Consider the following 72,089-nt stretch of genomic DNA (forward strand, 5'->3'; position numbering starts at 1 on the left):
GAGCTGAAAAAGAAGAATTACTTTTTCCTTTGGTTCTGGTTAGGCAACACAAGGGCATGTATATGCTCTGCAGGGCTTGACTACTGCTGAGCTATCCCCATCCTGGAAAGGTAATCAAAAGTAAGCAGGATCTCAGAAAACCCCACAGCATCTTAACTGTCATTATAGCTTTGAGAGTTTATTCTTTGTCCCCAAACTTTAGTGCCAATGTTTGTGTGAAGCTTGCTTGGGAAAGTGTAAAAACCCAGGCTGGAGAGATGGCTCAGTGGTTAAAAGCACTGATTGCTCTCCAGAGGCCTTGAGTTTAATTCCCAGCACCCACATGTCAGCTCACAACTGTCTGTAATTCCTGTTCCAGAGGACCTGACACCCATGGCAAAACACCAATGCACATAAAAAGCAAAAAAAAAAAAAAAAAAAAAAAAAAAAAAAAGTATAAAACCCTAAGCAAAACTCCACTGCTTCAGAATGGCCACTCTGAAGTATGGAGTGACTACCTTAATCTAGTTGTGATGTTTTTTATTAGTGAGTTCATTACAATACAGTAATTTTATTTAAAAGTATCTTTGCTTTTCTTAAATTTAAATAAATGGGTAAGGTCTGTTTCTGTTTATCAAGCAATCTGGGTGCTGTAATTATATCAGTCTTTAATGCTGCTTGTTTTGACGATGCTGACTATTAAGAAACATTTATCTCATGCAAAATAACTTCTGCTGATGAAGTTAGGAAACTCAAACAGTTAGGGAAGATACCTAATTGAAGTTATTTAAATAATAATTATGAAAGCTGAAATTCTACTGCCAGGATTAGATTTTTCATATCCAGTCTCTGTAGTTCCTGTATGTATTGCTATTACTTGATCAAAAAAGAGGCTGTGCTGGTGTCTGTTAAGTTCCTAAAGGAAAGCAGGCAATCAGCATATGCTTTTAAACTGCTAGGGTAATTAGCATCACAAAGCACTTCAAAGATGAATTGAAAATATTCAAAGATACTCTTTGGATCCAGAGAGCCATTACAAATGCATTGTTTTGAGTTGAGAGACTTGAGTGGAGCTGAAGTGAAATGTGTAGGTCCACTCTTAGAACTAATGCTCTCTCCATGTGTCTCTTTACATGGCTATTAATAAATAAAAGGATACTTATTATATCCTTTATCAATCAATAAACCAGTATGTGTCTCCCCATGCTCTATGAGCTATGCTAGAGTATTAATAAAAATCAAGGAGGTTGTCACGGTAACTCCAATTTGCAGTCACCTCGTCAGAAGTAGAGGTAGTAATCCACTACTTAAAATCAGAATCTGAAAAGAGCAACACTCAGGGTATTGAGACCTTAACCTGTGGGATCTGGTTCTAACTATCAGTTGATAATGACAGAAGTAAATTGAGTTAAGATATCCAGTTGGTAGCCACCAGAAAATTGCTTGGTGTCTGAAAAAATATTCCAAAAGTTTGGCGATGTGTAGTGTCCTGTATTGTGTTCATGCTGACTGTGTAAGAAATGAAAATGTCTTTGTTTTTATGACAAACACAAGGTTCAGTCACAAGAAAGGAAATTTGTGGTAAGAGTACAGCAGAGTGTTAAGATCAAGTTCCAAATAAAGAAAAGTGAGGGCAGACACTGGAGCTATAAGATAGGGTTCTCTAACAACACACCCACGCTTCCTATTGTCACTTTACGTAACATTTATATTTTATATCTTCACCCTGATATCTCTGGTTAGGTAGCCAATACAATATCAAGATTTTATTTTACTGTAATAGAATATTACCTCTTCAGTCTCTCCTCAATTTTCTTTCTGGGCATAAATGATAAAAATGTTAATTTTGCAGACATTTAGCCCATGGCCATCATGGATTGAAAACTGTCGAAGGCTGGAAATTAACCCTGTTGTACAAAAATGATTGTTCTGAAGATGCTGATGATACTGTGTGGGGAAGAACAAAGTGATGAGCATAAACTGTGTTTTATGACAAAGCATGGAGTACTTTGCTCTTAATCAAATTTCCTGGTTGTTTTATGCTGACATTAATTTATGCTGATGCTCCCAAAGAGCTTTTCAATTGCCTCTAATTTTCCTAATTTTTATTGCTGTTTTTGTCGTTTCTCTCGTCCCAGATATCTAATCAAACCAGCACACTGAAAGATATAAGTTATTCTTTTTTATCTTTGTGGTAGTTCCAAAAGTTTCAAAACATAATGTCTCTTTATTCTTGCTTAAGAAATCTAGAATATTCTATTACAACTATTTCCTTTTATTAAAAGATGGTATTTCTATCATGTATGAGACTCAGTTCTACTCAGGCTGGCTGGGACATTACCTGGTGTAGCAGAACCAGGTCCTGTGTGTCATAGGAGATGATTCACAAGAAGACTTTAGAGTGACAATAGACATCCCGTGATACAGCCAAAAGCAGAAACATTTGGCTTTACTTGCAAAAATTATATATATATATATATATATATATATATATATATATATATATATATACATTTCCCATTTTTCTAATGAGCTTCCTGTTTTTACAGTATAAACTTCGGCGCACTTCCAAATTTAGAAGAAACTCTGTTTAATCTCTAAGATGAAAGTGAGATTAGGGGGTAACCATTGAGTTTCCAATGAGCCATCCATTTTTTAGAACCCAGATTTAATACCCATTGATCACAAAGCAGGCAATGCCCTTAGAAATAGGAATGCTAGTGTGGTCTACAAGTAAACATAGGTAGCAAATGTCCTAGGTGTCTACACATCTTTTCAGGAAATTGCATTTCAGAATATGTTGAATGTTAAAATCCTCTGCCTTTCATCACAATGATCTAGAACTGGAAAACGGCAGAGAGGTACAAATTATTTTTGTGACGAATCTGCCATGAATTGCAAACGTAAACTATTTCCAATGCCATCTTGGGAGTATAATCTTCTGCTTAAAAATTTCACAACTGGGCCTGGGTTGTTTTAAAAGACTCATTTCATATTTCCAAGGTATCATAGACCAGTCTTGTTATCAGGTGAAATCATTTGTAAAGCAAGTGAATATTAATGTTGGGAACTTTATTGGCAAAAATAGCTTGAATGTAGAATGTTGGTCTAATATGTATCATCCACTAGTACACTATATCTTTGGAGGGACCTGGGAGGCGGCTCAGTGGGTAAGATTACTTGTTCTCCAAGCACGAGGACCTGCGTTTGAATCACTCACTTATGGCTGGGCATCTTGTAACTTCAATATTGAGGATAGTGACAGATAGACCCTGGGGCCAGAGGGCCAGAATGGAGATCTTCTGGATCAGCAAGAGAGAGAACCTGTCCCCCCCAAGACAAAAAGTTATAGAATGGTATAGGGAGATATTATACTCACTTTCCTTCTCTGACCTATGTAAGAGTATAACTGTACATACCTGGACACACACATCACACTACATAACATACGTACATAAACAAGCATATCATTTGAGCCCACATGTTGAAATGTAATTAATAAATTTTGGTTAATATATTATGAGATGTGCTTTTAAAAATGAATGCGATATTTGAAAAAATGCATATGAGTGATAAGAGCTCTAAAGACCTCAAGAACCTGAATTATATTTGGTGAGATACCAACTTGAGCTGAAATGTATTAGAAAAAAAGAGCTCAAATCTTACAGCAGCAGGCACATAAATGTTTAAAGAAAATTAAAACAAATACATAATCATTATCATATACATCGTATAGGACTTATAAAAAAAACTTTCAATTTTAAAGATGAAGGGTGACCCTTAGATTTCCATAAGCCCATTGCCACATGCTGATTCCAGACATTAACACTGATCATAGTTTTGGTAATGTATGTCTTTTGAGAAGTACAATGTGATCATTGCCTTGAGAAAAATACTGTTGCATGCATATGGACTCCTACACTCCATACACCACTATAATTCAGCAGATGTGAGTAATGAATGAACAGTGATTTCATTCATTTCTGCTTGACTAATTTACTTTCTCACTTATTACCACCTGGAGTCTTAATGTATGCTGTAAAGAGTTAAAAATCTGATTTATGCATTTTTAGATAAGAAGGAAGCAATAATTCTCTTGCAACTATTTTTAGGGAACAATATTTTAAAAATCATCTGTAGAGATGTAGATTCTTTAACCATAAAGAACTAAATTTGCATCCATATTTGCATATACAAAGATAATTTTTCATGTAACTTCATGGAGACCACAGTTCCCCTAAAGTTTAAGGTATTCCTTGGTTATAATTTTGGACTACATGTACAAACATGGCATGTTACTTACATTTGTACTATTTTCCTCACCTGTATATACTAGAAAAACTGCAGTATTCATATTTGAGGTTATATACGGATGAATAGTTGATATATGCCAAAACATAAGTTCCATGTAGGGCTTAAAGCAGTACTCTATAAAACTTCTATTTATTAGTTTATTTTTATCACAGTTGCTCTAAATGCTATCGTTACAGAAAAAGGTAAGAGCAGCTTTTCCTGAATCCCTATTGTGAAGATGTGAAGTTGGGGCTTGGTCTTGTGACTTGAAGTTAGGGGTGGCAGAGAGGACAATAAGCAGAGTGGTTTTAAGACACTACGATATAATTTTGGAAGCAGGAACTTTCTGCGGGCTCCTCACTAAAGTACATTTAAAAGCAGAAGTCCCTGCTAATCAAAGCAAGGGACATCTGGCGGAATGGGTATAGACCCTCTAGAAGGTGATGAGCATTTTATACTGTACTGAGTGTGTTTGAGATGCCATCAAAGAGGACTCCTTTTCCTTGCACACATGGTTTCTTATTCAGCCCCCTTTATATTTAGTTTTCACATGCCAAACAAATGCTACAGTTAAAGGAAGACTGTTCAAGCTCAATACTGGCTGAAGGGAGTTGAGAATAAGTGATAGAGTGGAACTAATACTTTTAAAGCAGTATCTATGAACCTGTGAGGAACTACTCTAAAATCACAACATCACATGGAAGAAGAAATTAATGACTAAAGAAAAAAAAAGGCTAAATGCAGTGAAAGTACTTGATCTCACAAATGGAAATATCAGGTCACCAGAAAAGTGTAAAAGATTCTCACCAACAGCCTGTTATGAAAGTGTATTGTCTTTTTATGCACCAAACTGTGGGGAAGTAATGCACTGAAAATTGTCAACATATATTTCCCTTTGAGATATACGAATCCTGACAAGCCAGTGGCATTTGTCTCTGTAGTGACAGAGGTGACTGGAAGTGGAGGAGAGTTACGAGGTCTTCTCCAGGAAGAATGAGGTTATATTCAGCTTTCACTGTGCAAAAGTATTCTGCCAGAAGTTTCCTTCCTCTGCCTACATAGCAACAAGGAACCCAGAAGGGCATAGCTCTTAGGACTGTCTCACAGTTATAGAAGATGCATCTTGTGTCTGTGACAACCAGGCTATGTGTAAGGATGGTCTGACAGAGAAGAATAAAAGGTAAAAAATTTCTCCCCCACACTCCTGGAATTACAATGTGGTGGAAAACAAGAGAATAAGGAAGATAGTACTTTACTTTCTTAATGCTCTTTTAAATATTTTTAATTAATTTAATTAAATAATTAAATTAATTTAATTTAATTATTATTCTTTGCTGTGGATATTGCTCTGTATTCTGTGAATGTGTTACTCTGATTGGTTAATAAATAAAGTGCTGATTGGCCAGTATCCAGGCAGAAAGTATAGGTGGGACAAAGAGAGAGGAGAATTCTGGGAACAGGAAGATTGAGTCAGGAGATGCTGCAAGCCACCACCAGGAGAAGCAAGATGTGAAGATACCTGTAAGCCACGAGTCAGGTGGCAAGGTACAGATTTATAGAAATGGGTTATTTAAGATGTAAGATCTAGCTAGCAAGAAGTCTAAGCCATTAGGCCATACAGTTTTAATTAATATAAGCCTCTGTGTGTTTATTTGGGTCTGAGTGGCTGCAGGCCCAGGCAGGACTGGAGAAAACTCCAGCTACAATTCTTAATTTTATGTGTGAGTGTGCCTGTGTGAGTGAAGGTCTCCTGTGTGTGGGTGTCTTTAGAAGTCACTGAATCTTCTAAAGCTGTAGTTACAGGTGGTTGTGAGCCACTCAACTTTGGTTGTGAGAACCAACCTTAGGTCTTCTGGAAGGGTGGCAAAGTTCTTAAGCTCCAAGCTATCACTTCAGCTCCTTGATTAAGATGTTTTGATAGAGGTGGACAACAGGCTACACAGGCAAGAGATGTGGGGAGGGGAGAGGTGGGGCTTTGTTTGAACTTCTTATTAGGGTACCTATGGCGGACTCATGTGCCTGGCTTCTCCCAGTGCGTATCAATGTACTGAGAGGCTGACTGTTCCATCATGGAGCACAGGCTTTGCCTTTGACTGCTCTACTGGTCAGATAATGTTTAAGTTTGATTGACATTTTCGTTCTAAATTTGTAGCTAGTGAGTAGACTCAGGAATGGAGCACAGCTATTGTGAGACTAAAGGAAGATATGACATTAGTGCTCCACATGTCTGATTATTGATGTGTGGTAAAGCCACTCAACCTCCTTCTCTACACTGATTTACAATTAAAGTTGAAGATTTTCATACAATTGGGATGCTTCTACCCAGTGTTCCACTTATGTGGAACGTTCTAAAAGATGGATACTTCCTATAAAAAAATGTATTTCAGTATAAGTTTATCCAACATGCAAACAGTGGTAACAATTACATTGAGATGCACTGAGTTCAATCCTAGATATCTCAGGTATTTTAGTTAGAAAGAACTAAACAGAGAGAAATAATACATCTTTATCCTTTCCAGATTGTACAAATTCCTACCTCAATAGAAAAGGTATTAAAATGAAAATTTCTGATATGGTTTTCAATGTATTTAACCTTACAAGTAAAGTCTAGAACATTTTCTAAAGAAATGGACGTCATTGCATTGGCCTTGAATGAGTAAATAATTGTCTAGTCATACTCATGCAAGCAACACTCCTTAAATACAGTGGGGTACACACACAAACACACACACACACACACACACACACACACACACACACACACACACACATGAAACCTGGAGGAATATTTGTTGGGTATCAAGAAGAAAAGTGGACACTGGAGGGATAAAGTCCATTATACATGTGTTGTGAAAGAATAAAAAATTAAAAAAGAAAACAGGAATGTCAGAATGCATTTAGGTATGACTTTTTTCATAAATAATACCTGAGAAATTTTATTTCAGTTTATTATTCCTGTTGTTACACAGAAAGATCTCATTATGTAGTTTTTTGGGTAAGTTGTGTTGAAATTTTAATTAGGGCTTATTCATATAAAATCATGCTCTCCTTCAGCCTTTCATTTTTAAACTAAAAATTGTGTATGTTTGGGGGCATGGCGGTAGCTCTTGGTGCTCTTCTGCAAAAGCAGTGGCTATGGGAAAGTGTCCAGTTCTTCCTTTCTCCCCCTCCTCCTTCACCCCCCCCTTCTTTTCCTTCCTGGCCTCTCTTCTCTTCTCCTCCTTTCTTTCTCTCACATAATTTTGTGATGTTACCCAGACTGGCCTCAGTCTCAAATCCTCCTGCCTTAGCTTTACTAGTGTTGAGTCTAATAACAAATGGCTAATACCTGGCTCTCCCTTCACCATTATTACTAGGTGAAAGTGAATATCTTAGAACTAATAAAGTATCTCAAAGTAACCATGCATGCTTCCAGTTGTGACTAGACTTTACTAAATGTGCCATGGCATGGGTGGGAATATTTACACCTGCAGCTATTCCGTCTACTAAAGCATGTATGTCAGCTGGTACCCACACTGAGAGAGATGCGAGAATTCTGGTCCTACCACCAACCCACTGTCAGCTATGTGAAAGGATGTAAATACAGTCCTTAACCATTACAAACCTCTGCTTTTTCATCTGGAGATAATGATGACACTTCCATTACAGAGGGTTGTGGTGAAAAAAAAAAAATCAGAAGGCTACTAAATTGTTTAGCCCACAGTAAGCTCCCTCCCTGTGGTACTTAATAAGAAGATCAGACATCTTAGAATTAGTAGAAACGATGTTGTCATTTATCTCATTGGGAAATTGAAGCTTAGAAAACTTAAATGATTAGCCCAAAGTCACATTAGTGACAAAGACTACTCCATAATCTACTTTTCTTAATAAAATGTGATGCCATTTTTACCTCAACTATTACCCTCTTATTAATTGAATACTATCAAGATCATGTTTCTGACCTAGAAAATGATTACATTTCTCATTATGGTAAGAACATATCTTGGTAATCTTATTTTACATAGGAGATTTATATTAGTATCCTCTTTTGTCTAGACTGAAATTTGTTCAAAAGCAAATGCATTAGCAAAGCATAATTGACTTAAGGGCCAGATAACTAAGTTGAAAACAACTTGATTTCCCTGGCGTACACTCGGAGCTCCACTCTAGCAATCAAGGGTAGTATATTTAAATGTGATTTAATAGTACTTACTTGACATATTATTTAATTTATTGCATCATGCACCCACACAATTCCTTCACTGTGGTGCAGATGCACATCTCCTGACAGAGTGCTACTATGTCCGCTCTTCCTAGAGCTTTGGGACGTGCTTCCCCAATTATTTATATCCATTTCTTTTGATACCATGACGACTTTGAAATAAAATGGCATTTCTTACTTTCCTGTGTGCAAAGACACATGTATTCCTTTATGTTCAATGTAATCAAGATAAAGTAGAGCTTAGTATAAAATTCCTTCCATGTTCAGAAGAAATTATTGTGTAGAGTAAAAGTCTAAAGTGAAGTCCTAACACTATGTGGGTGATGGTCTGATTGCTTTCTTAAAAGTATTCCTGATAGTACTGATTTAAAACAAAACAAAAACCCAGCTCTGTGAAAAGATCTGCAAGTCTGAAAAATATCAGCAGTTATAAAACACAGAGTGCTTATTACAGGAATTTCTTGGCCTTACATTTCTGAGGGGAGGTAAAGTATTTAAAATGAAATATAAACAAGGTAGGGTGTTCCTAAAAGTCTAGGGTCCTCTTATACTGAGTAGCCCTTGCAGCTTTGAGTAAATAGCTTAACCTCTCTGAACTTCTTGTTCATTTTCTTTCTAACTATAAACAGTAATAGCTATCTAAGCATGATGAGATCTGTATGTTTTTGTCACCCTTTAAAGAAAGCTGTGCCAAGTTCAGCTTTCTTGCCCTTTGACCTTGCTCCACCATCAACACTGGTTTTTGCCTAGCGTTTCTTTGTCACATCTTCTTTAGTTAACTCATCATACCATGGCCTTTATCCCATTTTTCATTCACGAACTGGACTCCCACTTTTCTTTACATAGTTGATTTAGATTTCCCCCTCTTACGGGACCACATATAAGAACTGAGCATGTTAGAAAACTATCACATAAGTTCAGACAGAAAATATGTGAAGTGAAAGGTATAATAGTTTCCAGTACTTCATGGAGGGAGCGTAGAAGAATCCCACCCCAACACCCAGCAAAATGCTGATCAAATTAAAAAACAACTGTTCTTAAATCCATGAGTCTGGTGATATTGTGTTTTCCCAAATATTGTGCAGCCTAATAAACTTATCTGGGGTCAGAGAACAGAACAGCCACTAGATATAGAGGCCAGAAAATGGTGGCACACACATCTTTAATCCTATCACTTGGGAGGCAGAGATCCATCCGGATCTCTGTGAGTTTAAAGCCACACTGGAAACAGCCAGGCATGGTGACTCATGCCTTTAATCCCAGGAAGTGAGCCTTTAATCCCAGGAAGTGATGGCAGAAAGCAGAAAGGTATATAAGGCTTGAGGACCAGGAGCTAGAGTTGGTTAAGCTTTTAGGCTTTTAGCAGAAGTTCAGCTGAGAGCCATTCAGATGAGGACTCAGAGGCTTCCAGTCTGAGGAAACAGCATCAGCTGAGGAACCCCGAGGTGAGGAAGCTGTGGTTTGTTCTGCTTCTCTGATCTTCCAGAATTCACCTCAATACCTGGCTCCGTATTAATATTAATAAGAACTTTTAAGATTCGTGCTACACATGAGAGACGTGAGGTCACAGGTCAAATCATTGTTCCTCGTATTGCAGAGACAGCCAGGTGGACTGGATCACCACTGATTGGAACAGAAACTGTGGAGCCAAAACCACAGAGCACACCAGTTGTGGGAGCCTGGATGGTGAAGGCTGTATTGCTGGAGGATCACACTAGACGTGTGTGAGAGATAAGAACTTCAGCAGAACCCAGTCACAGGGGAAGGCTCAACTCTCCTGAGCTTGGCCACCAGAAGTTCAAACAGCATCTCACAGTAAGTACTACCAATCCTTGCCTTATATTGAGGAAGAGAAAAGGGAAAGGAGCCATTTGGAAATTCATAAGAACATCCTGTTCTCAGCAAGAGTGACTTTTAGGATAAACTACTTAGCCAGAGCCTGACCTCCTGTGGTTTCCTAAGAGCCTGACCCAACCCACAAGGAGGAGGCAAATGCCCAGCTGAAGTCCCTTGTCACATTTCACTGCGCCTAAGGTGAACAAGACTGAAACACATTCGTGAAGCCTGCAGTTAGTCCCAGGTTGTCCATGGGACTGAGACCTGCTGCAGTATGGGCAGACTCCACAGAACTATCGACTGTGTCCCTTTTCCAGGATCTGGACATCTTACTCATGAAGGCTTTCCTGGTGTACTGTACTTTCTTTTATGCAGGATGCTGTGTCTGGCCATCGACAAAAATGCAAAGCCACACAGAAAAACAAACCACGGTTTGAAGGGACTGAACAAAAATCATCACCAGACACAGCTTGAGCAATAGTGTTGGAATCATCAGCCTGGACATGAAAACAACAAATAGATAGCATAAAAGCAGAGATGGGAATTTCATGGAAAAAACTGTTGTTTAGTTTGAAGTTTTTTTAGAAACAGGGTCTCACTACCCAGCCTTGGAGGCCTGGAACTTGCCAGCCTCTACTATTCAGTGCTGGAATTACATGTTTGAGTCACCATAACTGTTGTGTTTTTTTTCTTTATTGAAAAGCAAGTTTACTTTGTACAATATATCTTGATTACTCTTTCCTCTCTTACTACTACTCCCAGTATCTCTCCACCCCCACCCCATCCAGTGGACCCCCTTTCTGTTTCTCATTTGGAAACCAGCATGATGTTTTATTATTGTATAGGGAAATATAATAATATAATACAATATAATAAGATAAAACAAATACAAGCATGCCAGGATAGGAACAAAAACAAACAGAAAGAAAAGAGCCCCTGAAAAGGCACAACAAACAGATACAGACTCAGAGACCCACTCATGCACACACTCAAGAATCCCAAAAAAACAGAAAACCAGAAGCAATGATAGAAATATAAAGGACCCATATGGTAAATAAAAGAGAAAAATAAAAGTAAAAGAGATAAAATTATAAAGAAAAGAAAGAGCCCTGACACCGTATTATAAGACGATATCCTCCAGAGATGCCATTGAATTTGTTTTCCATTGACCATCTATTGCTGGGCATGCAGCCACTGGACCTGCCTACACTGAATCTACCAGGTTGAACTCAATCCTCAGGGGAGTCTTTGCCCTGGAGGAGATAGGAATGAGGGGTGGGCTGGGGAAAGGCGGGGGGGGGGGGGGGGGGGAAGAACAAGGAAATCCATGGCTAATACGTAAAATTAAATTAAATTATAAAATAAAAAAAAAGTTTAAAAAAAATTAGTTTGTTTCCCCAGTGAGACTCCTTTGGAGAAAAATAAATTTTCATTTACAAGTGGTTATAAATTGTAGCTGGCTTCTGGGTCAGGGATGGGGACATGTGTCCACTTCTCCTTTCAACTCTAGGATCCCATCTGATGCAGACACTTGAAAGCCCTGTGCATGCTACCTCAGTCTCTGTGAGTTCATCTGTGCTTCAGTTCTGTTGTGTTTAGAAGGCCTTGTTTACTTGGTGTCCTCCATACCCCCTGACTTCTAAACTCCTTCTGCCTCCTCCTCGGCAGGGTTCCCTGAGCCCTGAAGGGAGGGATTTGATAGAGACATCCCACTTAGGGCTGAGTGTTTCAAGGTCTCTCACTCTGCACATTACCTGGCTGTAGGTCTCTGTTTCCATCTGCTGCAGTAGGAAACTTCTGTGATAAATGCTGACCAAGGCACTGACCTATGGGTATAGCAGAATGTCATTGGAAGTCATTTTATTGTTAATGTATTTTAGTAAAACAGTAGTATTTGGATTTACCCTAGGCCCATGAGCTATCTAGTCTCAGGATTTTGGTCACTGAAGCCAGTGTTGAGTAGGGCTCCAACTCGAGGAATGGGCCTTAAGTCAAATCAGGTATTGGTTGATTACTTCCACAAGCTTTGTGCCATCAATGCACCAGAATATCTTGCAGGCAGGAAACCACTGTAGATTAGTGGGTTTGTGGCTGAATTGGTGTTTATGTTTCTCTTTCAGTAGCATGCAGAGTACCTTCTGGTACCGAGAACAGAAGCCCACAAAAGTGAAAGCTTTAGGTAGACATCAACTCAACTTCTCCATGTCCAGTAAGTTGTGCAGGTGTTGTCTTCAGCAACTGAGTTATGTTGTCAGTAAAAGAGATAAAATTATAAAGAAAAGAAAGAGCCCTGACACAGTATTATAAGACGATATCCTCCAGAGATGCCATTGAATTTGTTTTCCATTGGCCGTCTATTGCTGTGCATGCAGCCACTGGACCTGCCTGCACTGAATCTACCAAGTTGAACTCAATCCTCTGGGGAGTCTTTGCCCTGGAGGAGATGGGAATGGGGGGTGAGCTGAGGAGAAGGCGGGGGGTGGGTGGGAGGGCAGAACAAGGGAACAAGGAGAACAAGGTTGTGGACAGCAACCTATAGTCTTGGCAACAGCCTAAGCTGTTTGGGAATTCCTATGGAGCTCCTTCGGCCAACTCAATGAGATGTAGCCCATTCTTGATTCTGGATGCTTTATTTCATGACAGGAGATGCCTTTTGGGGTTCTGTCTCCCCCAATATTTTTTAATTTTACTTATACAGCATTCATATATGTATATATTTTAGGAAGTTTCTGCTGTATTAGGTTTCCATACTACCCCTCAAATGGTCCTTAATTTTAGCTGTTTCTCCTCTCAATACCTCCCTTATTTGCCTCTTTCCCGCCATCTCTCCATAGTCCTCCAGCTCTGGTTCCATCTTTCCTCTCCAAGTTGATCAATAAGTGTCCATTCTATTTCCCTTTCCTAGGGAGACCTATCTATCGCCCCTAGTCCCTTAATAAATATCTAACCTCTGTGGTTCTACAGATTGTAGCTTGGTTATCGTTGACTTAACAGTCAAAATGTCATATAAGTAAATACATAGCATATTGTCTTTCTGGAACTGGGATACCTCAGTCAGGATGATTTTTTTTCTAGTTCCATCCATTTATCTGCAAATCTCATGATTTTATTAACCAACTGAATAATCCCCCATTGTGTAAATGTACGACAGTTTCTTTAGCCATTTTTCTGTTGAGAGACATCTAGATAGTTTCCAATTTCTGGATTTTATGAATGAACAGCAACAATCACAGTTAATGCTGTTGCTCTGTGGTAGGATGAAACATTCTTTGGGTATGTGCCCAAGAGTGGTATAGCTGGATCTTAAGGTAGATTAATTCACATCTTCCTGATAAATCACCATACTGATTTCTGGTAGTATCTATATAAGTTTTCACTCCCACCAGTGATGGATGAGTGTTCCTCTTCCTTCACATCCTTGTCAGCATTAACTGTCATATATTTTATTGGCTTAGCCATTCTGGTGGGTGAATCTCAAAATAGTTTTGATTTGTATTTCCCTGGTGCCTAAGGATGTTGAACATTTCTTTAAGTGTTTCTCAGCCATTTGAGTTTCCTATATAGAGAATTCTTTGTTTAGATTTACAACAACTTTTTAATTGTGTTGTTTTCTTGATAAACAGTTTTTGAATTCTTTATAAATGTTTTATATTAGCCCTCTCTCAGATACATAACTGATAAAATTTTTTCCCATTTGGCAGCATGCCACTTTGCCCAAATTCTTTGCCACACAGAAGCTTTTCTGTTTCATGAGGTCTCAAATCTATCTATCTATCTATCTATCTATCTATCTATCTATCTATCTATCTATCTATCTATCTATCTATCTTTCTATCTATCTATCTATCTATCTATCTATCTATCTATCTATCTATCTATCTATTCATTCATTTATTTATCATTTGTTTGTTTGAGACAGGGTTTCTGTATGTAGCCCTGGCTGTCCTGGAACTTGCTGTGTAGATGAGGCTGGCCTTGAACCTTAAGATCCTCCTGTCTCTGCCTTTTGAATGCTAGGATTAAAGGTATGCACTACTACCAACCAGCTGAAGTCCCATTTATTAATTGTAGATCTTAGTGCCTATACTATTGGTGTTCTCTTCAGAAGGTCTTTTCCTGTCTCAGTGACTTCAAAACTATTCCCCATGTTCTTTTCTCAAAGTTAACACCTGCCATTTTTGTTCACTTTTTGGAAAATCTTTATAAAATGCTAGATGAACCAATCTATGAAAATGAAGAATGTGTCTGACAAGCTCCATAGTTCACTGTTGGGAATCTTTGAGCAGAGGATGTGACAATAGAACCTTCTAAAGCAGAAAAACAGAAAAAGAGAAGAGAAAGAATAGGATGTCCAGAAACTATGGAAAATATACAGAAGTAATAAGAGAGGTATGCAGAGAAAAGTAGATTTAAAAAAGAACAAAACAGGGAAGAGAGAGAGAGAGAGAGAGAGAGAGAGAGAGAGAGAGAGAGAGAGAGAGAGAGAGAGAGAAGATAAAAATATACTGCAGGCTGCCAGAAGAGCAACTTATATACCAACCCAGTCACAAAACTTTCAACCTACTGTAAATCCTGCCTGCAAGATATGCTAGAGCACAGAACTTGTGGGAATGGGCAACCAATATCTGACTTGACTTATGGTCCACTCCATGAGATGGAACCCAAACCTGATGCTTCTTGGATAACCAAGAACCAGAGACTAGATAGCCAAGAGACCTAGGGTAAAACCAATACTACTGCTGTAAAGAAATATAAAACAAACAACAATAAAATGACTCCTATACGATGGCTCTGCTATACTTATAGATTGGTGCCTTATTCAGCCATCATCAGAGAAGCATCCTCCTGCAGTATATGGGAAGAGAGACCCACAACCAGACACTATGAAGAGAGAAAGAGAGACCTTGGGACACACAGCTCTGAATGGAATGTCTCCATGAAATTTTTCCCCTCAGATCTCAGGGATCCACTTGGAAGAGGAGGCAGAGTGTAAGAATACCAGGAGGACACCAGGAGAACAAGGCCCTATGAATCAACTGAGCAAGGCTCATATGAGCTCCCAGAGACTGAAGTAGCAAGAACAGAGCCCACATGAGTCTACACCAGGTTCTCTGCATATGTATTGTGTATTTGTACGGGCCTCTTGAATGTGTGAACAAGTGGGTCTCTGACTCTTGTGCCTGCTTTGGGGCTCTTTTTTCTCTGTTGGGTTGCCTTGACCAGCTCGGTGAGATGATTTTTGCTTATCTTATTGTATTGTATTTTGTCATGTTTGGTTGTTATCTCTTAGAAGCCTGTTCTTTTCTAATGAGAGACAGAAAGGGAGTGAATCTGGAGGGGAGGGGATGTGGGGAGGGACTGAGAAGAGTGGAGGGAGGGGAAACTGTAATCAAGATATACTGTATAAGAAAAGAATCAATTTTCAGTAAGTGAAATAAATCATAAAAATGAGATGTATGCTAAAGTATGAGAATATTAGTTTGTGTTAGGCAAAATGAGTTTATTGCCTTTATACAAACCAGCCTCCTTTCTTAGGGAAGAGATAAACACAGCAGGTCTTTATTTAGCTTCAACTTGAAGCCTATCAATCCTCAAATGAACTGAGAATTATTTTGCAGTCAGTTTTTTACTCAAGCCTGAGGACTTAAGAGAATTCTTATTTGCTTTCTGCTGGGTGGTAAGTTTTACTTATTTATACTGGCAGCCCTCTAGAGGTATCCTGGTGAAATTTACTCAGAGAAACAAAGTTTAGGTACACACGGGACATTTCTGGAAATCGTTTGTCTGTGTACTCATATTTGTGCTGATACAGGTGCTGTGCGCGTGTGCGTTGCACGTGTGTGTGTGTGTGTGTGTGTGCACACACGTGCGCGTGTGCGTGTGTTCCAGAAGATGTCATAGGAGCAATCCTCCTTTTTGTAGACTGTGTTTCTTTTGAGAGCTCCTAGTAGGAAAGTTTGGCTGTCATTGAGCCCCAGGGGTCTGTCTCTAATTCCTCCATGCTGGATCACAGGTGAACCACCATGCCTGGCATTTTATATGGGTGCAGGAGATTAAACTCAGGTCCTCATGACTGCATGGCAAGCATTTTACTAACTGAGCTTTATCCCCAACCCTCTTGGAATCTTGGAATCATTCAGTTAGGAAGAGGTTTTGTGTGCGCGTGTGTTTAAGAGGAGGAGAAGAGCGGAAGGTAATGGTGACCCTTATTCCTCAGGCTGAAAAGTTTGTTTGAGCTGTGGTACTGTGGCAAAGTAGACTTGTGTCATCACAGGGAAAGCAAAGAATATGCATAGTACTGACCCAGATAAAACTCATACTATTAGTTGGGCACAGTGACACACTCTTGGAATCCAGACCTTGTCTCAACAATAAAATAAACTGGAACAATTTTTGATATTTTGACATAAATCTTTTGTAAATAGAGAGTCAGTATGCATTTAGAATTTTTCCATTTCCCTCACCCCTTTAACTACACCTTTTTGTTCCCCCTCCCTTTGCCTCTCAGCCTTCCTTCTGACTTCATGTATCATCTCTATTGCTTTTTTCTACTCTTTAGTTATTACGGTTATATGTACACATATATTTAAACACATAAAGACAAACTTCTGAGTCATTTTAGTGTTGTTTATATGGATGTGTGTTCAGGGTTGACCACTTGATATTGGATAACCAGTTAGCAGGCTCATCCCTGGGGAAGAATCCCTCTCTTGGCCTTCATTAATGACCTGGAGTAGTTCTTCTCATAGTGTAACCTTTGTTAGATTGTCCCATTCATGTTGACAGGCCAGCTGGTGTTGTCATCATTCCCAGCTTGTTTAGGGAACCATATTGGTGAAATATCACGGGAGCATCTTCTCTATCCTCTACAGAAGGGTCAATCAACAGACATCCTGGTCCTTTGGCTCTTAAAATCTTTCTATCCCCTCTTCCTTGGTGTTTACTGAGTCTAAACTGTAGGGATCTTGTAATAGGCATGGCAATTAGAACTGGGCACCTTAGAGTCAATTTTTCCTCTGAATTTTGGTCAGCTGGGGATTTCTGTAATTATCTCCAGATGATGCAAAAAAAATTGTCTATGATGAAGAGTGTGAGATAAAACTATCTGTGTGCATAAGGATAAGCATTTAGAATGCAATTAGAAATTATAATGTTTTAAGAAAATGAGAGTAATAAGTTCTCCCCTGGGTCCCATGGCCCCACCAGCCATAGCTAGTTAGCTAAGGTTACAATACCAGGCATGAATTCCCTTCTATTAAGTGGCACTTGAATCTGATTAGACAGCTTCTGGCTACTAACAAGGTATAAGTGCTACTAGTGGACCTTTGTGGATATCTTGCTCTGCTGGTCATTCATTGCTGTGGTTCACAGATTTCACAGCTGGATAAGACTATTGATTCCTTTTCTCTCTTGGTGGCTTGAATAGCATCCTCCAGTATTGTGTGAGCTTCCCTATCTGTTGCAATTAAACTCTCCCAAATCTTACGTCCAAAGTGTGTGTGGAGGTCTTCAGCAACAGAGACTTACATCCAAATTCTGGGATCAAAGGTACCAACAATAGTCTATATTGCTTTCAGAGTCTCTTAGACTCCTCTGACCAACAACTCAAAAGGACGATTCTCATGCTTTGTAGGACATACTCTGGCTTTTGCATGTAGCATTATCACATCTAATGGCATAAATTCATTTAAACTACACACACACACACACACACACACAATTATATAATATTTTCTCACATATTTGCTATACTAGTAGAAAGGCAGTGCATTGTGGTAGTTTGAATGAGAATGTCCCCCATAGGATCATGTTTGAATGTTTTGTCCCCAAGTTAGTGAAACTGTTTGAGAAGGATAAGATTAGGAGACATGGCCTTATTGGAGTAGATGTGACCTTACAGGAGAAGGTGTGTTGTTGCTTGGGTTCTAACGGCTCCCTCGGGGGAAGGGGCAAGAAGACCTGGCATCAACGGCTCAGACACTGGGAATCCTTTGAAAGCAAATAACGAACTCATTTATTCAATAATAGGAAAGGCCTTATATACCCTCCTCCCAGGGCCCAGTCTTTGTGGTTGTCCCTCATTGGCTGGGCACAATCAGGAACTCTCCTGTTGGTAGGCCCTCAGGCAGACACCAGGTTGGTTGGCTCTTAAGGAGTATGTTCTGTGCATGCCTTGGCTACTGGTCTGAGCCAATTTCCTTGACCCTATGGGCCTGTCCAACTACAGTATGTCACTTGAGGTAAGCTTTGAGCAGGCCCAGTCTTATGTGGATCAATATATAAGCCCTTAGCTACTGCTCCAGTGCCATATCTGCCTGACTGCTATCATGTGTCCTGAATGATGGTCATGACTAATCCTCTGAAGCTTTAGCAAGCCCCCAATCAAATGCTTTCTTCTATAAGTTGGTTTGGTCACGTGTCTCTTCATAACAATAGAACAGTGACTAAGACATGCATAGTACTAACTCATACACAATCCAGGATCACTTGTATTTACATTTCATATTTTGAGACAATTCTGTAATCAACTTCATCTTTCCTGTCTAGCATTTTAAAACTTTAGTTATTGATTTTGTAGAGTTTTCATCAATCTAAACTTACTATATTCCATCATAACTTAACTTGACTTATATATTTGGGAAAAGAATGGTACAGGTACAGTGTGCCTTTATCAATATTTCATAGCTGGTAACATGATGTCAACAGGACATATTAATGAAATTTAAAAACCATTACTTGGAGTATTCTAAGACTCTGCACTTTATAGTGAGTATTTTCCTTGGTAACTACTAAGTGTTAAGGGAGAATATACAAATAATCCCTTTTCTTGTTCATTTGCCCATGAAATTCAAAACCCACTTATGATTCTTATTTGCAAAAACAATATTTTGAGTCCTTTCTTCCAGAAACATTTCATGACCCCAAACTAGAACCAGCCACTTAGCCAAAATCCCTAATTCCTTATATTGTTGAATGAAATTTAAAAGCCAAGATCTGAATGCCAGATGTAATCATTACTACAGGGTATCATTGCTGATAGTTCTTCCTACTGGGCAGATCCAGTGTATGTATATCTGTATTTTCACAGATATATTCATATATATAATTCTTTGTTATCAGTATATATTTATGTTTTATTGTACTACATGATATTATACTCCCACAAAAGCATCTATACAAATCAAAAGCCATGAGTTTCTAGTACATACTTCAATCTCTATGTGCCACTAACATTAATTGCCTTCTATCCTAGCTGCCTTTACCATTTTTCTTCACTGGTGAGGTCTGGCTCTTATTACCTACAATGTCCCTTCTTATGTGTATGATACTACAATCTACATAAAATACTTTTAAAATTGTTAAAGCATATCCCAAGAAAACAAATTTATTAACTATAGAACAATATTGATATATAGGTTTTAGATAGTCTTGTTATATTTAGTCAAACACCATTTTCCAAAGTTACTTAGGTTAGTACTGGCTATAACTTGGATATGAAGTACCCCCATTACCCCCACTCCATGGTCTCCTGCTCTGAAGGCCTGGTTTCCAGTGTAAACAATGTGTAGATGTGAGTTTTTTAGGAAGTGACTTAGTCATCAAGGCTCTGCTTTTATTAGTGGATTCACACATTGATAGGTTAAAAGTTTGATCAACTATTGGGGCGCGTAAAATGTGGAAGGTGGCATCTAATTGGGGCAAATAGTCCATCACTCTTTGCCCTCCCTCTTCTCTGCATCCTAGCTGCCATAAGAAGAGTTGTTCTTCCTTCTGTCTACCCTTCCATTATGGTATCTTCTCCCACTCAGGCCTGAAAACAATGGAACCCTCTGACCACAGACTGGCACACCTTCCTTCAAGTCATTTCTGTCCAATTTTTCCCATAATGGTGAATGAGCTGAAGACTCTAGTCCTTGGATGTTACTTCCTTCACTCTGAGTATTTTATTGATTTTTTGTTGGTTTTTATTTGCCATTTTTTTGTATGTGTGTGCTATTTGTATCCCATCTGGATTTCCCTTATGTCCTGATTGATTTTCTGATCATTGTATAATATGTATTTCCGAATTAGCATACAACATGATGTTTCATTTTGGCATTTTCACACACTCTCTGTTCTGGTTGGGTCTCCTCTCCAACCCACTCCATATCCCTCCTCCTCCATCTTTCTATCCTTCTTTGTGGCTCACCCTCCCCCAGACTTGTAACTTCCTGTTCTCCAGGGCACCTTCCACTTTCATGTCTCATGAAGTCTATGCCCTCCCAACCCCAACCTTTTTTTAATGTCTGGGTTATTTCATTTGTCAATATCTCAGCAGATATTTTATATATTTCTTGTTGAGAATTTTAGATTTTAAAAAATGGAATGGGTATCAAAAACTATGGATGCTCTTTTTTCTATATTTGCAAATATTTTCCCCCATAACATTTTAGTACCTTTGCTTATTTTTTAAATTTTCTTTTCATCTTGTTCTTTTTTTGATTATTTATATCATGCTTTTAAAATATTTTACAATCTATTATATTCCTTTATGGTGTGATTTAGAAAAGTTTCTTCACAATGAGATAATCAAAATATAAATAAAATTCTTAATTTTTTCAAACTTTCTTTTTATTTATTGTTTGTGTTATTCACATCATGCCCTGCCATCCCACCGAACTCCCTCCTCCCGAATAAAACAATATAAAATTTAAGAGAAAAAAGGGGGGAAAATTGAAGAAAGGGAAAATCTCATTATGGAAGCTGCAGTGTGACAGTGAGTCACACTGCAAACCCCTTTTATCCATACATTTTACATGCAGGCATTCATCTAAAAGAATCGTTGGTCTGGTTTGAGGCCCCTGGTCTCTGCTACACTATTGACACTGGACCCTCACTGGGACTTTTCCTGGACATCCCATTGCTGCCCTGTGTTGTGGAGATCCTGCAGGCCTGAGTCTGCAGGACCACCCCCACCTCCAGCAGATCACAGATGGGGTGGATGTTGGGGTGGGCTAGCACATAACCCTGGTTCTGGGCCTGGGTAGTTGTAGGGTTGGTCAGCCTACCAGCTCACCCCTGTCTTAACCACCAGGGTTATCTCTCCAGCACTGCCCTGGCTAGTTCACTCCTTGCATTGGTGAGCAAGGGGCGGGGCCAGTTCTCCTGCTTTCATGTCCTCAGGGTCAAATCTCCCACACCTACACCTTCAGGACCAGCTCTACTGTGTTGCCCAGGTGAGGCATAGGGGCCACTCTCCTGAGTGCTGCAGCTGATGAGTGGCAGGGACAGCTCCCCTGCTCTTATGACCTCAGGGCCAGCTCTCCAAACTGCCTCAAGCGTTGATGGGGGAAGCAAGACTTAAAATTATTTTGTCTCATTGATTTGAAAAAAAAATTGCACCATATTCTGGATATTCTCATAAACATGAACATGTTTTTGAACACATTTTGTTGGAAGTTCTCAGTATAGTGTGGGGACACCTGAGAGTCCATTAGAACTTTTAATATATACCTGAAACAAACCTTTCCTAATAAAAATACCACTATGCTATTAATTTTTTCACTGTCAGGAGTGTTCAATAGAATTTTCCAGAAACTATGAACATAACCTAGGATATCTTGATAGCTTTAAACTAGAAGTAGTATAGGAAGTGTCTTCTACTGCTAGTACTCTATATTAGTAAATATTAATGCAGGCACACATGCATGTTACACAAACCATTCAATTGCTGTGGTTTCTCTAGTGAGTTGTATATTTATTAGATGACTTACATTAGTTGGTGGCTTGTTTTCTAAGGCTTTAATCCATAAACTGGGGGAAAGAGTGTACAAGAAGTTGTGTGCTTAGCTGCTATGCGTTCCTGAATGCAATGGCCCTGTACTGTCAAGGATACTACATTTTGCAGAGGTCTTCCCTGATATTTCTCTCCCACAAATCTTTTGCCCCCTCTGCCACACTGTGCTCTGAGCCTTAGGTGTAGTTGGTGATACAGACGTCCCATTAGGGGATGAACATTCCATTCATTTATTCTCTGCATTTTGGAAAGCTGTAAGTCTCTATGTTAACTGCTATGTACTAAAGAAATAAGCTTCTCTGATGAAGTGTGGGAAATGAACTGTTCTGTAGGTATACAGATAAGTTTTCAGAAGACAGTCATGCTATCTATTTTACAAAAATGCTATTAATAGGTTCTTCTCTAAGACATATGACCTACTCAGCCACAGGTTCTTGTTCAGTTTTATAACACCAGGTATGTGTTTGCTACTGTGGAAAGGGCCTTAAACCCAATCAGAAAGCTGTTGGTTATTCTGATAACATATATACCACTAACGCAACCATGGATGTATCTTGCCAGACTGGTCATTACTGAAGTTTTCAGAGCTCACAACTGAGTGAGACTATTCATGACTATTCCCCAGCAATGTGCATATCTCCTTCTAGAATTATGGAAGCTATCCAGTAGGGAAGAAGCCTCTAGGTCAGTACCAGTTTGATTATTCCATGTTCTGTGACCAACATTTATGATATCTTACCATTAAACTCAGAATCTTGGGACTAAGAACATAGTTTAGTACTTGCCTAGAGTGAATGGGGCCCTGACTAGTATCACACATGTACACCAAAATAGATTATGGAGACATTTTTTAACCTTCCCACTAGATTCTAAAATATTGTAGTCTGAATGATTTATAGTAAACAGAGTTCATAAAACTAGGATAGAAAGATATAGATCCCCTTTTACACATAACTAAAATTTAAACTACCAGGAAGATAAAGTGTAGTCTGCATTAGTTTTGATTATTGACAAATTTGTGAATATTTCTGATTCTTAAGATAGAATTTAATAATAGATAATGTAACATCTCAAATAAATACTGCTTAGAAGCTTTTACATATGATGTTCTTAAGACTTTTAGAACTCCCCTAAGTAGTAAACTTAAATAGATCAAGAAAATAGAGGTACTGTATAGCAAGGCATGATATAATAATCACATTATCACAGATGTGAGAGCAGTCAAATTAGACCTGTGCAGAGCATAAAAACTTCATAAATAATATACAATAATGATCAGACTTAAATATTTAGTTATGATAATGATCATTTAAATTTGTAGATTTATTTCATCCTGTTTTCTATCAACAGTTCTTTACTTTCTTTTTTTAATTGAAAACAGATTCTTATCTTATATCGTACATCCTGACCACAATTTCCCTTCCTTCCACTTTTCTCAGCTATACCCCCTCACACACACACATACAAACATGCCTAGCCTCTCTTGCAGATCCACTCCCCTTCCATTTCCTCTTCAGAAAAGACCAGGCCTCCAAGAAAGGATAGTCAAATAGGGCAAAACAAGATACAACAAGACAGAGCTGGGCGGTGGTGGCACATGCCTTTAATCCCAGCACTTGGGAGACAGAGTCAGGCTGATCTCTGTGAGTTCAAGGCCCTCCTGGGACACAGAGTGAGTTCCAGGAAATGCATAAAGCTATACAGAGAAACCCTGTCTCTAAAATCCAAAAGAAAAAGAAAAAAGAAAAAAGAAAAGGATACAATAAGACAAAGCAAAAGCCTTCATATGGAGGCTTGACAAGGCAATCCAATAGAAAAAAAAAGAGTCCCAAGAGCAAGCAAAGAGTCAGAGACACACTGCTCCCATTCTTAGGAGTCCCCCCAAAACACCAAGCTAGCAGCATGTAACATATGCACAGAGATCTATGCAGACCCTCACAAGCTCCATGCTTTCCACTTCAGTCTCTGTGAGGCCCTATGTGCCCTTGATTCAGTGGGCAATGTTCTCCTGGTGTCCTCTATCACCTGTGACTCCTTATGTCCTTCTTCCCCTTCTTCCACAGGGTCCCCATCTCTGATGAGAAGGACCAAATGGAAATTTACAATTTAGACTCACTCTGCATAGTGTCTGCCTGTGGGTCTCTGCACCCAGTCCCATCATGACAACTGGACAGGACCTATGAGTGGAGCAGAATATCATCAAGAATTCTCTCTCTCTCTCTCCCTCTCTCTCTCTCTGTCTCTCTCTCTCTTTTTCTTTCTCTTTCTCTTTCTCTCTCCTTTTACCAGTTGTGTTTGGTTCTACCCTAGGTCTCTCAGATGAGTATTCACTCTCTAGTTCCTAGCCATCCAGCCAATGCCTTGCATGGGCTCCTTCTCCTGGAGTGGGCGGGCCTCAAGTCGAACCAAACATTGGCTGATCTCTTCTACAAGTTTTGTTCCATCATTGCCCCAGCACATCTTTCAGGCAGAACAGATTGTAGGTTAAGGGCTTTGTGGCTGAGTGGCAGTCCAGGTTTCCCTTTCTGTAGCCTGGAGAGTACTTACTCATACCAAAGAGCCTAGAATGCAAGGCTGAAGGCTCCATACAGGCACCAGCTAGACCTCGCTTGAGTTCAATGTATGGATGTTTTCCTCAGCAGTGAGGCCCCACTGTCAGTTTTCAGAGACTAACTTCAGATACAGAGTCTGAACTGTCCATCTTTGGTAGTCAAGCAAGGCTTCCAAGGGTCGAACTGGGTTGCATTTGGTAGAGATTTTGGCCAAAGTCCATCATGGAGATCTCTATTTATAGTTCTTTAAAAATTACACTTTTCTGTAAAAAAAAAATATTGGGTTTCATTATGATGCAAACACACATAGTGCTATTTATTTATTTATTTTACTAATTTTTAGTTCATGTAAGAAATATTGGGTTTCATTATGATGCACACACACACACACATGCTTGTACTTTGCCTATATTCAATCCCTCTGTTTTCCTCCATCACTCTTAATGACTCCATTTTTCAAACATCTTCCCTATCCCCCTATCACCAAAGTGCACAGGGTCCTTTCTGCAGAAGGATATTTAAAGACAGTTTACTGGAGTCAGAGAGACTAAAAAGCAGGGGAGGCAAGCTGGATATCTCTGTATCTGAAGGAGGAGAGAAAGGAAAGAGAAGAAAGAGGGAAAGGTGTATTTCTAGTGTACGTGAAAAGACACAAGGTGAGCCAGATGAGTGTACCAGAGCTGATTGCCCAAAGCCTTAGAGCTTTGTAACTGTTACTGAGGTATACAAAAGTGACCTCCTCTCAGGATGATTTGGGCCTTGAGTGAGAGAGCAGAACATTTAACCTTAATTATATTCCATTTACTCTTTTCATTAGCTAAGAGTTACTATGAGTGGTGTAGAAATTGGGATGGGTCTAAGATAAGAAAGAATGAATAATAACTATCAGCCTCCATTACTGTGGGCTCAGCTAATTTTGTTATCTTGGGGCCAGATTAATATACTTCTTGTTGATCCATCTTTTGAGATAGGAATATAGGGGCAAAACGTTGTAGACAGAGAGTGACAGGGAGATGGAGACACAATATGAAATCAGAAAGGAAGACGAATAAGAGAAAAATATATTACCTGCTCCTGATGGGAGGCAAATGCTGGCCTACAAAAATAAAGATCATCTCTAAGGGACAATTCACTTCTGTTTTCAATGACAAATTGGGCAGAGAAGGGGTAACAGTATGTGCAAATGTGTTTAACTTTCATATCCAGGCAAATAGTTACACACAGCTGCTAGACATAGATACCTCTAAGGAAGAGAAGGAAGGAGGTAGATAACAAAGGATGTGGACACAGGAGTCTGTGGAGAAGAAGTCATTAATGCCTTATCTAAGGAGAATGTCTTTTCTTTTTAAAGTTTTAGTTCAAATGGTCAAAATTAGGACTTTTAATTTTACAGGCTCCCAATTATTGAACATCAGCCCGTGTAATGAGAAAAATAATGACAAACACAGAATACAGAAAACTTTTTCCAACCAACAGTCATGGGCGTATGTGAAATTTACATGGGAAATGATTGTTAGTATTGAACTTAAGACCTCAGCTACCATGGTCCCTGTGAGTTTGTATGTGCTCCAGTCCTATTGATCTAGAAGGCCTTATTTCCTTGTGTCCTCCATCCCCTCTGGCTCTTACACTCTTTCAGCCTCCTTTTCTGCAAAGTTCACTGAGCCTATTCTTACAGACACTCTCCTCTTCAGATGGTGTCAGAAGTCCACTGCTTTATCTCCATAACAATTCTGTTGGGATTACTATGTTGTCTTATTTAAAACTACATCATATTTCCCAGCCCTGAGAGAGGAAGCAGATACAAGCCCCCATCCTTAACACAGAGGCTAACTGTCTCCAACTGATAACTGCGTGCAAAGGAAAAATTATTTTTCTCCAGCTAAATTTCACTGTGTACACAGACAATACTTAAGGGCATGCCCCAGCAGTGTATGGCAACACAAAATGAACTCTGTGGTATTTTTGTAGGTTTTGTTTTTGGCTTGAAATGCTTTGTCTGGGCTTTTTCCCCCCTTACAGATCTTTTGCTTACGTATTACAGTTTCCTATTTGTTTTTATGGGTTTTCTACATGTGCAAGTGTGTGTGTGTCAGCATCTGTGTGTGTGTGTTTTTGTGTGTGCTATTTCTTTGGTTCGTATTTTTCTGTTTGTTTTGTTAATCTTATTTTGGTTTGTTTGTCATTTTATCATATTTTATATTGCTATTATTTTTTAGGTGCCTGTTTGTATTCTAATGAGAGAAAGATACGGTATAGATTTGGGTGGGTGGGGAAGTAGGGAAGATCTGGGAAGAGAAATTGTATTCAAAATATATTATATGAAAAAATCTATTTTCAACAGTTAGAAAAGAACATCTGGAGCAAGTTTGAGCTAGATGCCAAGGCTTTGTAAAAGACAGAGATTTGTTTGACCTCTTGGATTTTCTTCAGATAAAAACTCATTTCAAATCAACAAAATTACTATCTGAGAGACAGCAATGTTCAGTAGAATACTAGACAGACCTACCACAGGGAACACACAGTGGGGCTAGCATGAGAAGTGATTCTCCCTATCCTTCTAGTGGTTATAAGATAACCCAGATAATATGGGCTTTTGTATTTTATATTCTCAACCAACAAACCATTTATATCATTTAACAATTAATCAATTAATACCTTTCTTCATAGTGTGTTTTTTTATTTCATCATAAGATTAAAATGATACATTCTCCATTTAATCAATAAATATGAGTATCATTTTTATTTACTTGAGTTATTTATCGTGTGTATACTCTCACAATAAAGGTTTACTATTGAGCTGGCTGGAATACCATAATCTCTTCATACAAGTGTGCTCTAGAAACAGAGCTCTCTGTCTGCATCCTTTCTCCTTGCTACTTCCTTTTGCCCAGGCTGTTGAGGTGGGTGTTGGGAAAGGAAGCAGAGCAGGTAGGAAAATCATTTGTATAAACAAAACAGCAGCAGTCTGAAAACTGAAAGCGGGAACTCTGCAGGCTGAGAAGGCAAAGGAGATGAACTCAGGAGTCAGCAACAACCCAAAGAGCCAGCACTGCTGTTAGCAAGAAGCCCGGAAAATTAAACACCACACTCAACCACTGGGCCTCTTAGAGGAAGGCACAATACACATCCTTTGTTTGAGGCAAATGAATTCTCAAAACAGCTAGATTTCAATAAGTTGGAAGATACATTATTTGGGGGCTATGTGAAGAATTCCTAAGGGTGTAGATCAACAGAAACTGGCATAATTTATTATATTCCAGCTGACAGAGTGAAGAATAAAGACAATTCTGCACAAGGCTCACATGAAAAAGGAAGTCACATGTAAAAGAAATCTGAGCTTATTTTTCCCTGATCTTGAGCCAAATATTCAGTTAAGAGGTGAACATTTCTTTCAGCAAAGAAATGTTTCTTGCCAGGAATGTGGAGGTAAATTCTCTTATTCCAGGCCAAACTGAGAATGAATTATGAAAACAAAACTTCTATCTTTAGGGAAACAAGATCAACTAAAGATCTGATGCACAACATTAAAAGGAATTAAATTCAGGAGGATCTGGATTCTAACTCATTCTCAGAGGGATTCCAAGGACCTTGTGGTTTTCTTTTTCTCTTCTTTCTTTCTTTCATTTTCTTCTTTCTTTTCTTCTTTCTTTCTCTCTTTCCTGGATCCAATGTTATAGTCCTATTTGTGGGGAAAATATGGTTTGGAAGTTAGCAGATGCTCTGTGCATGTTTTGGACACTATTTCATTTAAGCAACAGATGGTGAATTAATTTCTGGCAATTCTGCATACCTTGTGAGACAATATTGCTCCTTGAATGCTGCAGTCACATCACTAACAACTGCACAGGCCTACTGATTAATACCACCTTTGGGGAAAATTATCAATAATTTGAATCAAACAGAATGATGCTGTTACTCTCATGCTAATAATAAAGATTCTTACAATATAAATATTATATATTTATAATGAGCACATTATTGTCCATAGCTATTTTATAATTTTTAAAGTAAGTGAGTAAAGACAAAGAAGAAAATAATTGTTGTTATTTGAACATTGTTTACTTGTAATTGGTCAGTTTAGATTAACTTGAAGCAAGAGAAAGCAAATCAACAACCAAAGTATTACCTGATTTGTGCATGATTTTTAAAAGATATAAGGCATTATACAGTGGAGTTTACAGATTTTTTTCAGAAAATAACAAACCTAGAATTTTAACTTTTATAACTTGATCCTTGCTCAAGTGTTTTGTCATCCACTGAACATATTTTTTTTAATTTTGAAAGGAAGGAATATGATATTAGATGATACAGGTATTCCCTTTAATTATGTACACTCATGCTCAGCCATTACTGCTGGTATAACAATGCATGCATATTTGTCTATAAACCCAGTCAACATAACTGGGAAAAGGTCCAAATAGAATTCTGCTTCTGGAGCGTGTCTTTCCCTACACATGTCAGTGTGTCTGTGTATTGTGATGACCCGGAGACTTTTCTATGAAACTTGTTGCTATCTACAATCCTCACAAGCAAAGTATAGAACAGTACAGTATTGCTTTAATAATGACTGTATCTATTTGTTTGGGTTTTGTTTAGATTTCTTTAAGACAGGGTCTCCTGTAGCTCAAGCTGGCCTTCAATTTGCTATGTAGCTGAGGATGACTTTAAATTCGTGATCCTCTTGACTTCATCTCTCAGTTCTACACAGGCATATGCCAGCAGGTCTAGTGGATTTGAACTATCTAAGTATCTTCTTTTGATATTTAATGTTCTTAATAATTCTACGTATGTTTGTTTAGGTATTTCACAAGAACTTTAAGACATTCAGTTTTCCTGTTAACCAGCAGACCTGAGAATCATTTTCTCTGATGAAAACCCTTCAAGAATCTTACAGTAAGAATGCCATTGAAGGGGCTGGAGAGATGGCTCAGAGGTTAAGAGCACTGGCTCTTCTTCCAGAGGTCCTGAGTTCAATTCCCAGCAACCACATGGTGGCTCACAACCATCTATAATGAGATCTGGTACCCTCTTCTGGCTTGCAGGTGTACACGCAGGCAGAACATTGTATACATAATTAATAAATAAATCTTAAAAAAAAAAAGAATGCCATTGAATAGCAAGGAAAGGCTTTGTTAAACTACTTATTTGTTTCTCTTTGAGAATTTACAAAGTACAGAAAAATGAGAACTTACATTCCTAAAAATTCTAGAAAAAAAAAAAAGATAACATTGTTTCCATCTTTCCAAGTAAGGGCTCCATTTCAGCGTGAAATTATTGTGGAAACAATTGGATTCTATTTTCCTTTTTATTTACATTTTTGCTGGCATGAGAATACAACACAAGGCCAGGCACATGCTAGGCAAGTACTCTGGCACTGAGCCATATTCTTGGCCCTGTCTTTGGCTTTAATTTCATCTACACTTTCTTATAGTTGACTATATTATGCTGAGAAGCTCCAAGAAATTCAGCCTAGTCTCTGTTCTTGAGAAACTCCTGGACTAACTAAAATGATTCAATTTAGAGCTGAATCCTTATCATTTTATAAGGTGTCATATGTTTGGTTCACTTTGTTCCTCAGGACAGTGATGAAAAGGACCCATATGCCTTGGGTTTCTTCCACTTTAGATTCATTTGCTTTATGCAATTCTGTAAGTCCAAATCTCAATTCAACCATGGTCTGTAATGCCAGTGTTTAACCGGTCAGTTAAGAGGCTTACTGAATGCCTGCTACTGTGTTTCCAGAATTGAGGAAATTTCCATCTCCTGAACACTGTGCAGCTCTGAATCCAAGGTGAAAAGTACAGAGAAGGAAGACAGGCAAGAGAGAAGATTTGTAAGATTATAACTGTAAAGCAACTTCCAATCAGCGGATCGGAAATGCAATCTTTATTACACGACAGCTCGTTATCTTTTCAAAGTAATTCTATCCACATGATAGACATCTGCATGCTATAGTGATCGGCACTAAGAGAAGTGAGGCCTTGGAAACATTTCCCAGTGAATTGGGAGAGATAGGCAACACACTTTGAATGCATTTGCGTCAACCAAGAAATTTTCCTATTCCCCACACTCCTCTTTCTTTCACATATAGGCAAAACCTGTTGTGGAGTTACAATCTTGCTGCAGAGCATGTCATGAATATTTACCCTGCTGCTACCATCTACCTTATATTTTGAAATAAAAAAGAGAGAGAGAGAAGAAGAAAGAGAAAAAGAGAGATTTTCAGTGATGATAGGGAAAGAAAACCCCATGAGCCTCTTTCTTTCTGTCTCTCTTTTTCTTTAAGTAATCACCTTTCCTCATCTGAAACAAATTAACTCCTGGGGAGGAGATGTTCCAAGAGCTTTCACATAGTGGTTGTCAAGGAAACAGCTTCTATTGTCCACATGTGTCCCGCAGCTCAGACAGTGGATTGCTTTGTATCACCAGACAGCAGTCTGGGAAGCTGGGTAGTTTACATATACTCAGAGTGTTAGACCAGAGGTCCCCCCATAGTCAGTATTGGATCACTCTGTGTGTGTGTGTGTGTGTGTGTGTGTGTGTGTGTGTGTGTGTGTGTGTGTGCATATATAATTTTTTACTCTCATTCTATTCTATGGCATCATGAAAAATACTATGGCTGTTTTTCAAAACACTATTGTGCTCTATGTATTCATAAGATGGCTGCCCTTGAACTTCATCAGAGCTGTGGAGCAAAATATCCTCCAGTCTTGTGGAGCCCTCTGCTGGATAGCTGTGCATCCAGCTCAGAAAAAAAGTCACCTGGTTTTCCAAAAACATCAGTTTCTTTGTACTAGTCAATATCACTTTACTCATTTTTTTTTTTTTTTTCTGTTTTGTTTTTTGTTTTTTTTTTTTTTTTTTTTTGGTTTTTCGAGACAGGGTTTCTCTATGTAGCTTTGCGCCTTTCCTGGGACTCACTTGGTAGTCCAGGCTGGCCTCGAACTCACAGAGATCCGCCTGGCTCTGCCTCCCGAGTGCTGGGATTAAAGGCGTGCGCCACCACCGCCCGGCACTTTACTCATTTTTACGTGGGAAGTTTTGAGACTTTATATTAATTTTCATAGCTTGAAGTTGCTTTATCCAAATGATTCCTTTTGTACATGATTGTTTCTCTTGTTTAGGGGAACAGCGTGCTTCCTAAGCACTTGATCCAAAATCCTCCACCTTCACATAAAACAACTCTAAGTTAACCCTTTCATCTGAAGAACCCAGTAAGTTCTTCTTGAACATGAATTCTGTGAACTCTGTGTTCTTAATTGTTTGTTATCCTGAGTCAGAATTTCAAGAACTTTGTTGATACACCATATAAAATAAAGTATAGAATACAAGAGAAATGTGTAGCATTTTTTGTAGGACATGATAAATCTCAAAGTTACAAGACTGTTGAATTGCCATGGGCAACAGGAATCCAGTGTTCATTATGTAAACAGAAGTTCAAAAATTAGAATAAACATTAAAGTCAAAGAATGATTTTCAGAGTGCAAAATATGTTAAGACGGCAACATTTTCCTTCTAGAAATGCTTTATTAGGAATATATTATTTTAGGTAACTAGGTAGTAAAAAATTAACAGAAATGAAATTTTATTTTATCAGTAAAATACTGTGTTGAAATTACACTAAGGTGAGAAGGTAGGGTTATACATGATCATTCCTTCTAATTAAAGTTTCTATTTTTTTTAAATGAAAATTAGCCGGTATTAACCAGAGACATGTAGATTCCAGGAGGTTCCCTGTGACTCTGTCACTAAGTCCTGATGGCTTCTTACTGACTCCAAGGTTGAGTGCAGGTAGAGCTGCCATAGGTAGGCGCAATAGAAAGAACTAAGCCTTTCGGGTTTAGTGAGGAGCATACACTGTACTTGGATAATTTATTGGCCAAAGCAAGACCCTTTCAAGAGTAAATGTTGCCGGGCGGTGGTGGCGCACGCCTTTAATCCCAGCACTCGGGAGGCAGAGCCAGGCGGATCTCTGTGAGTTCGAGGCCAGCCTGGGCTACCAAGTGAGTTCCAGGAAAGGCGCAAAGCTACACAGAGAAACCCTGTCTCAAAAACAAAAACAAAAACAAAAACAAAAACAAAAAAAAAAACAAAAAAAAAAAAAAAGAGTAAATGTTATTGGATCTCTGCCAAGTAGAGAGTGTCCTGGCTGGCTCTGTCATCTTGACACATTCTAGAGCTGTGTGGGAGGAAGGCCTTGATTGAGTAACAGCTTTGAGCAGGTTGGCCTGTGGGAGGGCTGTCTTGATGACTAACGGCCACAGGAGACCCCACCACACCGGGGGCTGTACCATCTCGAGGAAGATGCAGAAGAAAGCTTGCTAAGGATGAGCCGGTGGAAGAGCTAGCAAGCGAGCCGCATCCTCCATGGTTGCTGCATTCATTCTTTGGTTGGTGGGTGAGTTCCTAGGTCAGAAGCCATGCGCTGTGGACCCACAAACAGTCTTGCTTTCAGGCTCCCCGCCTTCGCTTCCTTCAGTGAGGCACTGTGACTGGAAAGCTTAAAATGGAATAAATCCTTCCTTCTCCACATTACTTTTTGTCAGTATTTTTTTTTCCACAGCAGCAGAAAGGAAACCAGAACCGTAGTATGAATCCAACTGTCCTTAGAATCTAGAGTGGCCATTACTCAGTATGTACTTTATCTATACCCATGGCAGGGGTCTTTAGTTCTTTCGATCTGAGATAAACATGTCTACAACATAATGCTGTAAATGAGGGCTCGTCTAGGTTTTAATATGTTTTTTAGTTTTTAATTAAATGTTCCACTCTCAAACTGAAGAGATGACTCAACAGTTTTCTGTTATATTTAAATTTCCACTGAGCCAGATGCTTAAATTCCAAGGCAAAGACATTCCCAACTATTCTAAACTTTAGGTCTCTTAAGATTGATCAACTAAAACTCAAATCATTGAGTCTGCTTTTGCTGTTGAATTTTGAATTGGATATTGCTTGTCACTCCAATATTTTTCAGGCAAGTAAAGAACAGTAGAATTCCACTGCTTTGCCTTCAAAGACGTTAATCCATTTCACTAACTGAAATGTGATCTCAGGTTCACAGTGTGATGCCACTTCTCCCTCCACTTCAGTGCAGCTTCTCCACTTCAGTGCTGCTTCTCCTTCCACTTCAGTGCAGCTTCTCCACTTCAATGCTGCTTCTCCCTCCACTTCAGGGCAGCTTCTCCACTTCAGGGCAGCTTCTCCACTTCAGTGCTGCTTCTCCCTCTACTTCAGTGCAGCTTTTCCACTTCAGTGCTGCTTCTCCCTCCACTTCAGGGCAGCTTCTCCACTTCAAGGCAGCTTCTCCACTTCAGTGCTGCTTCTCCCTCTACTTCAGTGCAGCTTTTCCACTTCAGTGCTGCTTCTCCCTCCACTTCAGAGCAGCTTCTCCACTTCAGTGTTGCTTCTCCCTCTACTTCAGGATTGCTTCTCATCTTCTGCTTCATTGACAAATGTTGTTGGTTGTTTTTACTTGTTTAGAGGGCCTGCCACCCAGCTCCCAAATAAATCACACACAGAGGCTTATTCTTAATAATAAGAATAATAAAATTATAAATGCCCGGGCTTAGTTTGGCTTGTTTCTTGGCAGCTTTTCTTAACCTAAATTATCACATTTACCTTTTGCCTCTGGGCTTTTATCTTTACTCTATATACCTTTCTTTACATCTTACTCTGTCTTGCTGTGTAGCTGGCTGGCTGACTCCTAGAGTTCTCCTCCTTCTCTTGCTCCTTCTTCTCTCTTGTCCCCTTTTTTCCCTCCCAGATTTATCCTTCTAATTATTCTCTCTGCCTGCCAGTCCTACCTATCCTTTCTCTTGCCTTGTTATTGGCTGTTCAGCTCTTTATTTAACCATCAGGCAAAGTAACACAGCTTCATAGAGTTAAACAAATGCAACACAAAAGAATACAACATATTTTTGCATCATTAAATAAGTGTTCCATAACACAAACAAATGTAACACATCTTAAAATAATATGCTACATCAGACAGTAGATGGTTCTACAATCTGCTCTCTCTCTGTCTTACTCAGTCCTACAACTCCAGATGACCACTGTCCCACAATATTTTCCCACAATTTGCTGGCTTTAGCACCTCTTCTCTTTGCTCCTCTTAACTTGTCCCCCTCCTTCTTCTGCCCTCCATCCTCTCTTCTTTCTCTTTCCATTTCTTCCCTCTTACTCTCTCATGAGCCTCACAAAACTTTGTTCCTTCAGCTAGTAGACTTCTCTCTGTGTACAGTTATGTGTGTTCATGTGTACAAGAGTGCACATGCATGCGTGTGTCCTGCATGTTTAAGCCAGAAGTCATATTTGGGGATTTTTCTCAGGAGCCAACCACCTTGCTTTTATTTTGGGGTAGTGTGTGTGTGTGTGTGTGTGTGTGTGTGTGTGTGTGTGTACATGTTTGTGTGTGAGTGTGGTATATGGATGTGTTTATGAGGTTGTGAACAGCATTTATATATATATATGCAAGTGCACATGAACATGTTTCCACATATAGTGGAGGCCAAAAGTTGCTACTGAGTGTCTTCCTTGGTTGTGGTTCACTTTAATTGTTGAGACAGAGCCTCTCACTGAACCTTGAGCTCATTAATTTGACTAGCCTACCTGGCCAATGAATTCCAGGGAATTCCTTCCCATGCCCCATCAATGCTGGGATTACAGATATAAACAGCAATATCTAGGGTTTTAAATAGGCACTGGCAATACACACTCAGGTTCTTATGCTTGTTTAGCAGGAACCACACTGACTGAGTCATGTCTCTATCCTTCACCTTGGATTTTTTGAGAAAGAATCTCTCACTGGGAACTGGGGCTTGCCAATTAGGCTAGACTAGCAACCAGCAAGCGTTGGAGATCTCCTGTCTCCTCCTTTCTAGCTCTGGGATTTCAGGAATGTCTACCCAACCCTTCCTTCTTCATGTCCATGCTGAATCTTGAACTTGGGTCCGCATGCTTGTTAGCAAGTACCTTACTGACTACGCTATCTTCCAAGCTCCTAACTATTGATACTTCATTATATTATCTGCTACTTCTATACAAACTTGATCAAATTAAACATTGCCTTGAGTTTTAGCCCTACATTTGTCCACATGCTCATCCACTCTCTTGTAGCCAACTGCCAAAAATTTCCAGACCACCAAGAGTTTGGACTGACATCAGGAAAGAATCTTTAATCTTAGCTGGAAACTTGATGTCCTAATGACATTTCTTAGGTCCTCATGGAAATCGCCCTTGCTTTCTGAAGAAAACTTTTCCCAACCCTCTGAATTCATTAAAGCTTCTGTGACATTGTATAGCCACATTCAGCAGAACACCCCCTTCCTTATGGAAATGTAAGTCAGCACATTTGTTTTTCTTTTCTTTCACTAACAAACTCCCCTGCCTTGCAGAGATGAAGACTTCAGTGTTTGACTGGCAGAGACAAGTTTTAGCTGCTAATATGTGGTCTCTTAGTCCTGACTGATTAGCTGGATGCAGACAAATTACCAACTCAACTTAGATCTCTAAGATACTTCTGAAAATGCAAAATTTGATTTCAGAGATCTTGGTTAGTCTCTGATGATGTCTCTGAATTTGAACTGCCATGTACAAATTCAGGGGCCATGTGTGCATGGTAAGGCAGTGCCATTTCATCAGAGGCACCAAGGAGAGTAGAAGTGAGAGGCTCAGAGGCCTAAAGAATGGTATGGAACATGAAGAGATTCTGGTTCATGTTTTGAGGTCCTTGGAAGACTATTTCCTTCATCAATGTGCTAAGAAATGACTGTAGACCTTATGTTCTTTCCTTTCCCTTAAAGCACCATAAACAGATTGCAGGAATTTTTAACCCAAACAACTTCAAATTAGGCACCTGTCCATGTCCATTCATCTTCTTTCTGTGTAACGTCAATGAAGCATTTTCCTTCTATGATAGATGAGCATATGTTCTGTGTGTGTGTGTTCTTCAGTTGCTTTCTTTGAGACCTTATGCTCTTGATCATTAGCCCTCTCCTTTTACATGGCCTATGAATATACTTACACAAAATGTCTTTGCTGAGCCTATTTCTCTGCACATTATTACAGTTACACTCACCAGGGAACCCATTTCCAGTCATCACCAACCTTTTTGTTCTGAGACTTTTGGATATATGCTTTTTGGTGCTAAAACTAAAGAAGTCCCTGACAACCCTAGATGGGATAATCATCTTAATAGAGGACTCATTCCTACTGTAATACAATCTATGTAATGTCTGTGATGGATGTGGCTCAGAGTCAGGAATTTTCCTTACCTATGTCTAAGGCTGGTACTCTCTGCAATCCCTTTGATTTCACTATTCTGATCTCTCTTCAGTGGCATATGTTAATGAACAAGCAGCTTAGCTGTTCGACATGGTTCTTCTAACTCTTTCCCATCTAATTTACCATTGCCTTTTCAATGGGCAAGGTTACCCATCATGGAATATTTCATGCTTTACAAACCAGCAATGTCATAATCTTTGTCTCTGCTCATGTCCTAACTCCTTACTGGGCCATTGCTCTTACTTTTTAAATCATCTTTCATACAATACAGGGAAGTATTTTTTCTTTAAATCTCCCTAGTCTCAATTTAGCACAGTACTTAAGAAAATGGGTTCTGGCTAAGCATGGTGGTGTATGTCTTTAGTCCTAGCACTTGGGAAGCAGAGGCAGGTGGAGCTCTGCATTTGAGGCTAAACTGGTCTACCTAGAGAGTTCCAGGACAGCCAAGGCTGCACAGAGAAACACTGTCCTAACAAAAATAAATAAAATAAAGGACATGGGTTCTAGAATAAAACAAGTATTTAGTCTAACTACTAACCAGATTTTTAACACTGGGCAAATAACTCAGGCTCTCTCTGCCTCAATTCCTTACCTATAAAATGGGAATTAGAACATTATCTACTCAAGAGGTTGTCACAATAGAAAACAAAATCATTGAAAATGAAGCCAAATAGAGTAGATGAATAGATGTGAATTCACAGTGTCCTCATCTAGCCACCCTGCCTGACATAGACATCTCTCTCCCCTCTCTCTGTCTCTGTCTCTGCCTCTCTCTCTCTCTTTCTGTCTCTTTCTGTCTCTCTCTCTCTCTCTCTCTGTCTCTCTCTCTCTCTCTCTCTCTCTCTCTCTCTGTCTCTCTCTCTCTCTCTCTCTCTCTCTCTCTCTCACACACACACACACACACACACACACACACACACACACACAATTTTGAATGTCTAGAGGATTTTCCCTTTTTCCACCTGGCAGGAGAGTCACAAATCAGAGTGGAATGTCGATGTTCAAGTTAGACTTTGTAGCTCTTGATGATCAGGCTTGTGGTGACCAGACCATCTGAGAGTCTGGGTTAGGGCTCTGTAAGGGATCAGACCAAGATACTTCCACTCACAGCACATTTTAAGGACTTCAGAAACAATTTTTCATACAGGAGAGTTGTCACTTAAAGATTATGTCCTCTAAGTCAGGAACTGAGATCTCTACTTACAAGGAGGAGAGGCCAGTTTGAGGAAGGAGGGCACAAAAGCAAAAGCAGAGTAGGAAGCTGTGTTAAACTTCATGAGTGCTGGTCACTTACTTTATGCCCAAGGCTGGGAGGTTGGGTTTTGATCATAACTCCAGACCTATGTAGAAGCTGTATTATGTTCTGAAGTTGTTCAGTCTCTGTAGAACTGTAACTTAAAGCTCTCACACTGTCTTCTGTCTATGTCAGAAGGAAATAACTGCTGAGCCTGTACTCTGGATCCTATTTGCAAAGAAGTAGGTACACTAAGCAATGTAGAGGACACCAAAGGCCTGTGAGTTGTCAGAACAGATGGCAATAATCCCTTCGTTTGCCTTAGTTGTTAAGGTGAAGGTATTGGTGGCCTGGATGCATGGGTATGAGGCTTTGTAAATATTCGTGTCAGACCTTCAATCAAGATTTGATTCTGCAAATTTTCTTTCTACTGTTTTAAAATACCCTGCTTTATCAACAAATAGAATGTATTTGTTCTAAGAAAGGGGAAAAAACTGAATTATATCTCTACTAAGCCCTCTTTCAACATTTTTATTCTAAATATGGTGACATGTTTTTACCAGCCCAGACAGTGTAGCCACCAGCATCAGTGGATCAGAGCAGAACGTGAACATTATTTGATTTCAGCCTTCTGAAATACCTTAAAGACAGGGCAAGATGTTATGTTATTGCCTCCATGCTCTGTAGGGAAGGAAAATGAAGCACATTAGGGTCAAGTAATTTGTCAAAGGTCACTTAGCAAGCTGGTGAGACTACCACTCTTCCAATATGCTTTCCACCAGACCATGTTAGACCTTAAAGGTCATGGATACACACTTGTTTCCAAGCCTGAATTGCAGTTTGCAGCATGGAACCAGGTGACTAATGGAGAAACAGTGTTTGGATACTATGTTGTTGAGGTTGGAAGAAAAGGCCCAGTTTAAGCCAATGCCTGAAACTGAGGGAATAACCTGATGGAAGACTAAAATGTTCCAAAGCCAAGTGCTGCCTGTCTATGTCCAGATACACACAGCTTAACCTCATCATAAAGAGGGAAACATCTGTTACAGTGAATATACCTCACTTCAAGGGAGATGAGAGGGAAAATGTTGGTTATAATATTGACAGTAGCCACCTAATTTCTGAAAAAAAAAATGTGCCAGTGCACTAGATCAATTTGCCAGGTTATAAAAGCAGCTGGGCTGGCCAGGTGGCATTGTTGGATGCACATCTGGCTTTCCACTTTGCGCGGTAGATATTTCAATGTCAACAGATGATTCCTCCAAGTCTCTTTCAGTTCTGTGGCTTATGGAAATGTTTAATTAGCTCTACTGAAGCACCATCATCCAACCTGCAAAGACTGGAACTTTAAATGTAGCCAGGTTGCAAAGGAATAGTTTATGTTTCAATATTTATATTTAAATATCTTTATGAAGAATGATCATGGATATAACCACCATATATTTACATCTTGATCCCTGCACAATTTTCTGGTTTGTTTGTTCAGATCAGATCTCATTTTAGGAGAATGTCTTTATTAGTTTATTATAGTCTCCTAAATAATTTGTCTATGTAAAGGGGTAGAGGCCATGTAACTATCAACCATACCTTTTTGTGATTCATGTTCTATTCCTCACCCATTCCTATGTTCCTGACTGCTCTGAGACCTAAATTATGAGCAGAGTGACTGTGCTTTGGTGTATTTTCCTCACAATGATATACCCTTATACCATCAAGGAACTGGTTCATTCATGCTCCAGACTGACTGTGCTATTCAACCCCCAGTACAGATTAAAATAAATCTTGAGCTTGCTCTGAGTTAAATATTTGTGGATTTTGTTAGTAAATTTGAGATAAAGTACTATGACTTTTCATTCTTCATTCTTCATAAAGATGTTCGTTTGCACATGAAGTAAGAGAATCATTCTGAACCTCACTAAAGACTGCATCTGGATATTTATATCATAATTTCCTTCCATTTTTTATGAATGATAGAGGAATAATTCACCAGATTTATGGTCTGGTTTGATAAATGACATAAGTGATATCATATATATATATATATATATCTTATATATATCTTATATATATATAAACTTATAGTCAACGATCAAAATATAGAAATGGAGGATACATTTTTATGTGAGAAGGAAATAACTAGATGAAAATATTCCCCTTAATGCTTATAGACATTGGTGATGCATTGTAAGACATCATCAAAGATATTTATACACAGAGTCTTGGGACAGTTTATACAAGGACACAGATGAGAATATTCACACGTACTGGAGAAAATAAGTTGGGGACCTGTAAAGGGTGATGCTAATCATGACAGCATCATGGCAGTATCATGGTTATAGGGTTGATGTTTATGATCCTAGTCAGTAAGGACAATATAAGTTTTTAATGTTAGTGCTGTGCTTGCTTAAGAGCCAAATTAGATAAAAAAATAAGCATTTTACTCAATACAAAGCTTACAGTTATTATTTGCCTTTCCTCACAATAAAGGTGTAAGCCCACTGTAAGGAGCTATCAGTGACAAAGACTGAATTTGAATGTGGTAAGACTTAGTTCTGTGAGACATCCCCAGCCACCTCCCACTGATCACACTTCTCAGCTACACGCAGTATGCTTATTATGTAATAGTGCTGGGATTTCAACTAAGGAGATGGAGAGCCCAAAGCAATGCTTTAAAAGACGACAATGCACTTCTCTGTGTCCTAAATGTCCTTATTGTGATCAAACCTCCGCTCCTCAAAGCCCTCAGGGATTCATATCTCCAGTTTCGTTTCAGAATTCTTCCATTCTTGAGAGATGCTCTTAACTTCATGTCCAAGAGATTGGATGCTTCCATCAAATAGGAACACTCTTGTTTACACCCCATCAGTCACATGGTAGATATGTGCCCACACTTGACTGTGAAGGAAAATTAAAAACATGACCTTCCTTCTGGGGGTCATGTGAACTATCCAGAATAAGTTCATAGCAAAGCTAGAAGATGATGTGTGGTCACTGCTATGATATAGAGGGTAATTTAAGATTCAGTCCTTGCCTCTGTTGAGCTCCTTCACACAGAGGGCTTTTACTTTATTGTGATGGAAGGCCCATGATAACTGTGTGCTTGCCTTGTGAGATCTCATTTGTGTTTTTAATACTATTTCAATAAATGACTAAAACAATAAAAAAGAAAACCAGAGTGGCAAATTTGGGTCAATAAGTTGGCTAAAGAGGTAAATGTTCTTATCACCAAGGCTAATGACCCAAGTTCAATACCCAGAACCCACATGGTAGAAGAAGAGAACTGATTTTTGCAAGATGGCATCTGACCTCCACACTCCTGACATGGCACATGAGTACCCACATACATAGACACATACATCACACAGTAAATGAATGTAAAAATACTTTTAACAAGACATAAATTACTTTAAGTGGTATTTTAGAGAAGCTACATTTAGTTCCCTAGAATTTTATGGTTCTTTTTGATATAATACACATTTCAACTTCTTTTAAAACATCTCACTGACACTCATTGGAAACTTAAGTAATTTTAGGTCTTATAAAAGCAAAGAGTAAAAAAGTTCAAAAATATAATAGGTCATTTTGTAATCTGCAAGTGTCAGAAAAATAGTAAGTGAGGATGGCTCCTTGTATGCTTGATTTGAGTATCTAAATGAGTTATAATCCTGGAATATTTTTCAGCCATCAGGAAACAGTTATGGTTGGAAAGGAATATCTTTCTAATGGGCCATAACCAGGTTAACTGGACATGCATTCCTTCTAGATTCCTACACTTCTCTTCAATGAAAATACAAAAAGACAGAATTGCATCTTGATGCCAAAATCTGAGATTTTCTGCATTCCTCCATTTTAAATTTGTCTTCTCATGAGCCTAGGTTTTTTAAAAAATCTGTTTATCTCTTCTCTTACAAATTCACATGCTCACGTACATGCTAACTCAAAAATATAGCTCTATTCAAGGTCTCAGACCATCAATAAAGGGAGATAGAGCTAGGGAAAATAAATGGACATTTGGTTCTTTGTGGCTACTTATAGCTACAGAGTCTGTTTAAGAAATAAATGAAGACCAGCCACGTGAGGAAAATCAAAGGATGCCTATTCAGTGTTTTCTGGAAGAGCAGGGCCACCATATCCTGTGCTTTGGCAAACACACAAGAAACAGAGTAGTAAAATTTATAGTTAGGAGATAGAAGGCTTCTCATGTGTTCTGGTGGGAGGTTGTTGGCAGTGAGGTGCTAAAGGTAGGCAGATTAGAAGCAATGTATCCTAGATGGCTTGTTAGGAATACACATTTGACTTCCTCTGGTTCCTTGTAAGTTATTTATTAAATTCTGGAGATTTTTATTTGATTGTTACTGTTTGGTTTCTGGGTTTGGTGCTAGAGGCAGAAATCTGACTTTCTATGGATTGACTTGAAGATGGTAAGATGGATTCCCTGGCTGGGTAACAGAGAAAGCAGACTGATTTGCTGAGCTGGTTGCTGCAGGCTATGGGTGAGTTCAGTTGTATGTATGATTTGGGCACAGTTCATTTGACATTGATTCCCTTACAGGGAAACTTCTATACAATGGCTTAGTAGTTCTTATCCCCACACCTGTTGAAAAAACTAACAGTGTTTTATAAGTAATCTTTTCTAACAACCATCATCACTGATGAATCATCTTGACTTATAGAATCTCAGTGAATGATTTGATCACTTAAAAAGTATAAAATAAGCCCTGTGGTATACTTTCTGGGCTCTGCTTTGATTCTTCTTATTTTATTACAAAAATGAGAAGGATGTAGTTGATCATTCACTCATCAGGTACTAGGCTGAGATCACTATTTATGCTGCTCCAATCTGGTTTTATACTGCACCATATAAGATATATGGTGAAGCCAGATCCTGCAACCACTTCACTTTCTTTGGAGCTCTGAAGGTAAAGTGTGAAACTCTTAACAGGGGCAAGAAGGCCTTTGGTGGCTTGCTCTTACTCTCCTTATTCTGCAAATTGCAATTGCACTCCAGTTATTCATAGTGCCTTGGCTAGGCCATGCTTCCTGTCAGCATAGTGCTTACTGGCACTTTCTATCTGAAGCTTCCTCCCCTACCATTCTAATAAGTAACACATTCCCACAGTTTTGATGCCAGCTCAAGTTTCAGCTGTTATATTAAAGGATGTCTGAAAAATCAATTAGGAATCATATTATTGTTAACTTACCTGCAATTATGTAAATACATATCAAGCAGAAAGCAAATAATCATGGGGTGCCTATACCCAACTAATACACCGGTAGCCTACCTGCTCCTCCTAAAGACATATATTTTTATGGTTTAAATGAAGTTATCCCACTTGAACTGACAATGCTTCCCTCAAGAGCCATAAATTATCTAACCAAACCTAAGACCACACACAAGAAACCATTTAAGTTACTGGACAGTGATTTCAAAATACTCCCCTCCCAAACAATACAGACTATTACTGCTGCCCTTGCTTGCCTCCCAGAGGTTGAAGGTAAGACCTTATTGCTGAAGATCCTATGCACTTAACGCCCAGACTCTGAAGACTCAAGCTGTAGCTGACTTGGAAGCCTTTTTTTCTGAGCAATGACTCCTACAGTACTAGATGGTGCTATGCAAGCTTCCAAGGGAAGAAAACAACTGTTAGCCTCACACAGCTATAAGTCCTGTTCACTACAGTAATGACCAGCATGGCACAATAACCTTAACGGTACAATAGTGGCACTAATATCTTTGCAGTAACTAACAATTCTCTTTTTTCATTATTAAGAAAATTTTTTATTCATTTTACACACCAATCAAAGATCCCCCTCTTCCCTCCTCTTGCCCCCTCCCCAGCATAACTCCTGTACCTAAGGCTCATGAAACATCAAGGAAGAGGGGTAATAAAAATCGTTAAGAGCCAGAGGAGCAGAAAATGTACTACAAGAAAGTATCTCCTAGAAATGACAGGGAAGCTTCATCCACCATGTCTTAACAATATGGCTTCCCAAAGAATACCTGAAACCAACAGACATGCTCATAGGGTGGAAGGAAATAGGCTGCGGTTATATACAAAGAACTACAGCAACAAAGGAATGCTGAGAGAGGGAGAAATACTCTTCTCCAAGAGTGAGCCCCTTAATTGGCTATTCAATATCAAATGACCAGCCCTAAAACCATAGACACATAAATAACACTAAGCAGACTATGCAAATTGTATTTATATGTTTAGGCATAGAAGTACTTATGTATAACCGTAACAAAGAAAAAGAGGTTATAATTTTGACAGAGAGCAAGGTGGATATATGGGAGAGATTTGAGGGAGGAAAGGGGAAAGGGGGAAATAATGTAATCATCTTTTAATTTTAAAAAAGTAAAAAATATATAAAGAAATGTATAAATTAGTAAGGAAAACATATGCAACGGATTGACGGAATTCATGGTCTTCGAAAAGGTTTAAATAAGGCAGAAACAAGATATAGTAATCTGCAAATAGCCAGAAAATAAGGAGGAAAGAACAAGTAGGTGCAAGAATTTAAGGTAATCCCTTTAAAAGTGTGTTTGTGGGTTGGGTATGTTGTGAGACTTATTCAGTTATTAAGTTAAAAGTAGAATTTTCTGACACAGCCTTATCTTTGATTTATTCAGCATAGATCTTAACTATAAAATAGTTATTTATAATTTTTGGACTAGCAGCTATTGTAAACCATCCATAAAAGTATCCTCTGTCCATTGACTATGATGATTTATGGCTGAGTCACAAACTATATAAAATATTTTGAAAAGAAATAGTGATATTTTGTTTCAAAAGGATTAGGCTGCTATTTCTTTTACTCTTATTAGTATAAATTAAAAGGAGCGGAAAGGAAAAAAATAATCTTTCCATAGTGCTAATAAATCAAGTTATTCAAAGCTATTCTTTGATGGATAGAGAAATATTGAACTAGGCAAAGTGAGATCCGAAAGCTAAGAAGAGTTTAGTTATGAGACACAACTTTATTCGGAGAGTTTTCCTGCAGCCCTCGGGTTCCCTAGCTGTTCTCAGTTCAAGAGGAAAGAACAACACTGAGAGTCACTGCTGCAAATATAAACCTTCTTTACTTCCAAAATATTCTTGTTGTGAAGGTCCATATATTTAATGCCAACAGTCCTGGGCTCTTAAGCCGTCCTGCCTTTTCAAATGGTAGCACTTGTGAAGAAGATTCATAATTTTGTAAATACATCTGAAGCTTTTAGGGCTTCCAATATTTTAGGCAATTTTACACACAAATGCAGGCCTTTATCTAGTAACACACAGTATTTCCTTTCATGGGATAAAAGCTTATGAATGCAGCACATTTCTGGATGCACGGGTCTGCTCCTGAAGACATCACCAGCAACAAAATATTTTAATATCGTAGGGCTGATCTATCCTGCAAGACACTGGAATAAAAATACCATTCAGTGAGTTGCTCTAAGTTTTTACTCATAGACAGATTACAACATATTCCTTAACTCAAGTAAACGTTCAGCAATTTTTCCAACAGTTCCACCATATTAAAGTTCACTTGGATCGAAAAAGTGTAAATTCATAAATTAGCTGGAAAAAAAAATAAGACAGAGAGGCAAACACTTTTTGCTTGAGCAGAACTGGCATTTGAAGGTCTTTCACAATTTCAAAAGGCTAATATTATTGTCATGGAAATGACGGAAGCAAGGGATGATGACAATGGCTTTTAGCAATGGACTCTCTGCGGTGCTCATCTTATGTGCCAATCAACAGTAGAGACATTGAAACTCAAACCCTGTGGGGGTTTGCTTCTTTCCTTCTTTATGCCTAGTGAAATATTAACCTTAGCCAGATTTGGATGTTCTGGCATCATCCTGTTTGTAGGGAGGAGAGAAAACACCTGTGCCCTTCAAATTCAATGCAAATTTCTGAATAGGCTCTGTCTTCAACAAGAGGCAGCAGAGCAGGAAGGTTTCCATGGGAAGACATTTCTGATGGAACATCAGTGTTCCTCGTCTGCATTTCAGTTCGGTCTCAGAGCCACTTAGGAGTGTGTGCATGCTCTCTATTCCCCAAGAAAATGACCCATTGACGAAAGGAAGATATGTCCTTGTCTACCTTCAAATCTAGCCATGTTGTAGCTGTCACCTTGATCTCCGCATCAATTGTTGACTGTCACTTGGTGAAACCAGGGAGAACCATGCATTTTCACACTTTCCCTTTGCTTGTAGTATTGACTTGTGGAAAGGTTACTTTCAAAAAACATAGACTTCTTCATCCAAACAAGTGCCATTCTCAGTGTTTAATTGCTATGACTTATGCGTATTTGCTGAGAATCTGACCTATTTTTCTAGGAGCTTATTGAGTAAGAACACCCACACAGCTGGTTGACCTGACTTAACTTCTTGCCCAGGTCCATAGTCAAACTTGACTTGCAGTTCTCTTAACATTCAGTGTCAATGCCAGGCAATCTGCTGCTGCTATCTCCAGCATGCTGTATCCCAATTTAGGATAAAGCCATTGACATTCCTGTTCTGCTGTCTTAACTAATAACCTCTTACAACAGTCAGACTCCTTGTTAATTCTCCATCCTTCTTTTCTATTTTTATATTTTATAGTGACAACTTTGAAGCTGGTGGTAGAGTCAAACTGCTAGGGGCTAACCATCTTCTACTTAGAAATGCATTTGCTTTATTACCATCAAAGAATAATGGGAGTTATCAAGATAAAAGAAGCCATTTCCTTGGCTGTGATGGTAGACTTTATGAATTTCATTAAAATAGCATTGCTTGGGTATCTATTGAGCATACAGATTATGATGTTCTTTAAATTTAATTAAATATGCTATTAGTTAAATATTCCTCTGAAGATTAGGAAGTGCCTGCCCCCCCCCCCACACACACCCAAGATTTGCTTTCTGCAGGTATTTTTCTTCTTTTAGACTGAACAAATTTATATACGGAGATTGAATGAGTGCAATCTTACTCACAGATACTTTCCACTTTAGACAGTATTAGTGAACAAAGTGATTCAGCTCATCCACATCTCCATTTCTCTTTCTGTTGCAATTACCATTGAATCAGGATCCATCGTTGAAACTTACTGGTTCTCTATAGCATTCTTCCTTAAAACTATCTCGTTTCAATACTAAATGCCAAACATCCTAAGACATGTTTTTTTTTTTTAGTTTGCCCATTAATTCATTGGTTCAATAATTTGTTTTTTAACAAAGCAAAAAAAAAATAAATTGAAACATAATTTATATACTAAACATTTTACCTAAATAAATTTGATTCAATTGCTTTCCAGGGCTATAGAGAAGGTTCAGTGGTTAAGTGTGGGTACTGCCCTTGCAGGAGACCCAAGTTTGGTTTCCAGCTTCTATGTAACTCCAACACCAGGAGGGATCTGATGCCCTGGACCTCCTTGGACACCTGCACCTGCATGTACATACCCAACCATATAATTGAAAATAAGTAATAAAATTGCATTTTGATTACTCACAGATATGTGTCCATAACCAGAGTTATTTTGGAAAAGTCTATTTTTAGCACCACACAATGTATTCCCATATGCTTTGGGTGAAGACAATCTACTTTCCATCTTTTTGAATTTGTCTATTATATTGGATAAAATATATTATATACAATAATACAACATGTTTCCCTTTGTGACCATGTTTTTATAAGATTAATAATAATATATTGCCTCTGCTTTTTATTACATGACTTTATGGAATACATTGTGATATTTTGATACATGTACATATTGAAAAATAATTACATCAAGCTCATTCCATGTCTTTCATCTCATCTACTTATCTTTGTGATAATAATTTTCAAAGTCTCTTCTATTCTTCATCACCTGCTCTTGTTCCTAGGTCTTCATTACTATCTGTTGCCAAGACTGTCTTAGCATTTTGGGGTGTGGCAAAGATGTTAAATACCTTTCCACATTGTTTCATGTTCTTTCTCCTGGTTAAACATGGATTGGTTTGTTCCAGAGTTCCTATAAGGTTGAAGCTGATAGGTTTTTCAAGGTTTCTAGTGTTCCTAGGTAAAAACAAACTTTCTTTTTTTCTTAATAACTTTTATATTTAAATTAAAATACAATTACAACACTTTTCTCCTTTCCTACTTCCCTCCTAATCCTTCCAGTGACCCCTACCTACTCCTTCTCAAAGGCATGGCCTCCATTTCTTGTGATCCATAGCCTCCATTTTCCTTGCTGCATCTATTTATAAATACATAAAAACATCCTTTTGTGTCTATTTAGTGTTGCTTATATGTATATGATTTTAGGACTGACTACTTTGTACTGGATAACATACTGGATAACTAGGAGGCTCATCCTTAGGGAAAACTGATTTTCCCTAGCTCAGTAGTAGTTAGTTGCCTACAGTTCCTTGCCAGGCATGGGGCCTCTTGAGATTTCTGTCCTCCATGTTAGCATGTCTATAGGTGTTATCATTGTTCAAGTGTTGCTTAAGCAGCCATGTTGTTGAGATTTTCACATATCATGAGTGGAACTTTCCTGTCATTTCTAGGAGACACAGTCTCACAGTAGATTGCCTGATTCTCTGGTTCTTGCAGTCTCTTTTGGCCTCCCTTCCTTGGTGTTCTCTGAGCCTGCCAGAGTTGTGTTGTAATTGTCTCAATGGGTCAGGCATCTCCATAGTCAGTTGTTCTCTCAAGTTTGACCAGTTTGACATTCTTGACATGCTTTCCATCTTAACATTGAACATTTTCAAACTAAATTTAAGTGCAAAAGACTGTCCATTTTCAAATTAAAATTAAACAAAAAATGTTGTCCTCTGGAGTACAATCCCTTGGGGAAACTTATGAAAACCAACACAGACTATTTTAGAGAAATGCCACTGTTGCCCTAGCTGCACAGGAAGCTTCACACAAAAGCCCCACTAAATATCAGTCAGAACTGTTAATCCTGAGATTCAGGAGAAAAAAAAAACAGTTCTATAATTTTCAGCCAAATTTGAAGAAGGCCTTAATTAAATACTGATCAGGATAGACTCTGGTCAGGTCCACTCTCAGGAATCACAATTTGATTTAGGGGCTTTTCAAGAATAAAACTGTACAGCCACTGTATTTCCATGTGGCTTGGTTATTTTCCGAGAATTATGACTCCCAGCATTCCAGAAAGTTACCTGGCCCTTGGGCAGGTAGGGCTTACAGATTGACTTTGGCTCTTACAGAACCTAGAAGTAAATATGTAAAAACCATGGTAAAAAGTCTCAAAATACTAAACTTCAAAAAGATTAGATAACAATAATCTTCATAAAATAGACTACAGTGGGTATGTCTTACAATTTTATTTATACAATTACACTATGTGGAGTTGGTTTTAAGTTTGTGATAGCTGCTTGTCTTGGTTAGGGTTTCTATTGCTGTGAAGAGACACCAAGACTACTGCAACTCTTATAAAGAAAACATTTAATTGTGGTGGCTTGCTTACAGTTTCAGAGGTTCAGTCCATTATCATCATTTAGGGGAACATGGCAGCATGCAAGAAGACATGGTACTGGCTATATCTTAATATGCAGGCCACAGGAAGATGACTGACACACTGGGCGGTATTCTGAGCATAAAAACCTTAAAGCCTGCCTCTGCTGTGACACACTTCCTCCAACAAGGCCACACCTCCTGATAGAGCCACTGTAATTATGAGGTCCAATTACATTCAAACTATCACATTCCACTCCCTGGCCCTCATAAGCTTGTAACAATATCACAATACAAAATGCATTTAGTCCAACTTCAAAAGTCCCCATAGTCTATCACAGTCTCATAATATTTATTTAAAAGTCCGAAGTTCAAGGTCTTTTCTGAGTTTCATGCAATCTCTCAACTATAATCCCCTGTAAAATCAAAATCAAAAGACAGATCACATACTTCCAACATATAACAGCACAGGATATACATTACTATCCCAAAAGGTAGGGAAGGGGGCGTAGTGAGGAAATACTGGATCAAAGCAAGACCAAAGAACAGCTGAGCAAACTCCAATCTCTGCATCTCCATGTCTGATGTTGAAACGCTCTTCAGATCTCCAACTCCATTCTGCTTTGCTGACTGCAACACACTTCTTTCTCTTGGGCTGGTTCCACTCTCTGTTAGCAGCTCTCTTCAGCAGGTATCCCACAACTCTGGCATCTCTAACATCTTGGGTTCTCCAAGGCAATTCAGGCTCCAACTTCACAGCTTCACGAAATGGCCTCTCTTTTAGGTCCCCATTCAGAGACACCCCTGAAACATGCCTGGCCTCATTGGCTTTATTCCATAACTCCCTTTATCTATTCTTAACTCTATACCCAGAACCACATGGCTGAGGCTGCTAAGTTCTACTGCTTGCTGGGGCTGGAACATGACTCCTCATTCAATTATATCTTCTGTCTTTTACTGCCTAAGCTTGGCTGCCCTGAAATTTGCTCTATAGACCATGTTGGCTTCAAACTCACAGATCTGCCAGCCTCGGCAATCTGAATGTTAGGATTAAGGGTGTGCTCCACCATGCCCAGCTCTAAGTTTTTCTTTAGTTCCTTTCCACAAGTCAGAAACTTAGCTGGGTAGGATCTTGCCATGAGGTCACCACTCCCTTTATTCCTTGTCTTAGTCCACTTATCTTCTTGACCACAGGACTTAGCTCCATTCTACTTCCTGGTGCTGGTTTTCTCCTCAGAATTTACATTTTATAATTTACTGTCATTATAAATCTTCAACAGAGTTGTCACTAGTATCTACACAATGGAGTCTATACTAGGCTGATAGTATATATAAGTGACCCCAAAAATTCTACCAGGGAACTCCTACAGCTGATAAACACATTCAGTAATGTAGCAGGATACAAGATTACTTCAAAAAAATCAGTAGCCCTCCTATATACAAATGACAAACAGGCTGGGAAAGAAATCAGAGAAACATCACCCTTTACAATAGCCACAGAGTGAAATGGGGGAGAAGAGCGAGAGAGGGAGAGACAATTTTTAAAAAGAATGAATGGGATGAAAAATACCTTCCATATATTAAGTGTGATAAGAGTATTTAGGTGGCTAACTTAAAATGTGATGAAAAAGAAAAACATAAAGGAAGTAACTAGTATATTTTTAATAGCTTGATGTAAAGAATATGTTATTCAGTTCCTTAATTTTTTAAACTGTAACTATACCTATATATATGTAAACATACCAATATGTATATATGTCCTAAAGTATGATAAACTTATCAAAATTACAAAGCTTTATGTTTCTTAAATGTATGCATGTGGTATTGCATGTGCATATTCACATGCACATGCATGTATGCTTGCATGTAAAAGCATGTGATAGTGCATGCACATGGATGTCAGAAGTCAAAGCACAACTTAAAAAGTTCTCTCCTTCCATGTAAATCTCTAGAGAGCAAATAAATGTAATAAAACACTAAAATCTTATAGAGAGGGTTTATGGTGCAAATAAAAAGCACTTGCCTAACATACAAGAAGATCATGAGTTCTACTACCAGCACCAATCAAACAAAACCATATGAAACAGGGTAAAAGAAAAATAGTAAAGGGAAATAGGCATAAAAGAACTATAGTAAGTATTAATTAAATAATGGAAGTGAAAGACGATACTTCACGGTGTTCTCAAGAAGAAGATGGAGCTACTGTCCAACGTGTAACCTGAGGCTATCTGCGTTCATGTGAGTGACATCATGGGTGTGAGTAAGAATTTTCTCTGGAATTGGCCTGCACTAGTTTGTCTTGTACTCTCATACTTAAATCTACTAAAAAGTAGAAAAATAATAGTGTCATAATGCTATGGGGACATGGGAATTCTCAATGGCTAAAAAATTGAGACTGTGATTCTAAGCAGAAATCTGTATCCAAAATTATCTATGGACATTGTGTCAATCCTACAGGGATGTCTGTGCCATCTTGATTGGCAGGTTGGCTGGAGAGTGGGCAGAAAATTCTTTCTTTACTCAAACACTTACTGGTAGGTAAAGGCTGGGTGTGCCTCTGATGTCAAGAGGCCACAATGAGACATCTTCCCAGTGCAATGTTTGTTTGAGTATATATTATGATTATATAGCCATTCTGAAGGTGTCTACGTTTTCAATATTTTAGCACCTTCAATTTTTTCCTTGGAAGGTAGAGTTGACTATTCTATTAAGATACACAGACTTTGGCTTCAAGTAGCTTGTATCCACATTTCTGCCCAATGTAAAGTGTGTGAGCTCTGAAGATGACCTTGTTTCTAGGTATCTCTTGAGCATCAACCCCCCAGTGTGAGACCCAGAACCAGAGATCTTTTAAGTGATTCTCAGTTACCTAAAGTGACATTTTATCCAAAGAAATGCTACACTGCTCTCAGCTTTTCTGACAGAATTAGGGGTGGTAACTTGGCTTACCAAAGGCTTCAAGTTTTTCTGTTATTCTGACTTTTGCCCAAAGCAGCCAATTCACTGAACTCTTAGCTGAAGTTCCTTCTTTTTGAATTTCTCTTCTATCTTTTTTGTTTTGTTTTGTTTTTTGTTTTTTGAGACAGGGTTTCTCTGTGTAGCTTTGCACCTTTCCTGGAACTCTCTCTGTAGCCCAGGCTGGCAGTTCCTCTCATCTACAGTCTAAGCACCTTCAGGCTGATACACTTGCTGTTAGTGATCAAATCCCCATTCAAATGCATGCTATCTGGGTATAAGAGGTTCTTCATAATTCCTTGGCCTCACTTCTTTTTTATTGAGTAAAACCACATCCATTTACTTAATAATAAACTAAGTGCTACTTCAAGTCCTCTGCTCAGAGTACCAATTGCATATGTCTTTATAACGGAAAATACTAAGAATCCACAGGGTATGCTCTACAAGGGGTCAATAAAAGAACAAGGATTAAGTCAGTGGAAGAGATGAAGAACTATGATTTCCAGGAGTAGATTCCAGACTTTTTCCTTAGTTACACAAAGCACAAATTTTGCCTATAAACCATGAACTACTGGAACATACATGAGAAGCCATCATTCAGCAAAGACAAGAGTTAACTTTCCTGGATAGGTCATTTATACTTCAGTTACCATGGAGCTTAAGTCAAGGTGAAAAAAAAAACAGATGAATTCCATGCAAACCTTTCATCTTAACCTCTTCAATAAACAGACTCGATAAATGTCTACATAGTATTTCCAGCCACTTTTATATCTAAATATTATTGGTTTAAATATTAAGGCAACTCCTCGTAGTTAAAAGGGAGGTTTACTTTTTGGAGTAACTTACAAGTAAAAGGATAGGTAACAGGGTCTGGGAAAGGTGAAGCGCAGTCCAGCAGCATTCTCTGGAGAACTCTGCTCGGTCTACCTCCAGCATCCAGGATCCAGGAACCAAGAGACCCGGCCCATCCGGATCTCAGGTCTTCAGGGGTCCTCTCTTGGCTCCACCTTGTAGGTGTGACAGTTACCAAAGCCTCAATGGGGGTGGTACTTCCAGGTCAAAGCTGGAATGGCTACCCACTACAAAACATCATATTTAAATCACTAACTAGTGTATTTAGTCTTTATCTTGAGCAAATGCCTGAGCCAAGAATAGAATTGCCTAAAGCAGCATGGGGGAAACCTCATAATTCCATTATCAGACCACAATTAAATGGTTTAAAAGAACAGATATGAGGGAGTAAAAGAGGCCTGTTTGAAAGACAACTAACTACAATTTCTACATGACGGGGGTTTTTGTAACTAAAGACTATAAGTTAGAAATTCCTGAGAGGGAGGAACAGGCAACTGAAAATAAAGAAAGGTACTCAGAAAATCAGAGAAAAATGAGGAGAAAAAGAAAATTAAATGCCACAGAAAATACATAATTTAGAATACATACTCTGGAAATAACAGAAGGTATAACAGAGAAATTAGCATAAAGTGAGTATCTGAAATAACCTTCTACAATTCAAGAATGTGCAATATTCAAAATTAAAATAATGTTGAGCAACATTAAGAATAACACTTGGAAGCTTTAAATCTGACATGAGAATTATGCCATACTGAGACCCAACTGAAAGAAAAAAAATTATACTAAAAAGTATAATTTCTTATTATAATATTGTACTTATTATAACATTAAGACTTATTATAATATTATAATACTATAATAATTTTATTATATTATATGCATTAATATTATAATAAGTATAATACTTATATTAAAATAATAAAGGAAGGCAATGATATGCTATATAATTTACTTTTCTAATTAGAATTGATAATTCACTGAGAGTGAAAGCAAAATCAAGTACTTTTCAGATAAACAGAGGCTGGGATAGTTTAGATACAGTGACTGCATTTAAGAAAGGCATACTATAGGATATATTTCAGAAAAAAGTAATGTAAACCCAGGTGGCCAGAAGAAATGACAAAAAAACCAATTTTGAGGAAAATGTAGGTACATTTAAATAGTCATGCCTTGCAAAGCAGAATAATTAAAATGTAGTTGGGGATTGAGTAAAAATCAGGAGGCGTTTGAAATCCTGGCAGAACCTCCTAGCTGGTAACTGCAGACTGTCTGTCCTTCTGCCTTGTTTGGGAGGGATGAGAGACAGGTGTTCAATGTCATGCTTTCCATAGTTAACTGCACATGACAGAATTGTAAAGATGGCATCTGAAAGATGCACTGAAGAATTCCAAAACCAAACAAGGAATTATACTGTGTAGCCCACTGCTCAGAGTGATTCTTACTTAGAATCTTTGTTTGCAGCTAGGTAGGAGGTTTTCCTTGTTGTGACTACCCAGGAGCTCACAGCAGAGAGTCTAGATGATATGGTTTCCCAGCATGCACTGTGAGAGCCTAAGTGTGCTGTGTTTCCCTGAAAAGTAGAAGACACGGGGAGCTAAGCAAAGGATGTACTGAGGAACTCCGTAAGGAAACATACTAAATAAGTAAAGATAACTCCATTAATTCCCTCATAGAAGATCCAGAAGATCCCTCATAGAGGAAATAAACATGAAAATGTTGCCAAGCAAATGTATAAGGAAATTCAATAAATGTAAAATGGTAGATTATCACTACTTTTAAAATAGTTTTAAATTTTGAATTAAACAAAAAAAATTCTGGATCTTGGGTAGTAATGAGACATTCCTAAAATATAAAGATAAAAAAAAATGTAAGCCGGGTGGTGGTGGCACACGCCTTTAATCCCAGAACTCGGGAGGCAGAGCCAGATGGATCTCTGTGAGTTCGAGGCCAGCCTGGACTACAAAGTGAGTCCCATTAAAGGCGCAAAGCTACACAGAGAAACCCTGTCTCGAAAAACAAAAAAACAAAAAAAAAAAAAAAAAAAATGTAAAGTGGGAGGCATGCTCCATGACAAAGTTGAAACCTCTCTGTGATAAAGGACTCTTGTCAAAATGTACAGAGAATTTCTGAGAACTCTACAACAGGGGAATGACAAGCCAATGAGTCAGAGGTGGAATATGTCATCAGGCACATCACCAAGGAAATTGTGCCACTGGTAACTGAACATATGTAAACACACTCACATTCTCTACAGTGTCAAGGAGATACAAATCAGGATGAGATAGTATTACACACCTACCGGACCTGCCAACATCTAGACCATTGACTACACCAAATGGCGGCTGAAATGGGGAGTGCCGGGAGCTCTGAGGCTGCCAACAACCATATCACAAGTCAGTTTGGTGGTCTCTCAAACACACTCTCATCACATGAGCTCACAACCACTACTGTTGTGCGTTTTTTTTTCCTTTATTTCTTTTTTACTTAGGAGGAGGTATAAACAAGTTTATACTAATATCTGCAGGTAGATATTAATTACACATTTTTATTCAACATTCTCCAAACTCAGAAGCAGCCAAGGTATTTTAACAGGTTTTTAGAACAGTGACTAAAATGTACAGCTTCTCACTTGAGCCCACAATGTCAACTAAAAGCATAATCAAAGCTTTCTGTCTTTCTGTGTGTGTCTGCTCTACTTCAGGCCAAAACTTGCTTAGCTTTTCACACAGACATGTTAACTGTCTAAACCCTGATGATACCTAATCTGTCTTGTCCCCCTGCTATCTGATTACAAACTAAAGAAGAAATATGTCAACACAATAAGATGAAAGAAAGAAAAGGGAAAAACACAAACGATTTTGACAATAAAGCACATAAATAATGTAAAAATTATATATATATATACACACACACACATGTGTGTGTGTGTGTGTGTGTGTGTACACACACAAATATATATGTGTTAGAAAGAAAGCAATGATCAGGAGATACTGGTTCCCTCTGATTGACACTTCTATGTCTGCGAAGGAGAGTACTGTGTCATAGCTTGAGTCTGTTATAGCTCCTCACTAGTCCTACTGGCTCCACACTGGCCGGTGCAGTGTGCTGCCTGGGGACCAGCATTTTAGAGTCCTTTGTGGGTGTTAGGGCTGCTTTTAATAGAAGCTTCTCTCTTGTCTGTGGGAGTTACTGATGATCCTAATGAGCTCTTCAGCCTGTGAGCTTGGGCAGTTCCAACTCCTGAGTTTCCCCAGTTTTTGAGCCCTGCTGCACCAAACTTCCAAAACTGGGGGGAGGGGTGGGGATGGAGTGTCTCAAGAGACTACTGCATAATGGGTCCTATCCTTGACAGGAAGACATGAGGCATCTAACTTATTGGCTTCTATATTTTACATTCTGCCCAACCTGAAGTGGCAAGGAGGCTGTGAAATCAAGTGATCTACAGGGCTTAGAATGTGATTCCTTGATCTACCCAGCATATTGGACAGCAGAGGAGGTGGAGAAATCTGCATGCTACCTGGTCATCTCAGGATTGGCAATCCTGCACAGATCCAGAACTCATTCTTCAGTAGGGACTAGTATCACTGATTGTACAAGCTCCCTTGGCAGCCCGAGTGTAGTTGGACCTTTTTGTTGGACCGTCAGCTCCTCAGTAATGACACGGAGACTTATTAATTATGAAAGCTTGGGCGATAGCTTAGCTTGTTTCTAACTAGCTCTTACAACTTACATTAACCCATTTTTATTAATTTACTTTCTGCCTCATGGCTTTATTACCTCATCTCCATATTGCCCATCCTGCTTGCTCTACATCTCTTGGCAACTCCCCTCTTCTTCTTCCCAGCATCCTCTGTGCCTGGAAATCCTACCTAGTCATTGGCCATTGAGCTTTTTATTACACTAATCAGAGCTTAACACAGCTACACACAGTATAAAGGGGTATTCTACAACACCCAAGTTCCTTGAGGTTTAGTTGAGGCAGGCATCTGAGCCTTCCTCTGTGCATCATTGAATCTTATGGCCATCTCTTCCCAGATGCTATGGCAGGGTGTCCCCAGGATCCTGGACTTGTTATAGTCTCTGATTACGAGTCAAGAGTTGCTCAGTTTAAAACATAGGCTTTTCCTTAAGACTGCTCCAAGCTTAGCTCCAGAGATATCGAGAGCCATGTGGCTGATTTTCTTCTGTATTGTAGGCTTATGGTGCAGGAGGCATCAATGAACACCAACTACCCATGCTGGATTTAAACTGTTGATTTAGAGCTGTAGGTTGCCCTGCTTTTAGGACCATGAGTCTGTAGTTACCAAGCCCCCTGGCTTGCCTTGTCGTTTTAGCTTTAGCTCCTCAGCCCCAGGAGCCAGGGTTGTAGCTGTTGACTGTTTATATCTTCTCCAAGTGCCCTTCTGTTTCTCTGAGCTTTCTGGCTGATCAGCTCTCTCTCTCTCTCTCTCTCTCTCTCTCTCTCTCTCTCTCTCTCTCTCTCTCTCTCTCTCTCTCTCTCTCTCTCCATACCTCCTCCATCTTCTCTCTCTCTCTTAGGAATACAATCTCTCTTTTCTACTTTGGATTTTCTCATTCATGGAGTCATATGCTGCAAACTTTTAGTCCACCATCTTGCCTGGGAATCCAAAGATTTACTACTTTTGATGCAAGTAAAAACTTACTAAATTGCTATGGCTGTACTAATCATGAAACTTGAATTGCTTTTCCATATTCCAAACCCTGTCTATATTTTTGTCTTAGGTTCTCATTATCCTCTTAGACAGCAATGTTGCATCCGCTGAGCAGCAGCATTTTTGCCCCCCCCCTTCCTTCCTGTCTATTTCCTTCTCTCTTCCCTTGCCGAGCCACTTCAGTAGAAGAATTTCCTGCAAATATACAGACAACAGTAGTCAAATCACCGCAGTTGATCTTAAGATCTCTTCTTGTTTCACTTACTTTTAGTAAATTCACTTTGAGAAAGTTTATATATGTGCACAGGATATGTCTCTCATAGGCACAAGTGCATAGAATATTGATGCCATTATCTTCAATAGTGAAAAGTATGAAATAATCTAAATGCCTTCTATCCAAAGAAAGGACTAAGTTATGGTGCATTCCAACAATGGGACACTGAACACAAATCCAAGTCAATGAGATGTCAAAAGAGATAAATCTCAAACATTTTTAACTTTTTCAAAATGTGTTACATACTACAATTATACCATTTATTTAAAGCGAAAAAAATAAGAAAATACTCCTATTTAAGCAAATAGATGTGCAATATAGCTAAAACATTCATGAGAATGATAAAAGCCAAATCAGGAGTAGCATCTGTCTCTGAATCAGGAGAGTGGACTATATAGCTGGTAAAATGTCTGTGTGCATGACCCAACTGTGTCTGATACAGCACAGAGAAAGTGTGTATGGGACTAAATTGTGACTAGCATGATTATTTATTTTACATTTTAAAATGATGTAAATGAAGTCAACGGCAAACTTTGATAAAGCTGGCCAGGATGGTAATTAAAATTTATCATCTTTCTTGGATACACTTGAAATACCTCATTAAAATAGATTATCCATTTACTGATATATCTAGAAACAAAAACAAGGACCAATCTTGCCTCCCACACACCTTCACTGATATGTGGTTCAATTTCCTTTGAGTGAGTTGTTAAGAAGAGCACCTGCCTAACAAGGTCAGTTGCCACAAGGACAGAAAATGAAGCAACACATTTAAAGAACTTAAAATTGCACTTGATTTTATGTGCCCATGTAGCTCGTCTACTGTGTCTGGCTTATTCGTCAACCACATTGCTACACATGTATTTACAGATGTGACTAACATTTGCAACCAACAGAATTCAAGTAAAGCAGAGGATCTTCCATAATGGAGCCAGCTATGTCCAATAAATTAAAATCTGAGCTGGGCGGTGGTGGCGCACGCCTTTAATCCCAGCACTTGGGAGGCAGAGCCAGGCGGATCTCTGTGAATTTGAGGCCAGCCTGGACTACAGAGTGAGTTCCAGGAAAGGTGCAAAGCTACACAGAGAAACCCTGTCTCAAAAAAAATCAAAATTAATTAATTAATTAATTAAAATCCTAAGAAGAAAGACTGAAATTTCCCAAAGAAGAAATTAAGGGCACAATTGGTAAAGTACCAGTCTGGCATGTTCGACCATCAAAGGGTCCAAGTTCAATTTCCAGTCCCACAAATCCCCAAAGTTGTCCAGAAATCTTGCCTGAGCTGTTTGCCTCCTGGATAACTGTACAGATTTCAGATCCCACTGACCTGCTGTTATGCAGGCAATTACATAATTGTTCTCTCTCTCATAGATGTCTCACAAATGTGTGTGTGTGTGTGTGTGTGTGTGTGTGTTCATGAGAGCATGTATTTAGACATGTGTGTGTTCAGACACATATAAATATTTCTGTGGTTCTACCTTACTGTACAACCTTGATTAACAAGCAGCTTCGAAAGACAGATGCTCTGTTCTCTTTCTGGTCCCTACAAGCCCAGCATGATAAGGAACACGAGTCTATATAAGTGCTTTAGTGATACTCAATTTTCATGCTTTTGTTTTTTATTTATGTGATGTGACCATTACTTTGTTGTATTTATAAGATGATCACTGTGAAAACATATATATACAAATAACATCGTATATACTGAGCAGGTTGTAGTTAAGAAAACACACCACACCCTAAACAACAATTAGTGAAAAAGAGATAATGAATTTGGAAGAGAACAAGAAAGGGTATGTAAGAGGGTTTGGAGGGAGAAAAGGGAAGGAGAAAAAGAAGAAAAAGAAGGAAATCTCAAAAATTAAAGGAAATAATTTAAAAGTTCCTGTGCTTTTAAAAATATTTAAAATCAAATATTCTACATTATATATGTTTTCTATGTGGAGAATTTAAAATTTTATTTTGGGCCATTTTACTTAAGCTTAGAGACACTTTAAAAACTAAATTACTGTGTCAGCCGCATAAAATACATTTTGTACAAAAGCACTGATGTAAACAAAGCTGTACCATACAGCCACTAGAGGGCGTGCAACATCTGCTATATTTTCTTTTTTTTACAAAAAGGTATAGGAAAGTAGCTATCGTTGAAACCAATGAATAAAAAAAAAAAGAATGATTCCTCACTTATAATTCAGTGACTATAATTGAAACAGATATTTAAGATTAACTTAAAAAATATATATTTGAAAATTAAATTTTCAAACAGTTTTAAATATTCACATTATTTCTCAACACCAGCTGTTTTCATATAAATGTGTGTGGAGTGTGTGCTTGTATGCATTCACGTTCGCGCATGTGGGTTTAGGTAGGGGTGGGCACACGGCTGTAGAAGCCTGTGGGTGATGTTGCTGCATTTCGTTCCCCATCTTATATGTTGAGGCAGGGTTTCAAGCTGAACCCTGAGCTCATCTTTCAACTAGCTTAACTAGCAAGCTTGTTCCAGGGATTCCCTGTGTCTGCCTCCTTCTCGGGTTTACACACCTAACTGGTTTTTTTGTGGGTTATGAGGGTCCAAACTCCGGTGCTATGCATTAACGGGCTGCAGCAACAGATTTTCCTCAGTGTGTCAGTGCAGACGGATATGAATAGTAAGGAAAGGAGTAGAGCTAGATTTCAGTTTTTATAAATGTGAACTGCACTTTATTTCTTTTTAAATGCTAACACATTTATTGACTTTTGTTTAAAAATTTTGCTTTTTTGTTATTAGTGGATGGATGTGCCTCTGTGTGTGGTGGGTGGGCAAGAGTCCATATAATTTTGTGGAGTCGATTCTCTGGTAGTCACAGAATTGTCCAGTGATTTTCACAAAGCCAGTTCCTGTAAAACTATAGGCATAGTTGAACATAAACAACTATGAAATTGTGCTCAGGCCAAATTCCTCTTATTTTTTTCACCATTTTCTCAGATTAAGAACAATGTGCTTGAATGTTTGGGCACTGAATGGCTCACAGTCCCCACAGGAGCTTAGTGCTAGCTTCTCAGGTTATTGAGGTGAGACTTCGAATGGTACTAGGAACCCAATTGTTTGAGTCTCTCTCTTCTTGGCTCATGCTGAGAGAATTTTCACCCAATATCTTTCTCCTGGATCATCTTCACTAGGAACTCAAACCAAGTAGGGCTGTCACATGTGAGCACAGAATCTCCGTACTGTGAACTAAATAAGCCTTTTCTGTTTGTAAGTTAACTCCTTCAAAACATCACAGCCACATACAACACTGAGCAATATACTGGTGTAGGGCAGAGAGCATATGTAATATATTCAGAAGTCTTAACTTTGAGTCTTTGTTTTTCTACTTAATAGTCATGGGACACTTAGAAATTTTCAAACTGCTTCTGGAATGGAGAAAATAATATTATTTTCCTTTCCAAAGATGATATAAGCATCAAGGGTAGTTTGTAATATAAATATAATAAAAAAGTTGTACTCTAAAGTTATTTAATACATATCTATTGCTGCTCTAACAAACTACCATCAGTTTGGGGGCTGAAGAGAACACAAAGTTGTTATATCATGGTTCTGAAAATCTTAAGTCTAAAAATGATCTCAATAGGCAGAAATAAGATGTGAGTAAGCATGCCTCACTGTCTGTGAGCTCTAGGGAACCCACTTTCTTGTTTTTTATGCCTTTCCAAGGCTTCTCACATAGCTCAGCTAGTGGACCTTTTCCATTTTCAAATCCAGCCAATGGCAAGTTCAATAATTTCCACATCTCATTACCCTAACACTGAATCTTCCACCTCTCTCCACAGCGTTTGAATAACCTCTGTATTAAGATTATTGGCTGATTTTAAATTATTAGAAGAATCTTTATTTTAATATTAGCTTAACCTTAATTGTACCTGTCACTTTAATGTCCATGTACTACATAAGTAATCTATTCACAGACCCTGGGGATGTACCTTTGGACATGCTTTTGGTGGTGGAATCATTCTATTGACCACGTTTACCACAAGGCTCTAAACATTTGATTATGTCACACAGAATCTCATCCATCCCATTTGAACCTTCCCCCAAAGTCTCAATTACATCATCAATTCAAAGTTAAATAGCTCATCTAAATGTTATCATTCAAAAGCCCCAAAATTTATTGTCTCAATCATCCTGATTAGGTGTGGACCAGCTCTGGACGTGATTCTTAGCACTCTGGAGACAAAGGCCAGTGGATTATAGGCCAGCTTGATGTACATAGCACACTACAGCCCAGGAAGCCATACATAGTTAGACTCTGTCTGAAAATAAAGAAGCATACAAATAAATAAATAAACACAAAATAAAAAAGGAAACAAAAGATGAAAGTGTTAAGAGGCAGCAGCACCACACAGATGCCAGCATGATGGAGCTATAGGAACTGAGTAACCAACAAGATTGCTTGCTACCCCACACATTGCAGTGTGGGAATTCATACCCACTTGTCACAGATGGAGTGCTTCCTCCCTGTGATGTAGGTCTCTATCTACTTGCCTAATACAAATATCATGGTATTTCTAGAAGCAGTCACCCCATCTAAGGCTGAGTTAATCACCTGTTTATACAGACTCTAATTTATAAGTTATATTCTTTTAAACATCCATTCTGTTGTGTGGATATAATTATCTGTTGTAGTTCTTGTCCAGCAACCTGTAAGGTGAACCAGTTGCTGCTTCACGTTATGGAGTTGAGTAGTCTGAAGAAATTTTTTTGTTATAGTGGATAGTCTCACAGACTCCTGTATGCTCAATTTTCTTTGTTTCTCCATAGAAGAATTGGTATTATTATCCATACTCTCTTCAAAATCTTGCCCTCTGCTGTCGCTCACGGCTTTTAGATCTTCTTAATCCTGCACCCCCCACCCTTTGCATGCACTGTCACTGTCTCTATGAGATTAGCTCTGTCAGACTAGCGTCGTGGAGGAGAGATCGTAAAACAGAATCCTGTAGTTTAATGACAATTTCTCAGTTGACACATTAGTAACAAAGCTCATTTACTCAACCATTTGTCCTTCGACTTAAAGATGCTGGTTTACTGAGACATTTTAGATTAGTATGATTTGGGCATTACTGAGGCTTGAAATAGGGCCCTGTGCGTGGTGGATATGCACTTTACCAGGGAGCTGTATCCTAGGACCTCTTTACTTTTTGATTTGACATAAGGTCTCACTAACTTGCTGGGGCCACCCTTGAACTCATTGTGTAGTTCAAGTAGCCCTTCAGCTGAAATTCATCTGCCCCAAACTCCCAAAGCACTGTAATTACAGGCTTATGCCAACATGCCTGGCTGGAGATGTATTTTTGTAAAGAGGTTTTAAAAGTTTTGTCCTAATTCCCTCAACATCTTACCTCAGTCTTTTTACAAATATATAAATTGGCTGGAAAATTGTTTAGTTTTCTGGACTTTCTATAGAGATTTATGTCTCAGAAATCCATAGATTCCAGCTTTATTTCCCAGGTCAACTTCACCCGAAATATTTGGCAAAGAGCACCCCACAGAACAGTGTGTGTGTGTGTGTGTGTGTGTGTGTGTGTGTGTGTGTGTGTATGTGTTCACCTTTGTGGGTACAGGTGGAGGCCATAGGTTCAGAGTTACCCACTGGGCCTAAAGCTTACCATTCCAAGTAGACTGGCTAGCTAGCAAGCCCCCAGGATCTATCAGCACTAGGATGCTAGGTGGTTAGTGCTATGCCTAGGTCTTACAGGGCTGTGGAGATCTAAACTGAGGCTGCATTATTTGCATCACAAGCACCTTACCCATTGATCCATTTTCCCAGACCCTAGACAGTTGAGTCTTTTTAGTCAGTTCCAGGTGAAACAAAGATTGGGTCTGGTCACCTGCTTTCAGCATCCACAGGTCCCTCTATGCACGATAACACTATTTACAAACTCTTAATTCACCATCTTCCATGATTTGACCCATACTGAGAATATATCTTACTTTATTTCTGAATGAAACTTATACTTATGTTTGGTGTTTTGACTTAAGGAAAAAGAAAAAAATGTTCTAAAGTGTTAAGAAAGAACATTTATTCAATAAAGATTCACTGTTGGAATTGGCTGGGAAAGGAGATCCTCCAGTCTTTGAGGTCTCAGCATCAGCTGCCCTCCAGATTCTTGTGGTCCTTATTTATCCTCTTCAAAGCAGTTAGTACGATAGTTTTAAGTAGTTCTTGAAAATGTCTGCATGGGCTGGGTGATCTTACATTCTGGAGGCAGAGGCAGGCAATTATGAGTCTGTGACTAGTCTGCCAGGCACAATGCGCTCGAGGCCAGCCAATCCCACATAGTAAGATGCTGCAATTAAAAACTTCTGTAAAATGTCTTTATGAGTATTATGAGCAACAAATTTTAGAACAGTCTATCCCATATTATGAAGAATTGTCATATAAAGCAAACATGATAGTTGGGGTGCGTTCAATTGAAATAGCTATTGATTCTATCAAATTATGGGGAAAATAAAACTATGTAATATGAAAACAACCACAGCAAAGGAGTTCATTAAAACTTTTTTCTAATAGTCACTTCTCATTATGTTGTTTTTCTAGAAAATCCTTGCAAAATAATCCATTATAAAAATTAAAACTATTTTGCTTTTTAAACATTTAGGATGCTCATGGTACAGCACCTCTGCAGATAACAGACAACTTTGGGGAGGTCATGCTCACCTTCCATCGTATAGAGTCCTGGTCTCTCTTGTTACTGATGCATGGCATACTCCAGGCTGGCTGCTCTAAGAGCCTCTGAGCAGGTCTCCTGGTTCATCCTCCCATCTCTCTGTGGAAGAAGTTTTAAGATTGCAGTTGAGCACTTCTGCGTTCTTTACAGGATCGAAGTCAAGCGTGAAGCTTGCACAGTAAGCACGTTTACTTGCTGAGCCATCTTCCCGACTATTTTACACTTAAATAGGCTTTCTTTCATGTGATTTTAACACCTACAGATACAGCAGATGAATATTAATGACTAGAAAGTTGGTTGTGCTTTTCTGTTTCACTTGGTTTGAGACATGATAGACAAGGTGTTGCAGTCAGTAGGCTATTTAGAGGGAACAATTTGTGAGCTGATCGATTTAGATAAAGATGACTTAAATTAAAATCTAGAAATAAAAATGAAATCTCTAAGATGAGAAACACACTAGCTGCTGTTAGTAGTAGATGAGAATTTACAGGAAAAAAAAAAAAACATCCTGTAGAATTAAGACAGGTAGCAGCAGAAATCAGCCGAAATGAAATACTGGGAAACAAGATCAAAAAAGTGGACAGCAGAGCAAACACCCAGTGCAGTTAAATGTTAGTGCCACTAAGAGTTTCAGGAGAGCTGAAAAGAGAGAACAGAAGCAACACTTGAAGGAATAATCGCCAAACTAGACCCCAATCTGGAATTTAATAAAGGAACACCGGAAATGGTGGCCCATGTTCAGTGGAATTTTTCTTAGTAAAGTAACTCTTTTAAACAATTACTAACTTGTCAGAAAAAGTAAAAACCTAGTTTTTTTTTTTTTAGTTTATAATATGCAGAAATAAATTGAAAACAGCTCACAGGTGGGGACAGAGATGAAAATAAGCTGTTGGGACTTTTAGAGTCTATATGAAGTAGTAATACATATAAGGCACAATGTAAAGTTTGAAGACACTGCAGGTGCTAAAATAAACACTCTTTGGGGAAGTGTTTATTCATTATAAACAAATAATTATCAATAAATAAAATAGAATGATTAAAATATTCATTTAAGAGGACAGAAAATCTGCACAAAATCTCAGGACTGGGGCAGACATAGGCCCTAAGGTGGAATCTACTATTGTTGTTTTGCTAAATGTGACACTGTCAGATTCCTAAGTACTTATGTTTCTATCTGTAGACCCAGGCTGCTCTTAACCCTGGCCAGGAGGCTTCACTTTTGCAGTCAGTAGCAGCCAATGCAGAGACTTAAGACTGGTCAAAGTGCTGAGCCCTCAGTCCTAAATGGGACATTTTAAATAATGCTTCCACACTCATCAAAAGTTAAGGAAACGCAAAGGCTAGTACACTCACAAAACTATAAGTGGTTATAAGCCAGACAGAATTCCAGCAGAGATAGTTGAGGGACTCAGAGGGCCCACCCATCACTCAGGTGCTATTGGCAAGTGATACCTACTAGGGGAGGGAGGCAATTCTTCTTTCGAGGTATGGTCATGCTCTGGTGGATGGTACCACACCCCTTCCCATATGGGAAACAATAAATGTACTTAGTGGCTTATTAAAATGAAATAAAATGAAAAGGTGATGAAATTGAGAGGGTATATGTAGAAGGAATACCAGAAGGAAGGTAGAGAGGATTCTGGGGGTGGATATGACTGTATTCACATACACACACACACACATACACATATATAATTGTATACATATCTATGTATAAAATTCTAAATGAATAAATTAACTAAAGAAAAAATAATGAAAAGTAAACAGCAGAATACACAGAAAAGAAGTATCTACATTGAAACCATATTATTAATAACATCAATTAATACCTTAGTTAAAAGTTGGAGAGTGTTAGAATGAGTGAAAATTTTAATTTCCTCTCACTGATATGTGGTTTATGACCCAGTGTAGATTATACTTTTAAGTGTTTCATGTGCATTTGAAACTTTCCACATGTACTGATTTTAATATTTATATATATATCTTTTCTTGTAAGTATATATATATATATATATATATATATATATATATATATACCCGTATATACATATATATGTATGAAAAGATACATCATACTAGCATTAGTCAAAATAAAGGTGGAGTGGATAAATAAATAACAAAAAAATCAAAATTCCAAGGAAAACAACTTAGCATCAATAAAGTAATTTATATGATAACTAGTTCTTTTTTTTTAGAAAACTTGTAGTAGTATTTATTAAATTCTAAAAAAATAGTTGTTTTATTGTCACTTTATTGTAACTTACTTTACATAAATCAAGAGGACATAATAAGCCTACATATTAACATTTCAGTATATGACAGAAAAACTGATCAAACATGAAGAAATAGAACAGAAAACATTATTTTTAATATCCTTATAATAAATGATAATGTCTTAGTTAGAGTTTCTATTTCTGTGAAGAGATATCATGACCATGGCAACTACTATAAAGGAGAATATTTAATTGAGGTGGCGGCTTATAGTTTCAGAGGTTTAGTTCATTATTGTCATGTCAGGGAGTATTGCGGCTAGAAGCATGGTGACTTGCAGGCAGATACGCTACTGAAGAAGGAGCTGAGGTTTATATATCTTGACAAAGACAACAGGAAGTGAACGGAGATGATGGGCATGGCTAGAGCATATATGAGCTTGCCTCCACCATGACATACATCCTCCAAAAAAGCCACACTTCCTCCAACAAGGCTGCACCTCCTGATAGTTCCACTCTCCTTAGGGGCCATTTTCTTTCAAACTACCACAATATATATGTAAAAATTAAAATCAGTACATGTAGAAAATTTCAAAGCAGACAAAACACTTAGAAATATAATCTACACTGAGTCATAAACCAGATATCAATGTGTGAAAGCATTAATACCATGTGAATCAAATCATTTAGCCACAATGGAAACAGAAACGTATAATGGACATTTCCTGGTGTAGAATCTAAATGATGGTTTATACATCTGAACCAATGCAGTGAGGCAAGAACCCTATCAGTGGTTGAAAGGAAGAACTACAGAACTATAAATTTCTTTGCTTACATACAGCACAGTGCTCTATAAAATCATAAGTAACCTCAGGAAAGCCTTTAAGAATTTATGTGTGTTTTTTTAGAGCTAGATATGTTTTCAAGTTTAAACAGATATATTTTAGATAGATAGGTGGTCTTCAAACACTTCAGAGAACTAGAGAACATAGCATTTAATATGTCTTAATAATATAAGGCTTTTTATGACAGTGAGATACAGCTGATCCTGACAACACCAATCTACTTCAAAATAAAGAAAAAAAAAGATGACGAGAATCAAAGAACGTATGAAGTTTGCTTTCTATAGGGCAAAGCTACCCCCTGGGCAAGAAACTGCCCTTGCCTCACCTGCTGACAGTATGCTGTCCTAATTGGACAAGCAGGACATGAAAGAAGGTGACTGCTGAACTTTGCCAAGATAAGGCAGGACAAGCCTTCAAAATTCCTGCTTCACAGAAAAATCTGTCAGATATTCTAGGCCTGTAGGCTAAAGATGGATGCCCTAACATTGCAGGGGGACTTTGGGTGACTGTCTAGGCAGCCAGCTGTTTCTGTAATTTCTATAGCTTTGGAAGTTGCTTGCTCTGCACTTCCTGTTTACTCAGGTAATATTATATCACTTTTCAGGTCTCTGATGTGTTGAAGAATAGCTAGTTAGAGTTTTACAGTTTTCCTTGTTATCAGATTCAGAAAAAAAACTTACATAAAAGATGTAAAGTTAATAAAGTTGAGAAACATAAAAGCTCAAATTGTTTATCTAAGAAGATGTTTTAAGGTATAAAAAGATATTTTTAGGATGGTAAATACAAGTTATGATAGAAAATGGCTTAGGTATAAAACTTCGAACTCACTAAGATAGGATAGATAATACAGTTCTTTCTTCTAATTTGCCAAGTACATATGGACTGGACATTGTGAATATAATTCTTACCTGATAATTGTCCTTATTGTATACAGTTTTCTTATGCTAGAGTTAAAACTTTTCCTTCTTATTTAGTCAATACCTGATAAATGTTCTTATTATATATCATTTTACTGTGTTAGAGTTAAAAACCTTTCCTTTTTATTTAGACAAAAGGGAGAGATGTTATTGGAATTTTGATAGCACTGTGACTCTCAAAGACTGTTAAGTAAACTTTACCTTGAATCAGGGTGGAGCTAGCAACTAGCTGAATAGAGCTGGCCATAAAGGAGCCAGCAATTTTGATAGAAAAGGCACAGGAAGGAAAGGGCAGAGACTTGAGTTTGGTGCTTTCCTTTTGGTTTTGGGATGAGTGAAGAGACATATCTCTTGCTGGGACTTCTGGCCAAAAAGCAACATAAGTAGGTTGCTTCTCAGATTCTCTGATCTAGCAGGTTTTCACTCCTACATCTGACTTCTCTGTCTTTGTTGATAAATAAAATGGTAGAGACTTAGTTTAAACCTACATTCTGCAGCTTGACAGGGCTGGGCTATAGAACCTTAAGGTCCTCCAGGCTGTGGCCTGAGTGGCTGGCAGGGTGATGACTGCAGAACTATGGGACTGCAGACGATAGTTCAAATATTGGTAGATTCATATGCAGTCACTGAGCTGACAGAAAAACATCAAGTCCAGTCAAAACTCATGCATGAAGTATGGTAGGAAATCTTAATACTATGTGTAGCTGCTGGGGAGGATACGAACACTAGCAAATGGCCCAGGCTCCAGTTGACAACACTACACTCATGCAATATGGACAACACTAACTGGACTTGGTGAATTATTACAAAAGGAGGAGTAGAAGAAGATGAAGCAGCAGGAGATAAAGTTGAATTTGTGAGGTAGATATTAAGGAAAAGGTCTGAGGGGTGGATGTATTCATAGATCATTATAAACATGTACAAACTTCGCACAGAATAAAAACACTAAAATATCCTTCCCAAGGACCTGCTGTCATAATATTGGAGGTTGTTATGCAAGCCTCCAAAGGAGGGAAGCAATCAATAGTCCTTCCAGCTGTGAAGCCTATGGACCACAACAGCAACCAACATGGAGTACTAACCCTGATGATGCAATAGAGGCGCTGATATCCTGACAGTAACCAATAGCTGTCTAGTTGTACTTAAGGACCACTCAACAGGAGGGAATTCATGCCTCCTTGGGTAGGTGACTGGAAACTTACCCAATAACCAAGGCTTGTGGCGTCATGGATCTAAGAGGAGAACCTTCCATAGACATTTTATTAAATCAACAAAATTCCTAAGTGTATTCTAAATACTGTGCTTATACCCACAGATAAGGATAGCTCTCACTACTCATCAAAGAAAATGAATACACGACAGGCAGTTCTACCTACATACAATTAGTTCATTTGTTTTTATAAAGCCAAACATCCATTCAGTGAATAAAGCATAATGTTTTAAACACATTTTCCAGGAACACACAGGCATTTTTCTACGAATAAAATTGCCTACAAACCATACCACGTATCATATAAAAACTGAACATAATGGTAACACATCTGTGACTTAAAATTATAAAGAACAAAATCACAAAATTACCTAGAAGATCTTCCTAAGTACATCTTAAGAACAGCTCTTGTGATAACATAAAGCAATCAATAAAGGAAAGGAGTAGATGCTCTTCAAATACATGATTAAGAGAAGCCTCAAACAAATAGATTGGGGGAAAATTTATTTGCAAAACAGAATTTAAAGTCATAAATAAAACTGAGAGAAAATATTTGCAAAGTACATATCTAATAAAGAACAAAATGTTACAAATACATTTAAAAAACAATCAAATGAATTAAGAAAATAATCCTATTTTGGGTGTCGCAAATGAATTAAGCAGACATTTCACCACAGCAGAGGAAAGGATACAATGAAACATTGAAAAGATACTCCACATTATATAATAGGTAAGTATGTGATGAGTTGTTGCTCAAACACCAACTAAACCCTCATTGTGAAACCCTGCTTTATCACCGTGTTCAAAGCTTGTTTTCTCTTTTTTCTTTTTTTTTTTTTTTTTTTTTTTTTTGGTTTTTCGAGACGGGGTTTCTATGTGTAGCTTTGCGCCTTTCCTGGAACTCACTTGGTAGCCCAGGCTGGCCTTGAACTCACAGAGATCCGCCTGGCTCTGCCTCCCGAGTGCTGGGATTAAAGGCGTGCGCCACCACCGCCCGGCTAAGCTTGTTTTCTCAATCTAGGTACCACTGATACTTTGGTAAGGACACTTCTTTGTCAGTGTGAGAAGGAGAGAGAGGCTTTGTCAGGAATTGTTGGGTGCTCAGTGTTATGTCTGACCTCTAGATCCCAGATCTGATACGACTTTCTTAGGTATCAGCATACAGTTTTTTAGAGACCAGCTTTCTTTAATTTTAGAGCCTACTGTAGTCTAAACAATGTCAGTCATCTGCTGCATGATCTCACTCTGACTCTTTGTGCCCTGCTCCACAATGTTACTCAAGTTATCATCCAACAAACCAAATTGAATTATAGATCATAAACACTTATGGTTCTACACTATCTTTTTTTTAAAAAACAACTATGTAATCACAATGTTTAGGTCATTTTACTAATCTACTATGACAGCAATCTCAATTGTCAACATGGTTGTGGAGAGCCGTAAGAATATATTATAGCGATTCAGCTGTGTATTAAAGCTATACTTTGACCGGCCAAGGGTCTGTCAAAAGGCAGCAATTTATTATGAATATTTGGTGTTATCCAACCTTTAATATTTCAGCTGTCTTCTGCTATGAAATTCTTGCATGCCCAAATATTTCCAGACCATTTGGCTAACAGTTCAGCTCCCCAGATCTGCTGAACTTGTAGGTAACTAACTCCCCCGCTGAGCCTAGGAGACAAGCTGGCTGGAGACCATGGCTTTGCTTCTTGTGCAAATGATGCCTTGAGGCCTAGTGGCTCACCAGAGCAATTGACTAAGAACAGAAGAGGTTTTTACATATCAAGGTGGAAGGAAGATAGAGCAACATTCCTGAGGAGGCAGAGAACCATGTGGCCAGGGAGAGGAGGCACAGGCATTT

The sequence above is a fragment of the Peromyscus eremicus genome, chromosome 2 (assembly GCF_949786415.1).
Source record: "Peromyscus eremicus chromosome 2, PerEre_H2_v1, whole genome shotgun sequence".
Classification (NCBI taxonomy): Eukaryota; Metazoa; Chordata; class Mammalia; order Rodentia; family Cricetidae; genus Peromyscus; species Peromyscus eremicus.